The sequence below is a fragment of the Corvus hawaiiensis genome, chromosome 24, assembly GCF_020740725.1.
Source record: "Corvus hawaiiensis isolate bCorHaw1 chromosome 24, bCorHaw1.pri.cur, whole genome shotgun sequence".
Classification (NCBI taxonomy): domain Eukaryota; kingdom Metazoa; phylum Chordata; class Aves; order Passeriformes; family Corvidae; genus Corvus; species Corvus hawaiiensis.
In genome coordinates, this window is record NC_063236.1 from 6,228,753 (window position 1) to 6,296,884 (window position 68,132).

The 68,132-nt window shown below is 54.8% G+C and overlaps 3 protein-coding genes across 5 annotated transcripts; all 3 read right to left on the reverse strand.

Annotated features, from left to right (window-relative positions):
- Nucleotides 1-2,076: 2,076 nt before the first annotated feature.
- On the reverse strand, nucleotides 2,077-49,939 carry CACNA1S (calcium voltage-gated channel subunit alpha1 S). Of its 3 annotated transcripts, XM_048328281.1 has the most exons (45): nucleotides 49,687-49,939; nucleotides 47,656-47,795; nucleotides 43,499-43,604; nucleotides 34,254-34,393; nucleotides 33,619-33,752; nucleotides 32,892-33,044; nucleotides 32,434-32,639; nucleotides 31,769-31,872; nucleotides 30,013-30,161; nucleotides 28,977-29,058; nucleotides 28,316-28,476; nucleotides 27,504-27,729; nucleotides 26,736-26,943; nucleotides 26,321-26,441; nucleotides 25,767-25,881; nucleotides 25,547-25,640; nucleotides 24,745-24,814; nucleotides 24,384-24,516; nucleotides 24,001-24,130; nucleotides 23,210-23,269; nucleotides 22,499-22,605; nucleotides 21,991-22,078; nucleotides 21,697-21,804; nucleotides 20,815-20,867; nucleotides 20,417-20,563; nucleotides 19,957-20,158; nucleotides 18,453-18,611; nucleotides 17,594-17,704; nucleotides 17,035-17,118; nucleotides 14,035-14,091; nucleotides 12,116-12,244; nucleotides 11,453-11,518; nucleotides 10,831-10,922; nucleotides 10,175-10,334; nucleotides 9,617-9,744; nucleotides 9,107-9,203; nucleotides 7,645-7,747; nucleotides 6,725-6,826; nucleotides 6,481-6,605; nucleotides 5,317-5,445; nucleotides 4,491-4,690; nucleotides 3,978-4,042; nucleotides 3,478-3,572; nucleotides 2,784-2,900; nucleotides 2,077-2,552 (listed from the first exon to the last, which is right to left on the reverse strand). In XM_048328281.1, exons 3-45 carry the CDS (start codon nucleotides 43,535-43,537, stop codon nucleotides 2,292-2,294), a joined length of 5,310 nt encoding a protein of 1,769 aa, XP_048184238.1. In that variant the 5' UTR covers nucleotides 43,538-43,604; nucleotides 47,656-47,795; nucleotides 49,687-49,939; the 3' UTR covers nucleotides 2,077-2,291. The 3 variants fall into 3 exon arrangements, with proteins under 3 accessions (XP_048184238.1, XP_048184236.1, XP_048184237.1); XM_048328279.1 differs by lacking the exon at nucleotides 49,687-49,939 and having other exon boundaries at nucleotides 47,656-47,954; XM_048328280.1 differs by lacking the exons at nucleotides 14,035-14,091; nucleotides 49,687-49,939 and having other exon boundaries at nucleotides 47,656-47,954.
- Nucleotides 49,940-55,718: 5,779 nt separating this feature from the next.
- Nucleotides 55,719-58,086, reverse strand: LYZ (lysozyme). Its single transcript, XM_048328457.1, has 4 exons — nucleotides 57,855-58,086; nucleotides 57,366-57,524; nucleotides 57,091-57,169; nucleotides 55,719-56,683 (listed from the first exon to the last, which is right to left on the reverse strand). The coding sequence occupies exons 1-4, from the start codon at nucleotides 58,006-58,008 to the stop codon at nucleotides 56,623-56,625; spliced, it is 453 nt and encodes a 150-aa protein (XP_048184414.1). The 5' UTR covers nucleotides 58,009-58,086; the 3' UTR covers nucleotides 55,719-56,622.
- Nucleotides 58,087-62,283: 4,197 nt separating this feature from the next.
- LOC125337774 (sperm-associated antigen 4 protein-like) lies at nucleotides 62,284-66,487 on the reverse strand. Its single transcript, XM_048327879.1, has 7 exons — nucleotides 66,367-66,487; nucleotides 66,033-66,120; nucleotides 65,750-65,810; nucleotides 65,265-65,377; nucleotides 64,519-64,686; nucleotides 64,076-64,165; nucleotides 62,284-63,322 (listed from the first exon to the last, which is right to left on the reverse strand). The coding sequence occupies exons 1-7, from the start codon at nucleotides 66,426-66,428 to the stop codon at nucleotides 63,176-63,178; spliced, it is 729 nt and encodes a 242-aa protein (XP_048183836.1). The 5' UTR covers nucleotides 66,429-66,487; the 3' UTR covers nucleotides 62,284-63,175.
- Between the last annotated feature and the right edge of the window lie 1,645 nt (nucleotides 66,488-68,132).

A 68,132-nucleotide genomic window follows, 5' to 3' on the forward strand; every position in this document is an offset into this window, starting at 1 on the left:
GCTGCATTCGCGTTGCCGGGGCTGATGGCAGCCTGATGCAGACAGGCCCTGGCTCAGCAGGAGAAAGCATCTTCCAGCAGCTGTGGGACCTACAGGGGACTCTGAGCTCTGCAGGTTGGTGTCAATGTCAGGGCAAAGAGCAATGGAGCGTGAGGGCAAACTGAGGCACACAGAGGTTTCTTTTGAGGAGTCCAGGCTGTACCCTGGGAGAAGGATAGCCAGGACATTCCAGCACTGGTGGCCGACAGCCAGTGAGGCAGTGCTGTGCTTGGCCCAGAGCCCAGCGCCTGCCCTCTGTTCTGGAGTCTGGTACCTTCACTTCAGCAGCACTGGCCCTTTACCCCATCCACTCGTGCTCCTCCCAAGGTGCCAGGACCACGGGCCACGTGCGCACAGGACTCTGCATCCCGCAGGAGCTCCTCAGTTCTGCTGGGATGGGTAAGTCCCAGGGCACCGTATGTGGTACAAAATCATGGGGATGAGCAGGACATGGCCTGTCTGTCTTCCTGCAAGGATGTGAGGAGCTAATGTTCCTCTTTCTTTGTCCCATATTTGCAAGGACACCTGGTCCATGATGCAGTTCCCACCCTGAGCTGCTGGTTTTCCTGAGGCTGGACTCTTCCCCACTGAAGCTCTAGGCAGAGAGGGGCAGTGACTGTGCCGTGATGTTGCTCTCTTCCTACTCCCACCCACGTGCCAGCTGTACCACAAATCACATCTGTCCCCCAGTCCAGCTAGAATCACCTTGAGACACACCACACACACCACATGAGGTGGAGCAAATCATCCACTGTGCAGCCCCAGGAGAGGGTGCAGAGGCCCCACCACAGTGGGATTGTCGCCACCATAGTGTCACCCTTCATGTTTAGTCTCCAGTGAGCGCTCACCTGTCTTGGCAAGTGACACACACAGTCCTGCACCTCCCTAAACCCACCAGGAGACCACGACCTCTCACCCCATAACATGTCCTTGACATCCCCTGGCAGAGCAGCTGCCAGAGCCAAAGTGCCAACCCCCGTGCACCTCCATCAGCAGTGGGTGTGAGGGTATGGGTGTGAAAGGGTGCAGGTCCTGCCCCAGGGCAAAGAAGCAAGAGGAAGGGATGCAGCAGTTTCCCCCACAGCATCCATCTCTGCTGGCTGCGTGCTGTAGTGGAAGCTGCACTGCCATGGCCAGGCACCAGGCTGGCTCTGGTGCTCAGGCTGCAGCTGGAACTCAGACTGAGTTAATAAAAGCCATGCTGGGGAGCAGGCTGGCTCATTGATCTGCTCCTCCCCTGGGACCCATCCACTCTCCGCATTTTAATATATATTAGGTGCTCAAGAGTCCCCCAGTTCCCAGTCAGGCTGGGCCAGGGGCCCTCGGGAGCCAGATCCCACCAAAGAGCTGGGCTGGGAGATGGGGCTGCCCCAGTGCTCAGCACCCAGATCCCATGGGGGCACTGTGATCTCTAACACAACGCCTGGGCAGCCCCGAGAGGAGTAACCTCGGCTGCTGCTCGGCACCAGCGCAGGCAGTGCTGGGAGCGCTGCAGGAACAGCTCCACACTCTCCTGGCCCGTGCCCCGCTGAGCTGTGGGGATGGACATCATGGGCTGAACCTTCCCAGAGACTGGGATGGATGCCTGACCCCAAGAGCACAGTGTGGAAATAGTGGAAGGGGCAGAAATGGCATCACAGTATCCAACTCTCCTCTTGGCCAGCCCCCAGGGCTGCTGCCCCAGCCTGAACGTGCTTTCACACCTCTGCCCCATACCCAGGTTCATACACAGCTGGGACAAGGAGCCAAGAAGCCCCCAGGCCCCATTTTGCTGCCCAGCCCTTGGCACATCTCCTCCTCACAGGCCAGACTTGGCTGCAGGCAGGAGGCTGCAGGCTCCAGCAGAGATATGAGGATGCAGGGTCCAGTGCTGGGATATCAGGAGACCCCCAGAGCTTGGCAACCTCAAAATGACTGGACTGGAGGCTGCCACGTGAATCTCTGCCAGCTCTGGCTACACGTGGTCTCGCATTTGCAACCCCCTCCACTGGCTGTGCAGGCAGGGCAGCAGAGGAAGGAGGGGAGGGGGATCCAGAGTCACACAGCAGGAACACTTTAATGACCTGTCCAGCTCTTGCAAGACCCCGCTGGAACAGCACTGTCCTGTTCTGCACCAGCATCCCAGAGACCTGTCCCAAAAATAATGCCACAGCTGGCCAGAGGACCTCAGGACCACAGGCAGCAGCAGGGAACAGTGTGGCTCTGCTCCAGCACCCCCTGTGACAGGACCCTGGGCTATTGCAGCGGGCAGCTCACAGGCGAGTGGCAGCGACAGTCTTTTGGGAGGGGGCTGCACCGAGCCCTGGGGAGCTGCCTGGCAGCACGGCTGAGGTGTCCAGTGGGGCAGAGCGAGTTTTTGTGCCCTGCAGTGTTTCTCTTCCCTTTAGCAGCTCCACGGCTGCTTTCTCCACTTCATCCATCTCCAGCTGGCTGCTGGCCGCCATCTCGTCCCTGGTCACTGCTACAAATGATGAGTCACGGGCCAGAGCCTCGAGGCCTCCGGAGATCAGAGCCTGTGCAGAAGAGGAGAGCACAGCCTGGGTGCTCAGCCTGGGGAGCTGCCCTGGCTGCAGGCACCCACCCTCTTCTCCGCCCTTCTGCCCTCAGGGCTGGCACATACCTGCTGCTTGCCCTTGCAGCTAAGCTTTGCCCCCCAATCTCCCATCGTGGCATAAGCATGGTATCCCTGGAACTTCCTGTCTCATCCCTGCTGTTCCCTCCGCCAGGCTGTGCCCTTGTCTTACCTCCTGAATGAGGAAGGTGATGGCTGGGGTGGAGGATGTTCCTGGCTGACCAGTTTCTCCATGCTGGAACCTTGAGCTGGATGCTGTTCCTGTCACAGTGCCATCCTCTGTGGGCAGCTGGGTGAGAGTAGCACAGAGCTGCAACCTGGGCTGGGACACTACCCAGGGAAGATCTCTCCCATGTTAGTGTGGGGGCTGCAGGTTCTGTCCCCTGTCCCTGTCCAGGGCCTGGACAGGCAATGCCATCCTGCTGGAGCTCCTGGGTCCAGGGCACCCCCAAAATGGGACCAGCAGGGCCATGTGAACAGAGAGCTGGGAACCAGCCCCAGCCCCCTGCCCTGGCACGTGCTGGGCATGAGGCACTGTGCCCAGCAAAGGGAGCATGGGGGCAAATCTGATGCACCCCTTCTGCCTGCCCTGGCTCTGGAGGCTGATGGGGAGCCAGAGGAATGTGCTTGCAGCTGTTCCAGCTTCCAGGAGCTCCCCAGGACTGCTACAGCAGTGGGGTGGGAGCCCAGCTCCATCTCCAGGCTGATCCAAGAGAAAAGCTCTGGCAAGGCTGGATTCACACAGTGAGCCCTGGAGTGTGGCTCCGTCCCAGCACAGCTGTGACAGCCTTTCCCAGGATGGGAGGGAGGTTCCCCCGTGTCCCCCACATTACACATCCCCTCTGGACATGCACTGACCCTTTTACCTGCTGGGGGAGGAGTGGCCCTGGTGATGAGGGACCCCCAGAGGCGGCCCCTCGCCTCCTGCTCAGCCTCTCCATGGGTATGGGGCGGCTATGCTCTGTGGGAGGGAAAGGTAGGGACATTAGATGGGTACAAGAGCAAGGACACCACTGCCAGAGATGGGAATGGGCTCGCTAGACTGGGGGAAACAAAGGATTTAGAAGTTCAGCAGCACCCAAAGTCCCTGTCTGAGGAGGTCTTGTGGCCCTGCTGCCCTGGGATGGCCAGTGCTCCCCCAGCCTGAGGCACTGTCTCCGTGTTCCATCTCCCCAAACGGTAGAAGGAGGAGAAGAGTCTCCTGGAGCTCTCCAGAGAGGTCCAGATGTGCTCAGTGCTCTCAGCAAACCTCCAGCTTACTGGGGCCTCCATCTCCTCCTTCCACCCATCCACATCAGACCCTTCCCCCTGCCCTGGCCCCTGGGCTGGTCCCAGTCCTGCAGAAGAACAACGAAGCCAGACTCACCCCACGCTGGGCGCCTGCGTGCTGCTGGTACCGTCTTCCTCAGCACCTCATCCTCATACTGCACCCTGGCAAGGGCAGGCAGGTGGGTCAGCCTGAGCAGGGCCCACGCACTGAGCCCAGCTCCCCCTGGGGGTGCAGCCCTCCCCACCTTCTCCACCCTGGGGGGACAGACCTGTAGGGACAACTGGAATGGATGAACAGGGTGGAGACCCCAAGAAGCAGGACTAAGCACACTGGTAATCTTTGTCCCTTCTGCCTGTGCCCAGGCATGTGCTGGTGGCCCCAGCCTGGGCCTTGGCCCTCAGACATTGGCAGGTAAGGGGGAAGGATGGTTCCTGCAGTCCCTAGAGCCCTGCTGTCCACATCCATCCTCATGGCACTGAGATGAAGGGGTGATGGGATGGGAGCCCCTGGGTAGGCCAGGGTGCAGCCAGCTGCCAGGACAGCCCAGGGCAGTGTGGCACGGCCAGCACTGCCCCTCTTTGCCCATGCACTGAGGCTGACTGCCCTTACCCCTCCAGCCAGCTGCTGCTGTTGGCATTGTTGATGTTGGTGTTGCCTTCCTGGGGGAAGTCATCAAGGAACACGGGAGAGTCGAGATCCTCATTGCCCACCTCAGTGAACTGCAGGGGCCTCTGGCTGGCCACCTGGGGCTGCAGCGGGCTGCTGGGCTCCATGAAGCTGTCGACCTGGCCAAACAAGCCACCTGTCCTCTGCAACCAACAGGGAGGGCATCAGGGGAAGCCTGGAGCTCCAGGCTGCTCTGGGACCATTCCCATGTCAGAACAGCGATTGCTCTGCTCAGGCCTTGCAGACCCAAAAGCCTCATTGCCCAGGTGGGAAAACTGAGGCACTGAGGGTCGATGGCCATGCAACAGCACTGGGATAAGCCAGCCCATGACAAATCCTGTCACCTCTGTGGGACAGCCTGAGGTGGTGGCACCTCTGGACACAGAAGGATGTGCAACTCTGCAACTCCACAGCTGCCCAGGCTGTGTCTGAGACTCCCAGGGAGTGGGCAGTGAATCAGCTCCTGTGACACCAGAGCTGTCCTGCCTTAGCCTGGCAGAAGGTGTGAGTGGGAACCTCCAAACCAGCAGGTAAACATCCAGCACAACTCTGCCAGGCACATGGGCTGGGTCCTTTCACAGAGGGGAGACTGAGGCAGAGAGCAGCTTGTCCAAGATGACACAACCAGGATGTCCTGATGCTCACAGAAAGAGGTGCTGATCATCCTTGCAGACTGCCCCCCAGTGCTAGTAGCCAAGCTGACCCACCAGCACCACTCTGAAATCAGGGCTGGGTGGGACCACCAAACCACCCTGAGGGCTGAACTCACCCTGTATATCCCTTCCTCCATGGCAGCCTCCACCATGGCTCTTTCCAGCTCCTCCTCAGCAGTCAGGTCCCCAGAAATGGCCCGATGGATTTCAGGAGCAGCTTCTTCTTCAATGCTCCTCAGCCCAGCCTGGAGGGGACAGGAAGGCAGGGCTGATGTGGCTGTGCCCCACCACCCCTCTCACCTTGGTCTTGGGAAAAGGAAACATGACAAGGCCTGCTCACCTTGCCAGGTGTCCTACCAAGGACAGGCCAGGGCTCACACCCTGCAGCTGGCTCTGTGCTTGGTGGAAGTGCTTCTGGGCTCAGGCTGTCCCACAGCTGCCCCACAGCTTCTGGGCTCAGGCTGCCCCACAGCTTCTGGGCTCAGGCTGTCCCACAAAAGGGAATGCCAGGGGCAGCCTGGAAGAGGGTCAGGCTGGTGACAGCCGAGGGCAGGCTGGGCCTCTGTCCTGATCTGGGACCTGGCTCTTTTCCTTGCTTTGCACCTTTGGGGCCTGGTCTTTTATCTCTACAGGTGATTTCCTCCCTATAAAGTCAGGAGAGTCTAGGGGCATCCCATCCTTCTGGCCAGGCACAGAAATCCTCCACCAGCACCCCTCAGGCCTGCTGTGCAGGCGTCTCTGTGGTCCCACTCAAAGCCAGCCACATTGGCTCCCCTCCACCTGATGGTCCACGAGGCTGAGAGAACAGAGACCACCAGGCACACGGAGCTATCCAGACACTGCTAAGGGGAGAAGAGGGAGAAGGCCCTGGGATTGGAGCAGAGCAGGTGGGTAAGGGCTTGGATGGGCAGCATTTGGCACAGACAATCGTCTGTGGTGGGAGTTTCCAGGTCTGAAAACTCCTTGGTGAGGCACCAGATCCTGCCAAGCCCTCTCTACAACTGGAGTCAGTGGAGCAGAGAGTCAAAACCCTCTTCTGCTTTCTGAGCCGCCTGCACCCTGGACACTGAGGTCACGCTCAGCGCTGGGGTCTCATGGCCAGTTCAGTGTTGGTTTACCTGGGGCTCACCTCACTTCCAGAGGCCTGAGGCACAGGGGTCTCTGCCACTCTCTGAGTCACCCTGGACTTCCCCAGGCTGGGGGAGCCTCTTCCCTGACCTGCAGAATTCCTTGCCTGCCTCCAGGAGGAATCATCCCTCTGGCACCACCCACACACCAACCTGGATCTCCACAGGGTTTTTCTTGGGCCGGTACCCATAATATTCCTCCTGGCGCTTCATGAACTTTCTGAAATGCTCTTGGATCAGGAAAGTAGCATAGAATTTGCCCACTGTCACCTCATCATCTGGAGGGAGGAAACCAACATGATGATTCTGCCTGTCACAGGACCCCAAGTGGCTGGAGCAGGGAGACCCTGACCAGGAGTGGCTCTGTCCCTCTGGGAAGTGCCACCTGGTGACATACCTCCAATAGGTGGGATAACCTGGTCCAAAAGCTTCATACTTGTTCGCTTCCAGATTTTTTTTATAATAGCTCTGAGCTCCTCATTGGCCTGTTCAAAATTACCTGTGAGGAAAGCGAGCAGGACAGAGCAGTTCATTCCCAGGGACGTGAACAGGAGTGAAGACAAAGCATGTGAACACCTGGCCAACCTCCTCGAGGGTGTGGCAGCTCCTCTCTGTCTCCCCACCCAACAAAAATGAGCTTAGTAAGACAGAGGCTTTGATTTTAGCCAAAATACTTGACAGATTTTGACCTCCCCTTTGATGCTCCCACAGGGTTCATCATTCCTGAAACCCCAGTCTATCCCCAAGATCTCCTGGGCTTCTCCCAGGCTGCCATGTTCCCACCCCAGCCAGAGGGATGCACCATGCCACACTGCTGGAAGATGCTGATCCCAGCAGCTCACCACTGCCTGGCCTCGGCTCCTGCCACAGCCCAGAGCTGCTCATGGTACAGGCACAGCCCACAGGCACAGGAACAAGCTGGTGGGACACCTTCCCACAGCAAGGCTCAGCAAACTGTGCTGCTGGCAAGGAAGGGGTGAAAGCAACTCCTCCCCAGCACAGCTCAGTTCAGAGGATGGGAGCTGGAGCAGCGCCACTCCCAAGCTGTTCAGGGTGGCACTGGTTCACTCCTCAGGGCTGCAACACGTGGGCCTTCAGCTAAAACCATCCTCCAGGCTCAGCCTGAGCAGTGCAACGCCCACACCCAGGGCTCTGGTGCCAAGAGATGGGCAATGAACACAGAGCTGAGGGTTTGTCCAGAGGCTCTGATCTCACGGACAAGTGCCCTGAGATCCCTGCCAGGGGTGTGGAACCCGCACCCAGCACCACGAGGAAGGTCCCTGTCAGGCTGTAGAGGCAGACAAGATCACTGCTTACCTTCTGTCTTGATCTTGAGGGCCGTCCTCACCAGCGCAAAGAGGGTGGCGTTGAAGGTGACGGTGCCGTCGCTGTTCAGGGGCATGTTCATGCACACCAGACGCTGCACAGCAAACCAGCACCTGTGACCCCAGGCGGCAGAGGAGGCTGGCAGCCCCCAGACTCAGGGCCTGTCTTGGCCAGAGGCTCTGCTCAGGGCATGGAGCTCTCCCAGCCCTACCTGCCCTGGCCCAGGGGCTCTGCACCACCCCTGCTACCACAACTGCCAGAGGCAGGGACATCCCTTGTCCCAGCCAGCTGAACCAGGGCAAGGGATGGGTAGAGCCAGGGGAAATAACCTATAGGGGCATGGGTGCCATGGGAGAAAATCATGGAATCACACAATTGTTGTTTGGCCAGGTCGACAGCTTCATGGAGCCCAGCAGCCTGCTGCAGCCCCAGGTGGACAGAATCACAGAATTTAGGTTGGAAAAGATCTGTAAGATCATCAGGTTCCCCCAGCACTGCCAAGGCCACCAGAAATACCATGTACACAAGAGCCACACCCACACAGCTTTTAAATCCCTCCAGGGTGACCCACAGCTGCCCTGGACCGCCTGTCCCCGAGCCTAACCAATCTTTCGGCGAAAAAATTTTCCCTAGTATCCATCCTAAACCTCTCATCCTGCAACTTGAGACTGTTTCCTCTTGTACTGTCACTTGTTACTTGAGAGTAGAGACCGACTCCCACTTGGCTTCAGCCTCCTGTCAGGGAGCTGTAGAGAGCAAGAAGGTCCCCTCTGAGCCCCCTCTTTCTGCAGGCTGAATCCCCCCAGATGCTTCCAGAGAGACAAGAGTCATTTTGTTTTGTGCTCCCCACTCCAAAACACGCTCCAGGCTGCTGTGAGGAATCCGGGGATCAAATTTCCCGATGTGTTTGCCCAAAACCAGGAGGGGTGGCACCAGTGCCTGAGCTCCTGCCCATGCATGTTACACATGAGCCTCACACACGCCCTGGATTTGTTCAGAAGGAGCTGAGCCAGGAAAAGTGTATTTCTGCCAAGAACGTTGGGGTTTCCTGCTCCCTAAGCACCATCAGCTCTTGGAAACAAGCTCTGCAGCCCAGCTGACATGGCCACACGCTCAGGCCCTGCACTGCCCTCCTGCACCAGCTGCACAGGGGAGGCCTGGCACTCCCCTGCACAGAGCGCTGCGGGCAGAGCCAGCCCTTCAGTGCCACACCTTTGAGGCAGGAGGTGAGCACAGGTAAGTTCTGATCTTCAGGAGCCTGAACCACATCAGCAGCACCTCTCCTTGCCCCCCGAATACACCCCTTCACTAAAAAGGAGAGGTCAGGGCAGAGTGTAAGCCATGGCACCGGGAAGCTGGCTGAGTGTCACTCTCAGCCTCCCGTGAGGACACAGTGACAGCTTGGGGAAGGTGTCCCTGTGCTCACACACCTTGTCACCCCCTTGGCTCTTACCTTACAAGCTACACGGTGTGGGCAGAACTTTCCAAAGCCCAGGGGAGGTTGGATACGCCTCAGCAGAGTCACCACATCCAAGTGTTTGATTCTGCCCCTGCAGAGGGAACACACCAGCTCAGCAGACCTGCTTGACGATGGCCTGGGGAGGTGCTCTGGGAGCTCATCCCTGGGATCTCCCCCGTGCTTCTGCACTGGGCAAATCCCTGCTCTTCCCTGTGCTCCCCCGGGGGAAAGCAGCTGCTCCCTTTGGCTCCAGGGAGGAGGGAGAGGTGTGCAGTGGCATGGGAAGAGCTGGCGGCCTCACCACAGCTGGATGAAGAGGGAACTGAAAGTCTTATGTTCCCAAATATCCCGATGGCTTTTATCAGATCTGGACCAACTCTGGCAAGCCCACATCCACCTCTGAGATGCTGGAACCTAACTCGCAGGCAGTGCCACAGCCTACCCTGCCATGCAGGTTTCCCACTCCATGGAACACCCTCTCCTTGCTCACCCACTGACACTCACTTGGCCTCAGGGTCGTACTCAGCCCAGATCCGTTTGAACTCGTCCAGGTGATGTGGCCCGAGGATGGACCAGTCCCGTGTCAGGTAGTCAAAGTTGTCCATGATGACAGCCACGAAGAGGTTAATGATCTGAGGGCAGAGGAATGGATGGGAAGGACCCAGTTAGGGGAGAGAGACCCAGGCAGCAGCACGAAAACATGGGAGGATGTGTTCTGGAGCAGAAGGGGCTTGGGACCTCCTGGAATCAGGGGATGCTGGGGGAGGGTCTTCCCATGCAGAGAGGAACCCCCTGCTCAAGCAGGGCTTGTGAAAGGACAGGCACATCGGCATCTTGTCCCTCTCCACCCTGGCAAAGGCCAACACAAACACATCTGGAAGGTAGCACACGGAGGCTGTGGGAAGAAACTAAAAGGGGCTCCTGGGTCCCCCAGGAGTGCAGTGCCAGTTTCCAGCATGGCTGGGTAGGTGGGCTGGGGGCTCACCCCATGGGACACACAGCCAACAACAGCCTGTTATTGTTAACAGGGGTGCCAGAGGGGCCCTGTGGGAGCCAGCGTACCAGGAAGGCACAGAGCATGTAGAAGCTGATGAAATAGAAGTAGGCAAAGCCGGTGCCACAGGTGTACTCCTCGCCCTCGGCATAGTCCGACTCTGGGTCACAGCGCCGGCCGTAGCTGCAGTCCAGCAGGATCTCCTGCCAGGCCTCGCCGGTTGCACACCTGGGAAGAGGGGACAGCTGCTGGTCCCTGCCTGTCCTGGGCAGGAGCTGGGCATGCAGGGAGGGCTGAGGCCGGTCCAGTGCACAGGGGAATGGGAAGCTGCTGGGAAAGGAGCAGTCAGGATTCTGGGCTTGCTGCTGTAGGGCCACTGAAAGCTTCCAAGTGAAGCATCTGGAGTCAAGAAAAGCCTTGGGCTGAGCTCCTGCTTCCCATGAGTTTCCTCACAATTCACAAATTAAAATCCAGTCTGGGAAGGAAATATTCAGAACAGCAGCCCCAAAATGCCCCTCTCTGCCCCTCTCTCCGGCAGCCCAGCCACACCGGGTTAATCCACGGCCTCTCCTGAAACGCTCCCACTGCTGCAGGAGCCTTTCTGTGGGACAAAAAAGAAATCAGCTACTGCAATGCTGGTGCTCCCTCACTCCAAGCTGGGCATTCCCACAGGCTCAGAGCCCGGCTCCCTTTGGAGCTGCTCACACAACAGGACAAGACTGACCTGAAGAGCAGCAGCACAGCTTGTGGAAAGGTCTGGAAGTTGTTGTTTCGGTTGATCTGGGTCCCATCCACCATGGCGATCTTCCCAAACATCTGTAAGTCCCAGTGTGAGGTCTCCAGGGTGCCATCCCTTCTAAGGCACCAACCACCCTCCAGAGCACCTCTGGTGCCTGAGCTCCCCTTCCTCTTGTTTATTTGGCTTTGGGCATGCCCAAAAGAGATTGAGATTGGGGTGTGGGAGCTCTGGGGCTTAGAAGCTACTTGGACATTCCTGCCAGTTCTGAAAACACCCCTGACTACAACTGCACTTCATCTGGGCCAAGGAGACAAGGTCTCCTGAGCCAGCACGAGCACTGGTGCCTGTGTGTCTGGGCCGTGCCACTGACTCCCCAAGCGCTCTTTGCCATGTGCCTCAGCTGCCCTGGCTAAAACCCAGGGATGGGCGGCTGCTGGGGTGGCAAACATCCTTGCAGACCAGGGTAAACAGGTCCCATCATGTGCAAAGTCCCAGAGAAGGCCTGGCAGAGGAACCAGTCCCTCCCTGTCCCACCTCCCCAGGTGCCATCAGGCTCAGGGCATCTGATGAAGACCAATTCCCACCCCCCTGCCCCTGTGCCCCTCACCTGCATCCCAATCACAGCATAGATGAAGAAAAGCATCACAATCAGCAGGGCCACGTACGGCAGAGCCTACGACAAAAAGACCACGGCTTGTGTGAGACACAACCCAGGGACAGGGCTCAGCTCTGGAGGTGCTGCAGGAGGCCAGCATCAAGGTCCCTGTGTGGGGAGGGACAGCTTACCTGCTCCTCTCACCACCCTCCTGCTGGCCCCTTCTCTGGGGTTCATGGGAGGCTGATGGCAGCCCCCACGGGGTCTCGCTGACTGGACAGAGGCTCAGCACACCCCAGGGCTGCCCAGGGCTGAGGGAACTGCCCAGGTCAGGGCTGTGAGCTGATGCTGCAGCGTGCCCTGAGGTACCCACCTGCAGATCCCAGCCAGCTGGGACCAGGACAAATGGGCCCAGGCAGGTCCTGCCAGCACCTGGCCCAGCTCTGACACACAGTGCTGTCAGCCAGGGAGTCCCACACACCTTTCCCCCACATGGGCAATGTTCTACACACCACAAGCCCCCGGCCCAATCTGAGGTCAGCAGCCTGCCAGTGCTGGAGCTTTCTGCCCTGCCTGCTGAGGACAGGCTGCTCGTGCTACCAGCCTGAGGACCAGCCACTGCTGCCAGCCCCGGGCCTGTGTGTGTTTGGGAGAGGAGCACTGCTCCTGACACACCTGAAAGGACTTGATGAAGGTCCACAGGAGGGTCCTGACACCTTCACCCCGGCTCAGCAGCTTCACCAGACGCATCACCCGGAAGAGCCGGAAAAAAGTGATGGAGACGCGGGAGTTGTCATCAGAGTCCTGCAGGCAGAGCACAGCAGCTGCAGGACAGGGAGTGCTGAAGCCTCCAGGCTTTCGAGGCAGGGGGGGTCCAGGTCCTGCGGTGAGGAAGGGTAAGGAGACCCCACCCCCAGGCACCCGTCACGGTGCCCACAGCCCTTCCCGGCACACAGGATCAGACTGCAAGGAAGATGTGCTGGTGCTTTTCCCCCTGGCACTTCTCCCCCCAGCCTTCCCAGGGATCTCATCTCCCCAGGCCCCCATGCTCACGCCTTTGACACTGGGATAACGCAGGAAGGAAGACATGCTGCCACACGGGGACTGGGAGAGCTGTGAGGGCCACAGGGCCACCACACACAGGCTGAGTCCCACCAGGCTGTTGCCCAGCACATCCTGTATTTGCAGGGTGAGGTGTAGGGTGGGCACCAGGCACAGGAGGGGGTAATGACAGCTGTTTAAGCAGAGAAGGGCTGTTTTGAGAATGTTCCAGCAGGACTTTAACCAAAGGAGGGACTGAAGAGAGGAGTCTCTAGGGGGTGCTGCCCAGTGTCACCTGGCCATGCAGTGATGCCTCCTCTCTGTGGGTATCCCCCTTGAAGGGGGAACAGCCATGTTCCCAGGGGTTCAGGGTGGAGTGGGCAGGCAGGAGGTGAGCCATGAGGCATGGCTCCTGGCCTGAAAGGAGCAGGTTTTGTCTGGGAGCACCTAACAGTGGTGGTTGGAGATGCTGGGGGCTTGGTCACCTGTGCCCTTGAGAGCTCCAGCATGGCACAGCCTCAGCCACAGTCTCTGCCACCAGCAGCCCTCCTGGCACAGACCCTCCTGGCACTGTCTGTCTGGACTCTGGCACTGCTTGGGATGCTTTTCCCACTGCCCCCTTAGCCTCCCAGGGCTTTACTGCTGCCACTGGATCCCTCTCACTCCCATCACTCAGGCCACCCACTCCCAGCTATTTCAGGGCAACAAAATCCAGCTGTAAATGCCCCTCCCAGCAGCTCTGCTTTCCTCAGCATCACACTTCTGAGTTCCCAGGGCTGCACTGAACAACTCCATCTCCTCTCCCACCTCTTTCTTTTGCCTGTCACTCTCCCGGTGCCTCGTGACCATCCAGTGAGTGCAGTGGTCATGAACATCCCATCAGCCCCAGGGCACCACTGGGATCTGGGCAGTGTCCTGTGCAGACCGCCTTGCACCCTGCAGTTCCCAGCACCAGGGCCCTGGGAAGAGGCTCTGGCATGTCCCTGCAGTCAGCTCCCTCCACATTTTCAGACCAACCCAGGACACTCCATTGCCACTGCACCCCCTTGGTGATCTTTGGCCACCGGTGCAGGGCTTGGCTCACTCAGCCCTCCAGGACATTGGGCTGCACCCAAGGGACACAGCCAGCTCTGGGGGAAGGCACAGTGCAGGGATCACCCCTTTAGCCATTTCTCTGGCTGTCAGAGGCTGCATCCCTCCAGGCTTTAGGCAGCCAGGGTGATGGGCAGGAGGACCAAGGCCAGTTTTCCTGCCCCCTACAGCTGGAGAGGTCCTCCAATATGGCAGTTCCAGGGGATGGGATGGTGAAGGGCAGGGCTGGGCTTTCAGATGGGCCCAGGAGGGCTGGGGAACAGCTTTGCACCTCTCAGGGTGGGAAGGGGGGTCTGTGTGGGTGGGGTGTCACCCCAAATCCCTCTCAGCGAGGGCAGAGTTACACCCCAGAGAGAACAGCTGGCTCTGGTGTGCCTCAGGGACATGCAGGGCACATGCAAACGCTGGCCACAGGCAGAGAGGAGCGGGGAGCACAGCAGGCACATGCAGCTGATATTTACAATGCCATCACAGCCTCCACCGAGGCAGTACAATCCGCCACTGGGTGCAAGAATAGTCTGTCAAGAGAACAAGAGAGTCAGCACAAGAGAGGCAGGAAGGACAGGGAGGGAGGAGTGGTTACACAAGAAGATGGAAATTGGAGAGGAGGGGAACAGCAAAGGGCAGGCAGAGGCCCTCCATCCCTTGGGCCCAGGGACAAGGTGATGTGACTGCTGGTAGGCAGAGGCAGCATCTGGGTGAGCAAGGAAACACACAGACCATGAGGGGCTCATCCACCGCTGTGCCTGCTGTGACACACCCAGGACAGCTGGGCCAACCCTCAGGAATTCTGCTGCCTTCCATGGTCAGGCCAAGGGATCTGGAGGCAGCTGACCTCCACTGCAGCCAGCCGGGCTGCTCCCAGCATGGCAGCTTGGACACCCAGCCTGGCAGTCCCAGGGGTGGGCAGCAGGCAAACCCCCTGGGGCTCCTCAAAGCCAGTTGGAGACACGCTCCTCTCTGCCCGGGATACTCTGGGGCAGGGGGTTCAACACCAACCCCTGACTCCAGCCCCTGTGCCCCCTGCTCAGCCCAGGCTCATTCTTGGGGTCCCAGCCAGCAACTGGGGAGTGGGCAGGTTGTAGGGGTTGGCCCTTGCCAGGGGCTGAGCTTCCAGGGCAGTGACAGGAGCAGCACAGCAGCAGGAGCACTCCAGTCTCCCACATTTCAGAGCCTGGGGTAGCACTGCCAGTGGGGCCCCCATCCCTGCTTCCCTCAGACCTCCCAATACCCCCGGGGATCTGGGGAACTCAGACGGGGACTGAAGAGCCATGAGGATCTGGGAGAGGAGAGGGAGAAGAGAGGGAGAGGAGAGAGAGAGGAGAGGGAGAGGAGAGGGAGAGGAGAGGGAGAGGAGAGGGAGAGGAGAGGGAGAGGAGAGGGAGAGGAGAGGGAGAGGAGAGGGAGAGGAGAGGAGAGGAGAGGAGAGGAGAGGAGAGGAGAGGAGAGGAGAGGAGAGGAGAGGAGAGGAGAGGAGAGGAGAGGAGAGGAGAGGAGAGGAGAGGAGAGGATTGCAGCCCCCCAGGGGATGGATGTGTGATGGGTGCAATGGCTGCAAACAGCTCCTGGGGACGAGAGGTGACAGACCCACCGTGTACTGACCTCTCAGCAGGAAGGAGACTTATCAGAAGAGAAGGTGAGGTTGCCCCCACCCCCACCCCCTCTCTCCATGCCTCCTAATCCTAATCACAACCCCCTGCACATCCCAGATGGCTGAGAAACACTTGGCAGTGCTGGGAGAGATGTGGGAAATGAGAAGACAGCACATTAGGAAAGGTAAGACAGCCCTGAGGGGACAGAGATGAACACTGCCAGAGCAGGGCTGGCTGTTACAGGGGTCCCTGAAGATCTTGGGAGACTGGGGAAGGAGACCAGTGCCCTTAGTGCTCCTGCACACAGACCCAGCAGAAAGGATCTAGGAAGCTCAGGCCACATAGAACATTCCCAAAATTCTGCCTGGCCTTCTGCACAGCCCTGCTGCTGTCAACAGTGCTGCAGCACACAGAGCACAGTACCTGGGTCAGTCCTTGCCAGCCCAGTCAGGGCACCAGACCCCTCCCAGTGCCTGTGATCTGTGTCCTGGGCATCCCCACAGACGCTCAGCCAAGGACAGCAGGATTTTGGTACCCGTGCCAAGTGGTCTCTTGCTCCAGAGGGACTGAAAACCACTGCCCAGTCCAGGGCCTGGAGCACGCCTTGAACTTCAGCTCTGAGTGGCAGCAGGCTGGGGAAGGAGACCCGGCAGGAAACCAAGTCACAGGTGCAGAGAGCTGATGGGCAAAGATGAGGAGGAGCCGATGACAGATGAAAGCTGTTGGCACTTGCATGAAATCTGGGAGCCCATGAAGGCTGAGAAGCCCAGAGGATGGCTGTCCTGATGGGCAGGACTGTGCAGAGGGACACAGGGCTCTCACAGGAGAGGAAGGTGGATGGTTTTTGCTCATCCCAGCTCTGTGACACCTGGACCACCCTACAGAGAAGAAGGTGACTGCTCCCAAGGGCCTCACCTTCCTGCACAGGGAACATCTGAAGGTGACCCTGTGCAGGGGTGGCAGAGGCAGCAGCAGTGCCAGACCCAGCCCTGAAGTGCAGCACAGCTGGCAAGCCCTGCCCCTTTGAGGAGGCACTGCCAAGTCACTGGAGAGGGTTAATCCATCATCTGCCCCATTCTGCAGCTGCTCCTGGAGCTGCCGTCAGGGCTGCTGAAGGAAGCACACACCTCCCACAGCAGGGGGGCATTTTCAGGGCCAGACACAGGTGTGGATGTCCCCGTGCTGTGGAAGGCAGGGGCATGCTGGCTTCCTAGCACTGCTTTGAAAATGCTCCCAGCAGAGCACTCACCATGCAGGCACTGCCTGAGGCACCAGCCCCACGGGTTACACAGTGCAGAGCTCCTGCAGGGATGTCTGCAGCTCACACAGGCACACAGACACCACCGGTGTGGGTATGTGTACAGGCCACTGTGTAAAGGGACACACACAAAGCAAATGTCTGAAATCTGATGTGTCTGATCGTTCCTGTGGGGACAGCGAGCTGTGGGAACCCTTTTACTCCCACCTGCACTGATCTGAGGCTGGATGTGTGGATCCAGGCATGCACAGAGTGAGTGGGGCAGGGGCTGGCACACAGCCTGCTGCTTACAGTCCTGAGCAACTGCTTTCCACAGGAGTGCAGTGCCTACAGATTCAGGAGACCAGAGGGGAGGGGGCAATGTGACATGCTGGGCAGTTGGGGATGTTTGAATAGGGCTTCAATGCTCCAAGGGCCACAGCTGTGCTCTCCATGCACTCATGCCAGGTGCTGATCCTGGCTTGTCCCTCCTCAGAACCAAGCAGAGCAGGGAGAGAGGAGAGGACACCATCCCCCTGCAGAGCTGGACACCATCCCAGCACTGCTGCCTCGTCCCAGGGCAGGTGCTACAGTGCAGCCTCGGGTGGGGACCCGAGCCCCCCGGCACTTACGTCAATCTCACTGAGGATGACATCGATGATGCTGCCAATCACTATGAGGAAGTCAAAGACATTCCAGGGGTCTCCGAAGTAGCCCTGTCAGGGAGGAGCCAGAGAAGAGTGAACATGCAAGCGTGTAAGTCAAGGAGGAGACAGATGCTGGAGCCCAGAGGAAGGGGTACAGAAGGTTCTTCAGTGACTGTGACCCTCAGAAGAAGGGATGGTAGCCAGACCTGGCACCCTCTGCTCGGTTATTTGGTCCTGTCTTGCAGTGGAGGGGAATGAGGAGGGTGGGTCAGGATGGCTAAAGCTGACCCCACTAGTGACCCTGAAGATGGGAATAATGGCCAGCTGGACTGGGTGGGATTTGGCTAGCAAGGGTAGCCCTGACAAGCAGCAGTCCCCCCAGAAACTCCAAGGTCCTGCACATGGGGGTCCCTAAAGGTCTCACAAGGAGAAGTTTTCTGGAGCTGCAGGGCTAGGGGTGCTTGTCTTCAAGAGACGCCAAATGCAGGATAAATGGATCCCCTGGCCTGGCCTGCTTTCCATGCCAATCGTGCTCTTCTCTCACCTTGACTTTAAAGGCCATGAGCTTGAGGACCATCTCCAGGGTGAAGAGGATGGTGAAGGCCACGTTGAGGATATCTGAGATGTGGTTCATTTCTGCAGACTGGTTGTAATGCTGAGGGTAAGGCAGAAGGAGCCATCAGCTGACAGCAGATCCAGCCTCCATTGTGAGCTCAGAGGTGTGTGCTGGATGCAGATCCCCCTCCCACAGACAGGCCTATGGCTCAGGAAAAAGGAGATTTCCCCCCTACAGGCCCTTCTCTGGGGTCCCCACATCCCACTGATGCCACGATGATTTTTTGCCTTTTATACCCCTGTTATACTTTTTATAACTTCTGTATTCCTAGTGCTTTTTCCCTACATTCTTGGCCTTGTTTGTCAACCTAAGAGACTAAACATTTTAGAAGCTTCGTAGCTAGGGATCAGTGTGCCCCAGAGCCCAAGGTCCTCTCCAGAACACATTCTGTAAACCAAGATAGAACCATCCAGGGGAAGGTTCCTTGGGCAGCGAGGCTCACTCAAGCCTCTCATTGGGGAATCTTTGATAGATCTGCTAATTAGTAACACCTATAATGTGAATCCAGATCTTTTGGGGGTGCATTGCAGTGGGCACTGAGGCGCATTCGACCTGGACGTGGTGCACCTAAGGATCCTTAAAATAAATACCAAGGTAAAATCCCTTTTTCCCTTCTAACCATGTCTGACTCTTGATTTTAAGACCAGGAAAAGCCATCACCACCAGTCCCATTTTGCCCCTATCACACCATAAGCAAGTACCTCCTATCAGGAGGCTCCCTTGGGGATCACTGGGCTGAGCCAGCCTGTGCACTTCCAGACACCCCTCCACCACCCTGTGCCCTTACCTGCATGCCCAGGCAGATGGTGTTCAGCAGGATCAGGAAGAACATGAGGTACTCGAAGTAGGAGGAGGTGACCACGTACCAGATCTGGTACTGGTAGGGGTTCTTGGGGATGTAGCGGCGCAGCGGGCGAGCCTTTAGTGCGTACTGCACGCACTGGCGCTGGGGAGGGAGGGAGGGAGGTGTGATTCCACTGCAGGCCACACACTCAGCACCACCAGCAATGCTGCACACCCCCCCAGAACCAGGCTGGATCACCCTTCTCTCCCAGCCCAACCACATGGGTCAGGTACAGCAGTGGGGCATGCAACCACTGTGCTTCCTGCAAAAACACCCCGGAGCACCCACAGGGGACAAGTTTCCAAAGTCATCTTTTGCCTCTAACGATGGCCATCTGCCCTTGGCCTGACCCCTCCAGCCCAGAGCCTGCCTGCTTATCCCAGCATTTCCCCAGGGTCTCTCAGGACCAGCTTAGAGCACCCTGAAGACATCAGATGAACCAGGGGTGAAGGGGGCACTGAGATGGCTGCACAGGCCTGTCCCTCACCAGCAGCCCAGGGCCATCTCTGCTGTGTTTCTGTGTGGTTCACATCACCCTAGCACCCCCAGCTCGAGCTGCCCCTGCTGCCTCAGTGCAGGAGCGTGACAGCACTCCTGGGCCAGCAGCCACTCCTGTCCAATGTCCTCCCCAGTGTGTCCCACATCCTCTGCCAATGCCTCTGCTGCTTTCAGCCTTGCTGTCCCCAGCCAGAAGGATGGCATGAGAGCATCACAGAAGGGCTGGCAGCAGAAGGTACCTCTGGAGCTGGTCTAGTCACAGCTTCCTGCCCAAAGCAGGGCCAACTGCAGCATGCTGCCCAGGACAGCTGACTTTTGAATAGCTCCAAAGATGGAGGCTTCACAGCCTCTCTGGGCAACCTGTTCCAGTGCTTGATCACCATCACCATTTTAAAAAGGGCTTTTTTAATGTTTAAATGGAATTTCTTGTTTTCTTCAGTTTGTGTCCATTGCATTTTTTCCTGTCACTGGGCACGACTGAAAAGAGCCTGGCTCAGCCTCCTCTGTGCCTTCCCATTGGTGTTTATACCCATAGGTAAGATCCCTATGAGCCTTCTCAACACCAGACTTGACTCCCAGACCCTCCTTAGATGCTCCAGACCCTCCATCACCACCTTTGTTGGACTCACTCCAGTACATCTATGTTGCTTTTGTGCTGGGGGGCCCAGAACTGGGCACAGCCCTCTGCTCCAGCTCACTCTGGACACCCTACCTGTCCAGGGAGACCCACTCCCTGTTTCTGGTCCCCTCTGCCCTTCCCTCAGATGGCTTGTTTTGTGCTAGACATGGGTCCAGCTGGCCCTGCCCCAGCAGCAAACAGACCTGGGGCAGGTGCAACTCATCTGTGTCAGCAGTGTCACCACAAAGAAGGGCTGATCCAAACCATCCAGACCCAACAGTGCCAGACCCAGGGCTGGTCCTCCTTCTCCTGTTCCAGCACTCCCATTACCTGGTTCTTGTCCAGCTCACAGTTCTTGTACTCATTCTCCCCTTGCTCCTGGAAGGTGACGATGACAAAGCCCACAAAGATGTTCATCATGAAGAAGGCAATGAGGATGATGTAGATGATGAAGAACATTGCAATCTCCACCCGGTAGTTGTAGATAGGGCCTGCGTCCTCAGCATTGGTGTCAATGGCCATGTACAGCAGCCTACAGGAGGGAAATGGAGGCAACAGAAATCCTAAGTGGGTGGGAAAGACCATGTCTCCTCTTGAAGGTTACAGAGAGCTTTGGGGACATCCAACAGCGGTGGGACAGGGTTGCTTGGGTAACCTTGCCAACTGCACAGCCACTGCCAGGGTGAGCAGTCCTGCTTCTCAACCTGGATAGCTCTCCTTTCTCTACCCTGGCCAAGGCCCATGGCAGTGCTCTGCTCCCAGCACAGACCTTCCCTCAGCACAGACTCACTGTGGCCAGCCCTCGAAGGTGGAGACTGTGAAAAGCGACATCATGGCTGAGAAGACGTTGTTGAAGTGGAAGTCGCTGTGCACCCAGACCCGCTGCTGGACCTCAATCTGCGTGGGGTCCGCGTCCACATAGTTGATGAACTGACCCCTGCAGCAGAAGGGACACAGTGCAGGGCCCCCCTCAGCCCACGTGCTGCAGCACTGGCCTCAGTCCCCGGGAGGGGAGGACAGCCCTGTGCTTGCTCCCGATTTACCCCAGGGTGAGGGAGAACACGACAACACCTCAGGTCCACTTTTTGGATGCAACATTCCCATGCAGGAACACAAGCATCCCCCACCACATCCCCCCAGCTCCCACCCCTGGCCACTGCCCACCTGGGAGCTGCAGAGAGCTCTTACCTGCACTCCTTCTCTGTCAGCTTGGATGGGTCTGTGCACATGTAGAACTTGCCCTGCATTCAACAGAGACCAGAAGTGGTGTTGCTTTGACTTCAGAAGCCCTGGGGAGTTTTGACTTTTTCCCAGCCCTCAGTCAGTCTCTCCCCCACCATCTCCACGCAGCCTCCCACCCTGGCCCACCACCACCACTGGCCTCCCAGTGGTGCCTGCCAACACAGCCCAGCGCACAAGGGGTTTCCAGAGTCATGGCAGACCTGGGGTCAATCCCAGGCTGAGATCAAGAAGCACTGCCTGGTGATGGGAACAAACCTTCCATGGCCCTGAGCTGAGGCCTACCTAGCTTACCCTATCTGGGAGTCAACTATTTGGAAAATAGGGAAGAAAGCAGTAACCAGAGAATTAACTAAAATCTACGGTATGCTGACAGGTCTGCTCAGTCTGCTGGGTGTCCTGAAAGCTCTTCCTACATCAGCTCAGAATTTAAGCTCAGTTATTAGAATAAAACTGAGCTCAGCCAGGGCCAGCTCTGCCTTAGAGCAGCCGAGGCCCAGAGAGCAGGAGTGGTGCCCTGAGAAAGGAAACCCTTCACAATCAAAGCACAGAGGAAATCAGTCAGAAGCACCAGCTGCCTTAGAAAGAGGAAACTGAGGCACGAAGTGAGGTGAGGCAGTTGGCCCCTTTGCAGGTGCAGGGCCTGGCAGTACCCTGGGTGCTTCCTGCCCTCCTCTCACTGCCAGGCCTGGAGCAGGCGGGTCCCCTCACAGAGCACCGAGAGCACAGCCTGTGCTGACCCCAGCACCGGCAGACACCATCCCCAGGTGATGTCCAGGACAGCCTGGCCAGGATGTGCTCGAGCAGAAGCCCACTTGAGGCACCACTCACCTTGAAGAGCTGAACTCCGATGCAGGCAAACATGAACTGCAGCAGTGTCGTGACAACCACAATGTTACCTATGGTCTTGATGGCCACGAACACACACTGGACCACGTGCTGCAGAGGTGAAGGACAGTGCAGGTGTGACCACGTTTGGGGCAAGCCCCTGCTCTGTATCCCACACCCAAGGGCAGAGGGAGTGGGCAGAGCCCTTCACAGACGGGTGGTGGGAATCGGGAACAGGGCACGATGCCTGCCACATACCCACGGGAAGAGGTCCCCCCGTCCCAGCCTCTCGCTTACCTTCAGCCCCTTCGCCCTGTTAATGGCTCGCAGAGGCCTCAGCACCCTCAGCACCCGTAGGATCTTCACCACAGAGATGGTACTGGACCTGGGGAGGAAGGCACAGCTGAGACGAGGTGACCTCCCTGCCCAGGCCAGGCTGGCACAGCCCCACCAAGCAGCCATGGAGGGCAGGCTGGGGCCAGCAGTGAGGGACAAGGGATGGCAGAGACACGTGGATGTCACCGGCTATCACCCCACGTAAGGCCAGGTGACACTGGCAGCTGGAGAAAGCAGATCCAAACTGAATTTCTACCCATAGACCTTTGACACTCAAGGAGTGTCCTTTGACCTCCTTGACCTTTGACACTCAAGGAGTTTGCGGGCAGCTGTCCGTGTCCCCTAAACGTGACATTACGAACACATGGGCAGTCATTGGGCCAGCTGCTCCTCCTCCACCCACCATCCCCAGCTGCCCCACCAGCCTGAAGAGACCAGTGCCCACTCTGTGGCACATGGAGGTGCTTACTCGATTCCCATGGAGATGAGGGAGACAGCGACCACCAGTAAGTCAAGGATATTGAAGGAGTTCCTGCAGAAGGAGCCTTTGTGCAGGAAAGCACCATAGGTTGTCATCTGGGGAGCAGAAGGAGTTAGGAAAGAGGCCAGGCAGGGCTCAGGGGCATGGTCCCTCCACAGGGGGAAGGGTGGACAAGGGACAAGGTCCCAGCTCCTTGGCCTGGGGACCCTGTCCTGCTCAGACCTCTGCAGGTGACTTCAGGTGGAAATCCTCTGTGCAGCACTGGCTGGAGACAAAACTCTCCCAGTCAGTCAGCAAATTAAAGAAGAGAATAGTAAAGACTCTTGGAGTGGGAACAACATGTGGCAGCAGCTTGGGTTACGACTTTGGTCCACAGGTTTTCACTGCTTTCTCTTTCTCTCTTTTTCTTAATGGCATGTCAGAATGAAAAAGCTGGTGCCACGGCTGATGTGTCCCCGTGTCACAGCACAGCTGACTTAGCTGCTGGACCCCACTAGAGAGGACACATGGCCTCTGGGACAGGTCATGCACTACCCAGAGTGCATGAAGGAACTCTCGGGGAGGATCAGCTGGCAGCTCCTCCTCACTGAGACCTTCAGGAGCATGAATGCCTGAAGAGTGTGAGTGTCCATGGCCACAACAGTCTAGACCTATGTGCTTGGCCATGCTCATGGCAGGACCATGGGGCAAAGGACTCACCTTCAAGACAATTTCGACTGTGAAGACAGAGGTGAAGCCGATGTCAAAGTATCCGAGAATCTGGGGACAGAGACACCAATACTGGATGAGATTTAGGTGACCTGGGAAATGCTTCAGTGTGTTCAAACATCCTGGAATTGTCCACTCTGTGGACTAGGGAGCCCATCCAGCTCAACAGTCTCTAAGCCCAGTACCAAGAAGACTCCAGAACTTTTCCCAGCTTTGCTGATTTTCTCCAGTGCACGATCCAATCTGCAGCTGGGACAAAGCTCTCCCTTTCCAGGTGAGTTAGGCTTGACCTGATTCACCTGAAAGCATCTGATCCCCAAAAACCCCAAGGGCCCTGGGAGGCTGTCTCATGTGAGATCCCCCAGTCCCTGCCAGACCCACTGGTACCTTGCAGGACAGGAGCCGTGGCTCCAACCACTGCATGCCAGCAGCATCCGAGGGCACTGCACACACCAAAGATCCAGTTTGCCACCTCACAGCATGTCTCTTTCCCCAGTAAGTCACCACAGTTTCAAACCAAAATAATCTTTCACACCCTGTCTGGTGGATCTCTTCACCCAGAAGTAAACTGAGACATGGAGCAGTAAAACGCTGTCCCAACTGCACCCAGAATGGAAAGCACATCCAGCCTCTCCTGCCAGAGGGCACTGCCCTCCCAGGGGCAGGGCTGCAATCCCAGGCTAGGCACAGCATCTGGCAAGTAAGTCCCTGCTTGCTGGGGGGCTGGGAGTCTCCACGAGGTCTCTCCCACCCATCCCAACCCTCTACATCTCCACGGGCACCTTGTTGCGGAAGGACTCGGCCCGGATGGGATCCTCAGCCGCCAGGGAAATGCTGCTGAGCAGGATGAAGAGCAGGATGAAGTTGGTGAACCAGGTGGCATTAACAGTCCTGTGGCACAGGACCCGAAACCTGCCAGGGACAGAAATGCCTTGAGATGCTGCAAGGGGCCAGAGGGACATGAGATGGGGTCATGGCAGCCTGCCAGAGGGTTATGGCTAAACCCTGAGCACAGGAAGGCCCCAGGCATGGAAGGATGTCTGTGAGCTGGTTCCCTTCAGAATTGGCTGTCATGCACAAACAGGACCCCGCTGTGAGCACTTGGTGCCAGAGGCACCTGGACCATGCCTGGCCCTACAAGGCAGGGACAAGGGCCAGTGCCTACTTGTTTGTTGGGCTGAAGATGAAGAAGGAGCTGGCTTCAGGCATGGGCACAGCCTTCTCCTTCAGCTGTAGCTCTGCAAGGGGACGTGGCCGAGGACTCAGGGGGATTTCAGGCTCATCTTCCTCATCATCACCTGCAGGGTGGCCATGAGAAGGGAAAAGAAAAGAATCATCCAGAGTGGGAAAGGGAATACAACCTCATGGACAAGCTTCCGATCCCATAATCCTGATCTGGCATGCAAGCCACAGGAACCTCAGTACCCCAAGGCTGGCGAAAGGTCACCACATCCTTTGCTCCTCACACACATCCCTCTGCAGTGCCTGCCCAGCCTTCCTGCTGCCCTGCCAGGGACAAGTCTTACCTGGGAAGTCTGCAGAAGGGTAGGGGTCTTTGATCTCATTGACATTGGATTCAAATTCATCCACTTTCAACTGAAACAAGGGAGAGACAGAGAGGAGGATGTGCCAGCTGGCCAGACCCTCTCATCCTGGAAGCCACGTGGGATAAGCAGCATCTCTACATTTGGCCAACAGAGCACCAGGCACATGGAGTGCTGGCCCAGGCTGGAGCTGGGTGAGGGGATGCTGCAATCGAGGGAAAGAGGATGGGAAATGGGAATGTGTGCTGAGCAAGAGCCTGGAGCCACGCAAATATGCCAGGGGTGGAGTAAGATATGGAGCAACTCCTGTGTGAGTTTCTAAGGGCATCTCTGCAAAGTGGACAGGGAAGTAGCTGCTGGCCAGATGCTCCTCAGGGGCAGCTCAGCACGCAGCCAGCACGGCTGAACAGAGGGGGTTGCCTATGGAGGGGCTGGTGTGGACATAAGGGAGGTCTGGGATGCTGCTGACTTGCTTTGCTCCACTCCACACTGGTGTGCACCAGACCATCTCAGCCACTGACCATTGGCTATGGGCAAGGAAATGGATCTGAGAAAAAGGATCCCCAGCAATGGAGCTGTGTCACCAGCCAACGTGTCCTGCCTGGGCCCAGAGAGCCCCCATCACCAACAGCACCCATCACCAGTGGATGCTACAACGAGGAGTGATTCTGGTCAAGAGCCCAGACTCAGGCTGGCTCCAAGCCTTTGTCTATCCTGGCTGGTGGGAGAAGGAGCCTGGGCCCTCCCCAGGAGCTCTCCAAGGTTCACCTCCACCAGAACTGACCTTGGCTGTTGTGGGAATCCCTTCTCCCTTTGCTTTCTGCTCCAGTTTCTTTGCCATCATCTGCTTCTCCTCTTCAGTCTTCTCTGGGTAACCTCTAAGCAGAGAGGAGGGGAGAGCAGGAACTGAAGTTTGGGCAGGGGCCACAGGAAAGGTCATTCTGTCCCCTCACACCCAAGCACCTTGTTTGGGAGCTCCCATGGCTGGGGATGGCAGCACTCACCTGGACATCTTCCGCCGTTTGCGTTCCTCTGCTTTGGCCTTCTGGGCTAAAGTCAGGCTCTCAGCCTCAGCCAGGTTATCGACGGCGATGGCCAGGAAAACATTGAGGAGGATATCTGGGAGAACAGTGCTAAGGACACGGACTTGGTTCCTGTCTGGAGGATGTGGCCAGAGCCATCCGTGGTCTCCAGGGTGCCCTTAGAAACCCTCCTGGAGCTTGGCCCTTGTGATAACCCTGGCTGGTGATCCCTAACCAGCATCCATCCCTTGTGAGCACTGAGCTCTGAGCTGGCTGCCCTCTCTGGCTGAATCTCTGCCTGCCAGACATCCAGACCTGCTCCAGATGTGCTTTCCTCCAGACCCCAGCCTTCAGCCACCACCAGTGCAAGCCCTGAAGCCCGTGGTTTATTCCACTGCTGTTCAGAACCGAAAAGCTTAAGGCAAGCATTGAATCACTGAGGGGAGCCCCTGTTTCCCCCCTTCCCAGTCCTGTGCAGCTGATGCTATGGGGCTGGGTGCAGGGGGCCTGGGCCTGGCTTTGCAGGCAGAGGATACAGTTCCCACAAACAAAGAGGATGATGAAGTAGATGCAGACCAGCATGCCAGGAAAGGATGGGCCCCCGTAGGCCATGATCCCATCATACATGATGGAATTCCAGTCCTCTCCAGTCAGGATCTGGGAGCAGAGCAGTAATAAAGACTCAGGAGCATTCACAGCAGAGCATGACAGAACCCCACAGACTGATCCTACCCTGCTGGCTCCAGCCCCAAACCTTCACAGCCCCTCCAGCCCCATGGTCAAACCCTCCTTTCTGCTCAGCCCTGAACCTGAACTACTGCTCATGACTCCAGTTGCATTTCCCTGTTCCTGTCCCAAAGCCACATCACTCCCACAAACCCACATCCCCCTGAGACCTAACTCCTGCCTGGAGACCCCCAGCCCCCCGCTGTCCTTCCCACAGCCCCAAACCTGGAAGACACTGATGAGGGCCTGGGGAAAGTTGTCAAATGTGCTGCGGCGCACTTCCATGTCCTCGAAATCAAACTTGCCCCCAAAGAGCTGCATGCCCAGCAGGGCAAAAACTATGATAAAGAGGAAGAGGAGGAGGAGCAGAGAGGCAATGGAGCGGACTGAGTTGAGCAGAGAGGCCACCAGGTTGCTCAAAGATGTCCAGTACCTGGGAAGAGGAGAGATAGGGGCATGTGGGAGGTGAAAGAGTGGGGAAGGCTGTGGGCAGGACCAGGCAGGCACAGGGAACCTAGCCAAAGGGACCAAGGTGATGTGTCAGCAGCCCAACAAGGGGGACTCTGGACCCAGGCTGGGCTCTGGGACTGCTCCAGGCAGGCTCCAAGAGGAAGAAACGAAGCTGCAGACGTGGTGTGACAAGCAAGATAACGCTGCTGCCTGCACAGGGCACCAGCAAGCAGGATGGGGAAGAGGGGTGAACACAGTGGGTTGGGGCCACAAAGAAGAGCTACGAGTCCTGGCCCACAGCACCCCCATTCACAACATCCTAGAACCCCGAGCTAGAGTGGGGCCTCAGCTCTGTCCTACTCGCCACTCCCAGTAAACCATGGCCTGGAGACAAATCCCCAGTTCGGCCTAGTTCCTCCACCCAGCAGCCACCAGCTCTGTTCACGCTGCAGCCTCCCCTGGGGACGGGGCCAGTGATGCCCAGGAACTGTGAGTGATGCCTGGGCACCGTGAGCTGCCAGTACCCACAGCTCCCTCCCCAACCTGGTGATCTTGAAGATGCGGAGGAGTCGGATGCAGCGCAGCACGGAGATGCCCAGCGGGGACAAGGTGCCCAGCTCCACGAGGATGGTCTCCAGGATCCCCGAGCACACCACAAAGCAGTCGAAGCGGTTGAAGAGCGACATGAAGTACTGGCGCAGCCCCAGCGCGTACATCTTCAGCAGCATCTCGGCCACAAAGAGGGCAAGCAGCAACCGGTTGGCATTGTCTGGGGTGGGAGATCCGGCCTGTCAGAGCAGGGGCCTCAATCCCGGCATGGCTGGGCAGGCAGGGAAGGAGGGCAGGGCTGCTCACCCTCCTCTGGCCCATCCAGCCCTGAGCTGCTGTTTTTCGCGGACCACACGGGAGGAAGGTGAGGGGGTGATGTGCAACTGTGTGCTGGTGTGTGTGAGCACACGGCTGTACAGCGCCCGTGAGTCCTTGCAGGGTGGGCACGTGGGGTGTGCGTGTGCACGTGGGGCTGAGCTGTGTGTGTGTGTGCACACCTGTGCTCCATGTGCCTCTGGGTGTGTGTGGGTGGGTGGAGGTGCAGTGGCTGCACTGCTCAAGTGCGTGCCACGTGTGTTCATGTGCAGAGGTGCCACGGACACACTGTGTGTGTGCTCACCAGGCAAGATCATGTCCCTAAGAGTACACACGCATGGTCAGTGTGAGTTGTGTGGCAACAAGGCTCTGTGTGTGTCTAAGAGCCTCTGTGCAGTGCCGCTGTGGCTGTGCACTCACAGCAGTTCACACAAGTCTCTGGGGCAGCAGGGTGTCCTGGGCCCTCCTTCTCTCTTAGGCTCTTTGCTTACCTTGCACTTGTGTCAGCCAGTCTGGCTGTAAGTGGTGCTCAGAGGCGATGGAGAGGGTGTTCAGTGCCACCATCAGGATGACAAGCCAGTAGAAGAACTTGGACTTCACCACATCCCTGCACTTCCTACGAAACATTCGGTTCCAACGCCTCCACTGACGGCTGGAGAGATGGCAAAGGATCAGCAGGGCTGGCCAGACCCAGGCTCCTGGGCTGTGCCTGCAGGGCAAAGCCACCCCTGCTCCCTCTTCTGAGTGCCTTCCCTGAAAAGGGATGAGGACCACAACCTGCCCCTGGAACTCAGTGCATTCACTCAGGCACTGCAGGTCATTCACCCTCCTGGCTTAATTTTGGCCTCCAGCACCTCTGGTTAGGAGCTGCAGGCACAGCTCCTGAATTACATGCCGTGCTGCACAGGCCATGGGAGGATGCTTGGAGCCTGGTCCCACAGCAAGGACACTGTTCACCTTGAAAAGCTTTTTGCCAGTACCAGCCAAATTCCCTGTTTGCTGCCCGATGTTTGCATCTTCCCCCAAGCACCAGTCCCTGTCTCTCTGCCAGAAACTGGTGGCTGACCAGGAAAGCCTGGCCCAGCTGGGCCAGCAAGTGAGAGGCAGTGGAAGCCCACATACAAGCAGATGGTTCAGCCAGAGCACACTTACAAGAAGAGAATCCACTTGTTCATGCCCTCAATTTCATACAAGCTCCCTGTCTCTGACCCTCCTTCATCCGATGCCATCATACCTAGAGGGAAGGACATTTACAGGCTTTTCTTGGAGCCCTTGGGAAGAACATGTGGGAGGGAACCTCTTCCAGAAGTACACCAGGAAGAGCTTCCCCATCAGAAGGGAACTCAAAACAATGCCATCCCAGGGAGTCAGCAACCAAAAGTTGGGCAGAAGGCTCTGAGGATCAGGTGCAAACCAAGCACGAAGCACCAGGAATTCCTGCCCTGCAGGAAGAGCAGAGGCAGCCCAGAGATGGACAGCAGAAGGTACCCCAGCATGGAAAAAACTGGGGCCAGTTGGGATCTGAGCAAAGGCTGAACAGAACACGGGCCACAGCTCTGGAAGAGGCATTTTGTCTGTCCCAGTGTTTCCCAAGGCTCTCTGCACACATGCATCACTCAGCTCGAGGCATTTAAAGTGCTTTCACCAGGCAGGGTGGCACGGCAGACACTGTGGCTCTGTGGTAGAGCTCCCCAGGCTTTGCTGAGCTTTTTTAGATGCCTGTATATCCACCTCCTTCCCTGAGGTGGATATACAGGCTAACCCCTTCTAACCCCTTGAAATTGTCAAATGATGGCAAGAAATTCATGCATCTGCTAGTGTGAGAGCTTGTGGCCCTGCACGGCACCCCTGCACACCAGGGGCACACGCTCCTCATGGCCATTTAAGTGCCTCTTGCCAAAGGAGACTCAGGCCTTGCTTGGGGTCTGCAGATATTAAATACTGTGGTTGAGGTGGAGGATTAGCACCAGGGATAAATCATTGCTAGTTTGGGTCAGATTCAGCAAAATTTAAAAAAAAAAGAGGAGGGAAACTGTTCTGCAGAAGCCAAAGCATTTTGTTTCATGGGTCTTTTAGGCAAAATGAGTCTTTGTGACTTCTTCAGAGATTCCCACCTTGCCTCTCTAGGTGGCCAGCATTAGGAACCCAACTCCCCCGCTAAGGGTCTGTGACCAAGCAGAGCTGGTACCTTCTCCCCTGGCCCGATCACTGTCCATGACCTCAGCGTGGGTGATCCAGTCCATGTAGCCCTTCAGATCCTCCTCCAGCTGCTGCTTCTCCCGCAGCTTCTGGAACGTGCCCCGCGACTTGGCCTTCTCGCGCTCCTTGGTGAACTCTCTGCGACAAGGCAAGCAGCACAGGCTCAGGGGATGGCGTGGAGGTCAGGAACCACAGCTCTGTGCCAGGCCAGCCCTTGTAGAAAGTCCTGAAGTACCCTGCCACCAGCGCTGCCCCTCCACTGCTCCGGTGACTTTCCTCTTTCTTGGCCCACGATGCAGGGTCATGGGGCCATCACCTGATGGCAGGCAGGGCTCCTTCCCCACCACTGCTGCTCTTTGGGAGCTCCTCGCTGCGGGGTGCTGCAGCTGGACACCAGATGCTGGAAGCTAGGGCAGTTCCCCTGTCCTGCTAAGCATCAGAGTGGGGTCTCACCCATCCTGGGGCCAAAAATGTGCCCCAAGCTCTCCACATGGAAAGAAGGTAAGCTCATCACATGGCAGGTAAACAGGACACTCTTTTCACGGTAACATGGAAAGGACAGGTCTGCCAATGTCCTTGCCCACTCTTCCTGCTCTCTTTCAATTAATTTCTTTTCTCTCCTGGTGTCTGGCAGGACTGTGGACCTGCTGCCCAGCCGTGCTGGTGGTGCCTGTGTTAGTAATAGGTCTCAGACATGGTAACAATAATTTTCCTGATCTCAAACATAATTTAGCTGTATTTGCAATGTTATTTCAGAACCTTTACCATGCCAGCAACTTACTCCAGGATCAGATGACTGTAGTCCAGCTTGTCCTGCTGTTACAGCCAACCCTATACAAGAGTCAGGTTCCTGTGGTTTATCTTGTGCTTTTTAACTTGTTTTAGTTATAGTAATACCCAATTTGTTTTAATGTTGCAGTGGCATGGCTCTTGTCATATTAGAGGCCTAACAAATCCAAGTAATTAGGGTATAACCAACCCTGTGAACTAACAGAGATGACAAGAGTGATCCACTTGCACAAACAAGGATTGAAACACATAAAAAAGACCCTGACCCTACACAGACTTGAGAAGAAAAGCCCCCCTCACTTCCCAGGACAACACATATTTCCAAGCAACAAAACTGGGATGGTAGCAGTCCCACAGCAACGCTTGGTAGGTTGAGCGTAACATCTCAGGTTTTAACTGTACCACTGGGGGAATTAACACTAATTGAATTTGGCCTAGACTGTCATAACAGACTGATGACAGCTCATTGGTGTACTTGGACAAGGCTGTTGAAGCAGTAATTAGACTAACAATCATTCTCTTGGATCCCTTGCACTCATCAAAGATGTTCTCCTTAGGCTGGCCATGAGAAAACTGTGTGTGCTCACAGCAGGAGGGCAGCTGGAGGGACCAGTGAGGAGTGTCCAGACCCACAGCCGTGGAGTGACCACTGCTGCCCGCTCAGCTCCTTTTGCTGGGTGTGCTGGCAGAACACACCACAACCCACGTGCTCCCAGGCTGGGCTTGCTGACAGCTGCTTGTGCCACAGGGAAAAGATTTCTGTGTTGAGTGTTGAGCTAAAACGTCAGAAAGCCATGGACACTAACACAAAATGTAACTCACGGCTCAGTGTTTCTAAGCATGCAAAACAAAAAAAGGGTGAGGAATGAGAGAGGAAAAAGAACAGAACTTTTCCAGACTTCTTTCTTGTATAGTTAAAACTCCTCTGCTGGCAGAAAGGGTAGGGTGGCACTTACCCACTGAGCACCCCCAGCACCAGGTTGAGCACGAAGAAGGAGCCAAGTAAGATAAGGCTGACAAAGTAGATCCAGGGCCATTCATTCCCCATGGCATCATTTACCTGGCAAGGAGAGATGCAGGTGAAATATTCTGAAGGCACTGTCCGCTGTCTGCTTCCCCTTAGAGCCCCTCAACAGCCTCTGCGATCTTTGCCCCCTCCAAAGGGAGTGCTTGGGATGGCGGCACATAAACCTGGCTCCAAGTCCTGGCTGCCTAGAACACTGTGTCTGGTTTACAGCTGGACCCAAGCATTTTGGGAGCAGACTTAAACATCAGCCCCAAGCCTAAGCTTCAGCACGACTGTCTCCCAAGGACTGCAAAACATGGGCTTTGCTGGAGGAGCATCCACAGGCATTGCTGTGCCTGGCCCACACGAGGGTGGGAGCTGGAGCAATCTCCTGTCTACCTGGAGAGCAAGGACAGCTCAGGCAGTGCCTGCAGGGATGCAGAGACATGACTGGTGTGTTATGGGATGTGCATCTCAGTAAGAAGGTTGGTGGGGGCAGAAGTCTTTCACAGGTAGAGCCCTGCCATGGGGTGCTGTCTCCAGGAGGGCATTCCCTGCCCTGAGCCAAGACCAGGATCACCTCCACCAAACTGGGCACAAAGTGCTGCAGCCTACCCAGTAGAGAACTTCAGTCCAGCCCTCCATGGTGATGCACTGGTAGACAGTGAGCATGGCAAAGCCGAAGTTATCGAAGTGGGTGATGCCGTTGTTGGGCCCTGGCCAGCCACTGCGGCACTCGGTGCCGTTGATGGTGCAGTGTCGCCCGTGGCCGGAGCCGGTGCATGGGGCTGGCTTCTCTGATGCCACCGTGGCAATCACATCTGAGGAGCAAAGCCATGGTGTGAGCAGCAGGTCAGGCCAAACACAGCAGCCCACACTTCCTCCCCTTCCAAATGGCGCCTCTTTCACCACCCCTCACGCCCAGCTTCACGCTGTTTCACACATCCCTCAGTCCTGCCGCGCTCCCAGGCCTGATGCTGGCAAGGCCACGCTTTCTGCTGAACACAGAATCCCTGCGGTCTCACAGCAGCCACACAGAGACGCCTCTGCTGCATCCTCCCACCACACTCTACCTGTCCCAAGGTAGTAGCAGGTCTTGTGCATCCGGCCCTTGAAGAGCTCCTGCCCAACAATGGCGTAGATGATGATCATGAAGAGGACCAGCAAGGCGATGTGGAGCAGGGGCACCATGGCCTTGATGATGGAGTTCAGGACGACCTGAAGGCCTGCACAAAGATGAAGGGAGAGGAGGTCAACCACTTCCTAAACAGCTTTGGGTGCACCTTGCATCCCTGCCAGCCCACCAACAAGCAGCCTTTGAAATGCCCCTTGCCAAGGGAAGAGGGGCACAGGTGGGGCGGGACTGAAATCTCTGAAGCAGGAAATCCTTTCTTCTACCCACCATGAAAGCACATGGAAGAGCACAACAGAGCCAGGCAGTGCTGAAGGCTGCTTCATGCCCCTCCCTTTGTTCTGGTGCTCTCATCCTGGCTGTATTCACAGCAGTTACGGAAGAACAAGATCCCTGCTCTGAGAAATTTGAGCGAGATCCTGGCCACACAAAGGCACTGACGCTGAGTCCTGGAGGCAGCCACATGTGTGCCAACCTGCAGATCCCCAGGGCTGACAACTACCACCTGGAGGAACAAGCAAGGACCTGTGCCTCCTTTACACCTACTTTGTAGCTGGGCTTGATCCAGCAGCAACAAGAAACCCGTCCCAAGGCTCCCCACCCTGGCCAGGCCCAGAGGTCCCGTCCAGCCACCAGCCCTTCCTGACAGCAGGGCACCCAGCACCCACTCGGCACTCCGGACACCAGGCGCAGGGGTCTCAGCACACGGAACGCTCGCAGGGCCTTCACGTCAAAGCCGCCTTTTCCCCCCGAAGGCCCTCCCTGCTTCACGTTGACCTGCTCCAGGGTCATGGTGATGAGCCTGAAAGAGCCAGGGCATAGGGAGGGAAGGAGGAGAAGCAGAAGGAAGGACAAGGAAAAAGAGAAGAGCATGAGAATGGAGACCAAGGAATCTGAGCTAAGGATTCAGAGCTCTGCAGGCAGAAAAGTGAGGCCAGGACTGCCAGCTGTGCTCAGCCTCACCCAGGGGGCAGCTCTTGGCAAGTCCAGCTCCTGGGCACGGCTCCACTGCTGACAGCCTGGGACCTCCCACCCTGTGTGCAAACCCTGGAGGACCCCATGCCACCCCCTTTCTCCAGGGGACCTAAGAAGCATGAAGGAGTCAAGACAGGAAGAAACAGGAGTGAGAGAGGATCCCAGTGGATGTCAGAGCAGGAAAAGGGAGCCCATGGGAGAAGGCCATGAACTTAGTCAAGGAGTTATCCCCAAACACATTGCAATCACTAGAAAAACCAGTCCCTGACTGGCTGTGGAACAGGCCTGGCACAAGCCGAACAGCAGCAGCCTTCCCACTTTTCCTTACCCTAGAGTCACAATGGAAAAGTCGAGCACATTCCAGCCGTTCCGGAGATAGGCATCCGTGTGGAAAAGAAAGCCGTAGGCAATTATCTTGAGCATCGCCTCGATGGCAAAGAAGATGAGGAAGGCATATTCGATCTTCTCCTGGGGATTGCAAAGGCAAGCAGGAGAGAATGCTTCATCAGACCAGACTGTCACCTCCCCTGGGGTCCTCACCGTGCACAGTCACCCCCCTGTGACTCCAGCTCAGTCCCTGCTGCCACCCCATCTGTACCCCCCTACACACCCCAACCAGCACCCTGGGGACAAGGGGTGGCACCAGTGCTGAGCCACCACATGCAGCTCTCTGGCCTGCAGCATGCCCCCCATCCCTTTAATGTCCCCCTGCCACTCTCTGGCCTGCAGCATGCCCCTCCCATCCCTTTAATGTCCCCCTGCCACTCTCTGGCCTGCAGCATGCCCCTCCCATCCCTTTAACAGCCCCTGCCAGGACCCTGCCCTGAGCCTATTCCTACAAACTGCTCCAGCAAAGCCACCTAAAGGTGCCTGGCCCAAGGCACTGCTCCTCTGTGCCTCTCCTCCCTGCTGCTCATCTCTCATTCCCTCACAGCCTTCCTCCTACAGGCAGCACTGACCTCACCTTCTCATCCTCTCCAGCTGAGGGCTTGCTGGGTCTGTCCTGGAGACCCTGCACAGTCACTGTGGGACAAGCCAGCTGTATCAGGCATTCCCTTTTGTCTGGGGTGATAAGGAAGCTCCCAGGGAATGGAGGCCTTGGGCTCAAGACCTCCTGCCTAATGCCAGACATTTGCCTGGCAAAGTGACCTGCTAGAAATGGGCCTGGGGCTCACTGGGCAGAGGTGCTGCACCCCCTCCCAGGCAGGAGCTGGCACCCCACTGCAGGGGCTTGGCACAGCCCTGCAGCTGCAGGGCCAGGATGGCTCATCTGTCCCTGGAGCGCAGCCAAGAGCTGCCTGTGCCCAGCTGGCTCTGCCCATCACTGCCATCCCTGCCCTTGCTGCCCATGTCCCTTTCAGACTGGGATTAGAAGCCTTCTGAAGCAGCCAGGTGGATGGGGCTATTTATATTTCTGGTGTTCCCTGGTCCCTCTCCTCAGCCTATATCCCCTGAAGGGCAAAGAGCATCCCTGCTTGGGATCTCCAGGGAATCACCCTCAGAAAGGCACAAACGTCTCTCTGAGACCAAACTGGGAGTGGGTCTCCACTGGGGAATGCTGTAGTGCTGTGAGCACACCTTTCTCCCAGGGTCCCCATGCCCTGCCAAATGGAAAATCCTCTCCTTTTACAAAGCCAGGGCCAGAGCCCAAGACAGAAGCATTGCTCACTCAGTTACCATGTCCAAAAGCAGTGAGCATGTTGCGTGTCCCCAGGTGACTGTCACCCACACAATGCCAGTTTCTTGTTGGCTCTGAGGGCAGAGATCTTGGCATTGCCTCTGTCTTCAAGGTTTTAACTATGGCAACTCAACACTGCTCACCTCCCACCCTTAGGGGACAAATGCCCCCTGGACTGTCCCCCAAAGCCTGTCCTTGCTAATCCCATGCAAATAAAACTGCCATGGGGATCATTTCAGGTACAGAGGGGCTGAAGAGCCATGCCAGCAGCCAGTGGTGTGGTGGGGTGTCCCCTCAGCTGCAGAGGAAAAGCAGGAAAGCCCACTGCAAGCTACAGCAGCCCTGCAGCTGCTGAGGCTGGTGAGTGTCAGGATCCAGCCTGGAGCAGGATGCAACTGCTGAGGCTGATGTCAGGATCCAGCACTGCAAAAAGTCAATTCCATGCCCTGATTTTCCAGCAGAACAGACTCAGGCTCCAGGGTCTCTCACAAGAAGGGATCTCCCTCTGAAAACCCCTTGCCCAGAATCAAAAGGTGACTTGCTCTTCCTCAGAGCTCCCTTTGAGAAGCCCACAGCAGATGAATGGTGCTTTGGACAGCTTCAAGGGTATTTGCTCACCAGGTCCAGCCAGTGAGCAGCAAGGTTCAAACCTGGGCCAAGGAAGAGGCAGCAGGCAGCCCCCTGCTCCCAGCCACCCTCCCCCAGCCTGGGAGGGACAGAACAGCAAATTCCAGCTTCTCTGGGCAGCCTGTTCCAGGGCCTCACCACCCTCACTGTATTACATTTTTTTCTTATAACTAATCTAAATTTACCCTCTTTCAGTTTAAAACCGTCACCCTCTGTCCTACTGCAACACACCCTGCTATAAAGTTTGTCTCAATCTTTCTTATAAGCCCTCTCCAAGTACTGGAAGGCTGCAATGAGGCCTCAGAGCCTCCTCTTCTCCAGGTGAACACCCCCAGCTCTCCCAGCCTGGCTCCAGAGCAGAGGGGCTCCAGGCTTAGAGCATCTTTGTGGCCTTCTCTGGACCTGCTCCAACAGCTCCAGGTCCTTCCCGTGCTGGGAGCCCAGGGCTGGAGGCAGCTCTGCAGGTGGGGTCTCACCTGAGCGGGGCACAGGGCCAGAATCCCCACCAGTACCTGCATCCCCTTCCTGCTGTGGGGGTGAGCCCAGGCCATGGGTGGCTTTTTGGGCTGCGATCAAGTACAGTACTGGCAATTAAACTTACATGGCTACAATGCAGCAGCCTAAGCCAGGGCAAACTTAGTGCAGCCTCCAAAGACCAGCAGGAAGAAGCTGAAGGATATTTCATCCTGGCAGATTTCACACCAGGTCAGGGACCACACGTCCCTCACTGGTGCAGACCCCACTTCCTGTGCCCAGGCTGGTTTGAGAAGAAATCACCCAGTGCTCCCTCCAGCCCTGGTGCTGCCCAGGCTGCAGGTCAGCACAGGGACTGCACTCACGGCCCAGTCGCCACCCCGTGCCCATGCCATGAGGGCCACACTGCACAGCCTGCACGTGCCATGGACAGACACAGCTCTGCTGGCTTCACTGAAGCCCTGGCCAGCTTCTGGCAGCTGGGGACCCACACTCTGTGCCACTGCCACCCACTGTCCCCTCCTCACCCCAGAACTCAGGGCTGGCTCCCCACTGAGGGATGCTTAGGGCAGGGCACAGGGCTGTCTGGCACAGCTGGCATTGGGGGTGTGAAGAGCCAAAAAGCCACTAGGAAGAGATACAGGTCTCTGTAACCCTCTGGGCACACAGGAACCCCACCCATGGTGCTGGATGAGCCGTGGGCAGCAGGGTGACAGTGTGCACCACGCTGATGTGACACAACATCACAGACACAGCCCCAGCCTGCTCAGCATCGTCAGCTCCCAGTCCCAGCAGCCACACGGGACTCTGGAACGAGCCCCACTTTATGTCCCTTGATGCCTTAGGTTTTAACTTTTATATTTTTCAAATCCTGTACTGCCCAGTGTGTAACTCTGAAATTTCTTGCAGCCTGTTCACTTCTGCTCTCTCGTGCTGGGTAGACATAACAAAGCCTCTCCGGGCCTGCTCTTCAAGGACACCCAGACCATCCTAGGCCCAAAAAGTATAAACCAAAAGCCTCTAAAGGGGGGGTAAGCTTGTGGAAATAACATCATTAACTGAAGCTTTAATTGGAGAATTAACCCTGCTATGCAAATGAACCAAACCTATAAAAGTGTGAAGAACTCATGACCTGTCGTCCATCTCGGGGTCCATTTTGAGAACGGCCTCTGGCTCCCCAGGGGTACCTTTGAAGGCCTTTCAAATAAATACCTACCTTTATTCCCTTACTCCTGTCTAGTCTCTGTTTTTAGGTGGCCTCTCAAGGCATCACCTGGGGCCCTCTCCCAGGGAGCAGGGGAAGCAGGGTCTGAATGGAGTCTCCCAGCTGGGCAAAGTGGGGCATAGGTGGTGAGGGCACAGCATGACCACAGGTGGAGAGTTACCCCTGCTACATCCACCTGCAACAAGACCTCACAGCCCTCACCCTCCCCATTGACTCCTCCAAACTGTCTCCAGCTCTCTGCCCTTCTCCGTGCCATTTGCTCCTGTGCCATCAGCCCTGCACCTCCCCCTGAGCCTCCCAGTCCCAGCTGGGCCCTGCTCCCCTTCTCCCCTGCAGCTCCAGCCCACCCTAATAGAAACATTTTTTGGAGGTGCAGCAATGGGTTGACCAGGACACAGGCACGTGATGCCAGCACCAGGACATGCAGGACAGAGAGCTGCGCTGCTCAAGTCTTTCTAAGCCCTTTGTAACCATAAAACATCTGTAAAGGTGTTCCCCAGAGGCTTGCAGCAATCATCCTCTGCAAAACAGAGCAGCTCAGAGTCCTTCTCCTATTCCCCGAATGGAGGTGAACGAAACCCTGCAGATGTGGGACAGAGAAGGGGACAGGACAGGTAATGCATGGAAATACATTTACAGCAATCTCACAGGATCCCCTTCCTTTGGAAAACAAGATGAAAGTGAGAGCTGGAGCCAAGGAAGTCTCCCCTGAGTGGTGGGAAACCCTGGCACCCAGCTTGGGAAGGGCACAGTGGAAGGCAGGCGGGGTTTGGGACTGCTGCAGACCACAGCCAGGACGAGACATCAAGAGAAACACTTCTGCTCTCCACAATGGCCTCTGTCACAGCACAGGAAGTACTTGGGATGGGAAGACGTGCAGGAAAGAATTTGGGAGAATTTTTGAATTGTTTGCACAGATTTTTTAGAGCGGGTAGTTGGAGCAGATCATCTCCAGAGGTCACTCCACCCCTAGCTGCTCTGCAATGCTGTGACTTGCCTGCCACATTCTCCAGCCACAGCTCCTCCTTGCCCACAAACAAGAGACACACCAGGGCTGCAGACACAGGAACCAGGAAAGCCATAACCCCCCTACAGCAGCTCTGAGAGCTCAGAGTGGACAGGTCCTACAAGTTGTTCTCCACTGCATCTCCCTCGCTGGCTATCCAGAGCTCCTCACTGCCTCACGTCACACCAGCTGTCCCACAACTGTTCCCACGTCTGTGAGACACCTTGGTGGCGTTCCCGAGGCTTCTCCCTGCACTAGATGTCTTAGGTCTGCTTGGTTTGAAAAGGCTTTGGTGGGTGCTACCAGCTCAGTCACCAAAACCAGACAGATTTGACTGCAGTATGAACAAGGGCTCAGTGGTGCCTGTCAGACCCAGGGCATGGAGAGCCCAGCTGGAAGAACAGAAATCTCAAGAAGCTGCAGCCAACCCAGCCTCCTCCAGGGCTGGGAGCAGAGGGGCAGCAAGGTCCTTTCCAAGGAAGCCTTGCTGTGGAGCTGGGGACCGCAGGGCAAGGAGGCTGTGGTGTTGTGAGTGACACTCAGGATGAGCAGTGAGCTGTGGAGAGTGAGATGAGAGGGGCCCGGCCCATCTGCCTACCCAAAACCCCAGGGTGACCACAGAGGTGGCCAAGCCACAAGCTGGGCAGGGTGCCAGCCCTTGCCAGTGGCCCCAGGCCAGAGTGAGGGGAAGGAGGGAGGCAGGGGTGGCTCACACAGCTGCATGTGCACCCCTCCAGGTGCCAGCAGCAGAGCAGCAGCAGTTTCTGCAGCTCAGGCATCGAGTCTGTGCGTGCAGACATGCGGGGTGTTGCCTGTTGTCACAGCTGCTGGAAGGCTCCAGGAGATCCAGGGTGACCCCAAGCTCTAGGAAAGCCACATGCAATCACGACTCTCCAGCAGCAAGGAACCCATGCCAACCTCCAGGCACAGGCCCCAACAGCTCCTCAAAACCAGCAATGGGCCAGCAAACTGTGCTCAGAGACTGTGGGACACGAGCCAGCTGCCCAAATGCAGCTGTTCCTGTGTTCCTGGAGATGCCCATGACACAGCCCTGGGGTGACAGACATCATGCAGGACTCACAAGTAACTACAGCTCTCCAGAGCAGATGAAAAGCTGGGACTCCTGCAACTGCATCAGACGCCCATCTTCCTGTCACCGAGTTGCACCTGAGGCTATGTTCAGGCTTTAAAAGCACTGAATTCCCTGACCCCAGGGCTGAGATACAGCCCAAAATGGTGGGATTTTCAGCATCAAACATTCATTCTGCCTGAACAGCACCTAAAGCCATCACGTGTGACACAGCAGCGTGCCTGCACAGAGGCCACTACCTGTGCTGCTTGAATTGTCTTCTTGACAGTCCGAGCTCCAGCTCTGTCCCCCACTCCCTGGGCCCCATGTCCTACCTGGTTCTCCTACAAAGCCCACAGGACTCAGGACAGCTGCTTTTTGGTGGTCTGAAAGGCTGGCCTCCCTCCAAGCAGCCACCCTTGAATCCCACTGGCGGGGAAACACTTTGAAGAGAGCTGGCTTTAAATTGACAGAGAGTAGATTTAAATATTAGGAAAAAATTCTCCCCTGTGAGGGTGGGGAGGCCCTGGCACAGAGCAGCTGGGGCTGCCCCATCCCTGGAAGTGTCCAAGGCCAGGCTGGACGGGGCTTGGAGCAACCTGGGATAGTGGGAGGTGTCCCTGCCATGGCAGAGGGTGGAATGAGCCTCCTGGCCCAAACCATACAACAATTCTATGATCCTATGAAAACCAGATATTTCAGTGTGTGCAGTGTGTCAAACACCACCCACTGGAACTGCAGGAATGGCTCAACTGCCCTGGGAGATGAACTGTACTCTAAATTCAGCTTTATTTCTTCTCTGCTCATAAACAGAGGTCAGGCAGCCAGGTCACACAGAGCCACCTGTATTTTCTTGGGGGAATCCCTGTGAATAACCTGCCTTGCTAAACACACTCTGAAGCTGCTTGCTCCTGGAGTAAGGTGTCCGGTGAAAAACAGTGGGATTTGAAACTCTGGAAACTCAAGTAGAAGTCCAAATAAATGCTGTGAATTATTGAACAAGTTGAAAAGTCAAAATCCTTTCATCAGGGTTGAAGAAAATAATTTGATTCCATTAGGAAAAGATAAAAACAGGGTTAAAAAAACCCTTCTGGATCTAAAGAAATCTAATATAGAAAGAATAATAATGAAATGTGCTGAAATTAAACAACTGTGCTTCTTCCAGGACAAAGCAAAATGGATTCTTAGAAAATTTATGGGTTATTTAATTTCACTATTTTCATTTTTATGGTATTGCATTTTTTCACCCCCCAAAAATGAGTGCTGATTAACCAAGCTTTCATGAGCCTAATTCTAAACCCAATGTAAACTCTGACTGCAACTCTTCCCTGGCTGGTCCTGCAAACACAGAGTGGGGCTGCTCTCCAGGTGTTCCAACCTTGCAGGGAGGCAGTGGCAGCAGAGGTCTCCTAGGAATCCTCTCCTCCTGAGACTCTCCTTGCTGGAGAGCTTTGAAGCAGAGTGGCTGTCACTGCTCTGAGGGCCTGGGCTGCAGGAGGCTCCCTGGATGAGAGGGAACCTCACTCCTGCCTCCACAAACAACGTGGGGCAACGTCCTCACTGCCCTGACTCAGTTTCCCCTCATACATTTTGCCTTCTCAATAATTTCAACGTCTTTTTATAAACTCAACCCTCTCCAGAGAGGATTGGGTAATGAAGAGAGCCAGAAAAGGGACAGGGAGAGATGAAATGCATCACAGCACCTCTCTGCTGCAGGAAAATGCCTCAGCGAGCCTTTCCTCACTACCTGCAGGATGCCCCAGGCGATGGGTCCCTGGCTTAATTCTCAGCTGGGTTTGCTCCTGCAAAGCCACCAGAACGTGGTGACAAAGGGACAGCCAGCAGGGATGAAAGAACAGCAGCCTGGGGCTGCCTCTGGCTCTTGATACCACGGGCTGTTGGCATGGCAACAGGCTGAAAAATCGCCCAGCAGAGTACAGCATAAGTCATCTAATGTACAATAAATAAAACCAGATGGAATTTCATTCATGCATCACTTGGTCCTTGCCCACCTGCCTCTTGCTCATGGAAGAGGTCCTTGGGCAGCTCTGGGAGCCCTGAGAGGCCGCTGCCACTTCATGCCCTTACCCCCACACGCCGCTGGGCTTCCCCCAGCTCTGCCCTCACTGGGCTCAGCCACATCCCGAGCCCCCCCAGAGGGAAGCCCCCATCCCCACTGGCCCTGTGGATGCTGAAAGCTTGATGCAGAGAAATTTTCCAGCTTTCTGCCAGAATCCATGTGGAAGTTTCGCTTTCACACGCACGCTAGCTGGGAACAGTGAGAGGTTTTTGTAAACAATACTTTTATCTTGCCACCTGCAGCTTGTTATGCAGTACTGTTAGGATACTGACTGGAGAAATATTTTGAAATGGGTGTTGTAGGGTTTAATCAATCATCCTGAGAGGTGGATGGTCAAAGGACAATAACCTTATGTCATTCAAGTGAACCAGGTTATAGAAACGAGTTTGGAAATTAATAAATAATCCCATCCCCTTCCTCTGGATCGAAGTATGCCGCTTTTTTCACCATTCCCGGTACAACAGCAACATGTCCCCATCTCCTGCTTCCCATGGTCAGCCTGCCCAGCTTTGCCTCTTTAACCTCTCCCCTGAGGTAACTGCACCTACCAAACCCTGCTATGCTCCCCCAGCCAGGGAAGAATCCAAAACCAGTGTGAGGGGTTGGGGAAGCTGGTCAGACCGGCCAGGAGGCTGAAGGAACACCCCAGGAACTGCCCCTCCGTGGGCATTTACCCTGAGGAGCCCTGAAACCAGCAGGAGAGAGCATTTCATTAAAAGGAGGGATTGAGACGTTTTGATTCAATCACCCTCAGTCTCTCAATGGAAATCAATGTGGATTGAACCACAGCGGGGATCTGAAGAGTAGAAAGGAGTGGTAAACTAAAAATAGTGCAGACTGTTGATTTGGGTCACATCAAAACATCGTATTCCAGGAAAACTGGAGCGACTGAGGAAGAAAATGGAATGATTGGAAAGGAGTAATCTTTCTGCCTAACAGAAACAGGTTTTTTTCCCCTCTTAAATAAAAAGTAGCAAAATTAAAATACAGTTTTGAAAGGAAAGGCCAGAAGAATTTACTCCAAAACACTGAAACAAACCATTTGAGCCTTTCTGGAAGAGAATGTTTCCCTTTGAAAGTGTGATTTTAAAAAATCAGTGGGATTTTTTTATTTTAATTGGCATCAATTCTTCCTTCACATGTACTTCACACACCGACCTGCTGCCTTTGACCTCAGCCCAGAGGTGGTTTCAGCCCCTCTGAAAACCCATTTAGCAGCCACTTCTTCCCATCCCTGCCTGCCTTTGACTGCAGCAGCTTTGGCTGGACCCACACTTGCCTGACTGCACCCCTGGGGCAGCAGATGCCCCCAGAACAGGTATTGCCAGCCTGTACCCGTGTCACACCAAGCGAGCAGCTCTGCAGAGCCCTCGGCCACCCGGGGCCACGGGCAGGGGTCCCAACTGTTCCTTACCAGGCTGGAGTTGGCGATGTTGGTGTCATCTTCAGGCATGGGCAGGTAGATGGCCAGCGCAACACAGTTGGCAAAGATGGTGAGGAGGATGATGATCTCAAAGGGTCTGAGAGGAAGTGTTAAGGAGTGGAGACAGGAAAGCAAAAGCAGGTACCATCCCACCCCTGCCCTGTCCTGTCCTGCTGGGGTGTGGGTGGAGAACCAGCCCCCCACGGGGGCAGAGCACAGAGAGCAGCCAGACCTCAGCCTCAGCACATCCTCAGGTGCTGCAGGGCCTGGACACTCAGTGCGTGGCTGCTGCAGAGGGTCAGCTGTGGCACAGGACAAAGGGACAGGAGAGCTGGTGGCTTCCCCCTCCTCATCCTTCAGTGAACCATCACGAAGGGTCAGGACCCGTTTGCATAATGTAGGCACTGAACCTAAGCACCTGCACTCAGCATCCTCGAGGGAGACCCCTGCTGCTCAGGCCTCACAAGGGCTGTATGGCCCTAGCTGGAAGGTATCCAGGGGCAAACCAGCTCATCCAGGGTCTCCTCTGGCAGAACAGCCCCAGGTGTCCTTCCAGCCTCGGTGCTCCAGGACAGGCAGCGCTCCTGCGACTGTCCCCAGGAGTGCCTGGGGCTGGGAGAGAACAGAGTGCGCAGCCTGGGACTGTACCACCCCCTTTGAGAGAGAAACTCTGCTGTTTGACATCTCAGAAGGAAAGGGGTGACTTACTATTACCCCATGAAGACCCTGGGACAAGCACTTGGTCACTCGCAGGCTCCTGCTGCTGTCACTGCTCTGCTTGGACAAGCTTCAGCTATCACCTTCCTGAAGCCTCCAAAGAGCTCAAACTCTGGCTCCAGGGCATCATTTGCAGCCAGGCTCTCCCTCCAGGGACCCCCACTCTCTGCTTCCCCCAGCACTCTCCCTTGAGGGCTGCCTTGGGCTCTGGTGGCCATACCAGTGTCCAGTCCAGCATCACAGAGCGAGGGGCACCTGGGCAGCATGCCATCCACAATGGCCAGCTGAGCTGGCTGAGTGCTGTCAGCTGTGTCCTGGGCTCATCACAGGCTTTTTCTCCTTTTCTGAACCTTTCTATCCATCAACCTGATGACACGTTAAACACTGAAGTCAGCTGGAAAAGCTGCTCCCCTTTGTGGCCAGGTAATGAACGAGGCAGAGCCCAGGGGTTGGAGGCTTCCCTGCCTGCTTGGACAGAGCAAGACAAGCCCTCCTTGAAGGGTGACCTCGGCTGGAGCTCCTGTAACTGGAATCCACTTGCTGCTTGTGGTTCTTCAAGTCTGGCACAGTTATGAGGTAGAAATGCAGTGGGAATCAAACAAATTGAACCAAAACCCAGACATGAAGTGTGACCAGGTACAGTGTCTCTGCCTCCTGCCACTGACCCAGAGCATCCTCCTCATCTCCTTGTCCTGCAATTTGACTTCTTTCTCTCCAGTGTGCTCCCCCCACACGGCATCCAAGGGTCCCCACATCTCCCTTGCAGCAGGAATTAGGCCTTTGCCTCTTGCAGCTCTGTGGCCCTCCAGGGTCCCCAGACTCCTCACCCATCTGCCTTAAGTTCTCCTGGCTGCAAAATGACCTGAAATACCAGAGTGGCGTCACAAAGTGAGACACATCCCAACAACCACCAAGCTGTTGGACTGGCTGTCATGCACACAACACCCAGTAAGCTGCACAACATTCAGATTTCCTTGTTCTAATGAGCATTGGTTTTTTGAGATGAGAGCAAATTTCAGCATAAAACCCCCTCTGCCTCAAGTCAGCCTGACTTTCACCCACTCTGGGCTGAGTGGAGTGATGGCACCCACCCTTTAACTACTTGAAAAAGACCCTGGCCTGATGCCTTAGGTTTTAACCTTTATATTTTTCAAATTCTGTACTGCTTGGTGTGTGACTCTGAAGTTTCTTGTAGCCTGTTAATTTCTGCTCTCTCATGCTAGGTAGACATAACAAAGCCTCTCCAGCCCTGCTTTCCTAGGACACCAAGACTGTCCTAGGCCAAAAGTATAAACCAAAGAGCCTCAAAAGGGGGGTAAGCTGAGGGGAAAACTGAAGCTTTCATTGGAGAATTAACCCTGCTATGAAAATGAACCAAACCTATAAAAGTGTGAAGAATTTGTGACCTGGGGTCCATCTTGGGATCCATTTTGAGAACAGCTTCAGGCTCCCCAGGGTGTACCTTTGAAGGCCTTTCAAATAAATACCTCTTATTCCCTTACTCCTGTCTAGTCTCTGATTCTAGGAGGCCTCTTAAGGCATCAGTTCTTAGGCAGCACCAGAAAGGACATCTTAAGGCATCAGGCCCACTCCTGTGGCTCAGCTTTGTACCCTGACAGCAGCAGCTACACAGCAGCGATGGGCCCAAGGAGCAGGAATACATACTGCCACACTGAACCCACAGCCCTGGTATCCCCACAGAAGACGGTCACAGCTAATCTCCCCTCGGCAGCCTGCATGTCCCTGCAGACCATAATAACCCACAGGAACTGGAACGACCCGACCCTGTCACGCCTCGCATACCCTGATCCCTGAGTGAGGGCAGCCAGGTGCATCTGGGTATAAATACAGCCAGGGGCTGGAGAAACCTGACTCCCTGGATCACTTGTCCTGCACAGGTCAGAACCACCTGCACATGCCACCTTTCTGCTGGGGCACCCACTTATCCCCACCCTTCTGCCCTTCCAGAGAGCCCTGATGCAGGAAAGACCCCCCCATGTGCTATGCATTTGCTCTGGCATGTGCTGGCCCCGGAGGAAGAACGTGTTTGAGCCTGCTGGAAGATGTAAGTCCTATTTCCAGCTCCTCCCCTGCCACTTGGGTGCACACACGAGTTTCTTCCCTACTCAGTGCCTGTTTAAGACACAGGCACAGCTCCCTTCTGTGTGCCCACAGAACCATCGTTTCTCTTGCCAGAGACACATAAAATGAGAACCCCCCAATTTTGGCTCTGCTCCCACTCCCTGAAGGGCAGAGAGTCCCTTTGCAGTACAGGAAAGAGGCCTCAAACTCAGCACCACCAGAGCTGTGAGCATGACCTCACGCCTGCCAAGGGCTCCCTGGGCTTTGGACAAAGCAGCATCTCTGGGTATGGTTTTGGTATCCCCACAGCAACACATCCAGCCTAAAGTGACCAAGCCACCTCCTAGAGTAAAGCCTGGCCAGGGCTGGGATCATCCTGCCAAGGCCAGGAATACAAAGATAAGAGAATATGAGAAAAGTTGTGGTGGAAGAACTTGATTCCATTCCCCAGTCCATCGTTTTTGCTAGAGCCCAAATGTTTTGCTGAAACCAAAGTGAAATATTTCATCTCCCACTCTCTTCCTTTACATAAAATACAGGTGAACAAAGTGATAGTTCCTGGATGCATGGCAGAAACATGACTTTTTGATATTTCTGAGCTACAGTGCCCCAGTGAAAAGGTCAAAAAGCAACACCCACGCTACAACAGTAAGCCAAAGGCACAAAGAAAGACTATCCCTCTGAACAGTATCACCTACAAAAGCCTTCACCTGTGACAGCAGTACCAGGGAGGGATGAGAAAGGGAGCTGAGAGGACAATCATGTCAGCAAGGATTTGGTGGAGCCCCCCACCAGGGCACAGCACAGCTGTGGGATCAGGCAAATGGTGATACACACAAAGAGCCATCCCAAGTGACCCACCATGGTCTCACTACCCACCCCCAAACCTCTCTCCCAGGGTGTCACCTTGTCCCCAGCCCTCACTCCCCCAGCCTGACCCCACCCCCGCCCCAGGATGGGCACTGTGCCCCCTCCTGACACACCAAACCCCCTCCCCTCTCAACAGCCTGTCCCCCATTTCTCCCCAGCACACAACACGCACAGCACATTCACTCCCACAAGTCCCTTGCCCCCAGGCTGTCCCTGCCTGTCCCTGTCCTACCCCACCAAAGGCCCCGTGGCCTGACCCGCTCCTCAGCCCCAGCTTTCCCCACCAGCCTATTCATGCCCCAGTTTGCACAGCCATTCCCTAGGCCAGGGCTCCCTGAGTGCCTCGCTGCCTTTTACAGGCCTGATGGGACAGTCGGCACGAGCCTGGAACAGGCTGACAGCTCTCGTGCCCCCCAGCACCCGTGCCATGCTCACAGGCACCCACACACTGCCCCCAAGCCCCCGCAGCCAGAGGATACTTCCACTCCACGATGCTGATGCACGCCTTCCGCAGAGGGTTTTCCAGGGTTAAGCAGAACAGAGCCCTGGGTGGACGAGGAGCTATCGGTGGTACCGGCTTCTTGGACTTCTCCTTCTGTTGCCTCTTCTTCACGTCACCCTGGGGAGAAGCAGGCTCCATGGTGTTGCTCCCCTAGATGTCTCTCCCCCTCCTCCCCTGCAGTCGAGCCCCCCTTCCCCAGGTCCCAGCCAGCTGGAGCTCCTCTGGGTCTCTGTCTGCTCCCTGCAGCAGGGGAGGTGGTGGGGGAGTGGGGGCTGGAGCCTGCGCTCGCATGTACAAACACACAAAGCACGAGTTTAAATTTAGATCCCGGCCCGACTCTGGGTGCTGTCCCAGCTCCTGAGGCAGCAGAAGGGCCCCTGCAGCTGTTCCCTCTTTACCAGCACATGGGGAGTCGGGCGAGTGCTTGGCGTGCCACTGGCTGGGCTGGGGGTGGGACAGGCTGCCCGTGCTGGGCACTGTCTCCGAAAGAGAAGCGCCTGTGTCCCAGGTCAGCTCTGTCCCCAGCGTCCCCCCTGCACTGGAAAGCAGCCTGGGGCTACCTGCATTTGCTGAATCACAGCAGGGGGAGATGGAGAAGCCAGCTCCGGCCAGTGTCCCCCCTTCATCCCATCTGCAGTTCTCTGCAAGATTTCACCATCAGCCGGTGCACACTGGTCACCTGAGCCCTGGGCCGTGTGGTACTGGGGGGCTACAGGGTCTTTGAGGCTGGGTCCATTTCACTGGCTGGAGATCCAATCTCAGAGCTCCAGGGAATCCTGGTGAGTCCAAAAAGTGCTCAGGCTTGCTCTTCTGGAGGCACAGAGGAAACCCTTGGCTGGCACCAGTCACTCAACCACTTGCTCAGCCTTACGGAGGTAAGTCCTGCATGCAGGGTATGGAGGATGTCTGGGGATGCAGGAACCCAGCAAGGGGTTGGATTTGTGTCCTGCCAAGCCCTGCTGGCCTTGGGAAAGCCTAACTGGATGAATGGTATGGTAACTCCCGAGCTGAGGTAAGGAGAGAGGCGGGTTATCAGCACCTTCCACAGCAGGGGACTGAGGCACCAGAAGTGTTATTCATGGGGGTTTTCCTGGGGTTTTCTAGACTGTCAGCAAAATAACTGCAGAGATCTAATTGCTTACAGCAATGTCCCACAGCAAATGGCCTCCCTGGTGCACAGATGTTACAGCTGTTGTGACTGACCAGTGAGCCCCACTCCACCTCCTGCACCCCAGGGTGCTGCTCCACCCACGGGACTGTGCTGCCCTGCTCGCAGCTTCGTGGGGTCATTCTGCTGGCGAGGGAAATGCTTGCCAGGAGTGCAGCCGGCTGTGCTGGGGGCCAGAAAGGAGTGATCGGGGAGCCCACGGCAGGGAGAGCAACTCCTGCAGCTGCTCCAGCCAGTGTTGGTGTACTTTGGAGGAAGGTGGCCTCGGTTGTAAAGGGGTTCATAGAATCCCGGAGTAGCTTGGGTTGGAAGGGACTTTGAAGATTATCTCGTCCCACCCCCCTGCCGTGACCAAGGGCACCTTTCACTAGGGTTAAATTAGCAATCTGCCCCCTTCTACACCATTCTGTTGCGTTTTGTGCAAATCAGAGTCCATTTCTGCCGCGGGGTCCAGCCCCGCCTCCGCGTGAGGCAGGTCCCTCTTCTCACTTAGCCGTCATTTGCCCCCTCAACCCTAAGTGGAAGCCAGGAGCCACATTCCCGCTGCTGCCTGTGCAGAAGAACCTGTCCAGGGACCGCAAAGCCGCGGGGCCCATCTAGTGGGGATCTCCGGGAGGAACATCTGCCTGGGACGCCCGGGGACCTCGAGGAGGAGGGGGACGGGGGCTGCGAGCGAGGAGCGGGCAGGGGCTGTGGGAGGGATCCCCGAAGCCCCTCTGGGTTCGCAGACCCCCGGAGCCGCCCCTCGCCCGGCCGGGAGCGGTTCGCACGGGGCACCCCCGGACCCGGCACGGCTCCCGCACACGCTGCAGCGCTCTGCCCGACGGAGCCGCTTCTCACCTGCTGGGCAGCGAGAGACTGCTTCCTCGTGAAACCCCCTCACAGCCCTTCTCCTCTTCCTCGCACACTTCCTGGGCCTGCATGTCCCTCTCCCGCTCCATCACCGCACTGGCACGGCCTTGGGAAGGGTCCCAAAGGGAGCTGGGCCGTGATAGGGGTCTGACTCCCGCAGGTGCCATCTCCTGCCGCCGAGCCGAGCCAAAAACTGCCGTACGCCGCTCTCCGACCCGTTCTGCCGCTCGTCCGGCGCCGCTGCCAGCCACACTCCCTCCCCATCCTCTCCCGGCTCCCTCTCCCCGCCCCGGTCCCGGTCCCTCTGCGGCCCCGCTGCCCGTCCCTCTCCCCGCCCCGCTGCCGTCCCGGCGGTCGGTCCGGAGCTGCTGCGCTGCCGGGCGGTTCCGTGCCCGCACGGCCCCCGACTCGCTCCCGGGAGCGGAGCAGGGCCTCGGGCCGCCTTCGGGTGGGAATTCACGGGGGACAGCGAGTGCTGGTGTTTGCGGGTGGCCGCAAGTGGAGAGACGGGGCGAGATCCAGGGAGAGCTGCCGGGCAGGCGGAGAGGCTGAGCTGGCTTCTGCACACCGCGTGTGCACAGGGATCTGCACGCGTGTGTGCATGGACCTACACGCGTCTGGGGGGGTGTGTGTGTATTCTTCCAGTCAAGGACTGAGGGACTGGTTAGCCAGCGGGGAGCAGCATGAGGCTTTGGTGCTGCTGGTGATGTTCCTGTGAGGGCTCCATCTCTGTGGCCAGACTCACATATGGGTATATCCACACGTGTATGGAGTTGTGTGTGCCCACTGGTGTCACCGGTGAATGGTTTGGGCACTCAAAGGTGATGACAAAAAGTAGATTTTAATACAAAGGTGATGACAAAAAGCATATTTTAATACAAATTTGTGAAAGTGCAACTTAAGGGAGTTCAATTACGATGTTCACCCTGTTACTGACTACATGGCTGAAGTATGCATGGGAAAATCAGACTGGAATCCATTTAGGATGATTTACACGGAGACCGAGGATGCAAAAGAGTCAGGGTGCAAAAGAGTTTTGCAGCACTCAGTCATGGACTGATTTAACAATTAAACAGTCAATAGCACTGGCTACATTTTAACAGTGACTTAATAACAGGCTCACAACAAAAGCACTCATAGCATAATCAATTCACACACATGCAGAGACATGTAACATCTGTGCTGATCCCTGCAGAGGAGTCTGCCAAAAGTTCCCCTCAGGTTCAGGGACATATGTCACATCCCTTAGTGAATCTCAACAGGTGGGGCTTGCACCTTGAGGAGTGTGGTGGGGGGATCAGCCAAGGCCTCCTCAGCCTCCATCTTTCCAAACTTGAGGGTTCATGACTGTATCACAAACTTGAGGGTTCATGAACTCCCATTCCAAGGCAGGTGCTGGTGCAGCCACTGTGGTGGTCCAGGAGAGCTCCAAAGGCTCCGGACCTCAGCTGGTAGGGTCACAAAATGATTGGCTTTAGTCACCCGTAAGTTAGATACGACAGAAGTACACTGGCACAGGTTGCCAAGAGAAGCTGTGGCTGCCCCATCCCTGGAAGTGTTCAAGGTTGGACAGGGCTTGGAGGGTCCTGGTCTAGTGGAAGGTGTCCCTGCCCATGGTGTCGGAAATGATATAACTTTCAAAACTTTTTATGTAACTTTAGTCAGGAGTTTGCTCAGCTTTGCCCAGGGGGAGGGGAATTGCAGTTTCTCTTCAAAAGACTCTGTTCACCCGGCAAGGCCTGATGAGCTTAATATCTACGGGTTGGGAGTAGCCAGAAGATACACATAAATGGACATAAATGACTATTAATGAACTTACCCCCAGTGGTGCAGCCAGAGACATCTGGTCTGGGAAAAGATTGATAAGGGAACCAAAGAATGAAGACCAAACTAGCATTGAAGGCAAAGGGATCAATAACCAATAGGAGATTGAATACTAAGAATTGTGTAATTTACGACCAATGAACAAGAATTTCTTTGTGGTTTTGTATGTATAAATATGTGAAAAGTCTGGTAAAGATGCATGTGTGATGGAATGAATTTCACTGCACAACCCAGGCATGTGTGGATGAAATAATTTCTGTTGCACATCCTGGCCAGAATAAACTAATGCCTAAATATTCTCTTTCCTATCACATCTTTCCTATCAATTCCAAGTTTCCATCCTGGCCATAACCCAAGCTGGGAACAATGGTACCATTCTACTCAAGTGAGAACTCAGGTAAATGATTTACCAAGGCTAAAAGGATAACTGCTTATCCTTTTTTCTCCACCTTGATTGGTCACGGAAGACTCCTGTACAGTCAGAATCATTCCCACCTTTACCATGCTCTGGATACAGTCAGGGACACTTCACTGCCCAACTGGTACAGTCAAGGCGATGCCTTAAGAACCTACAAATGAAACAACACACACTTTCGAGATAATATTAGTATAGGAGGTAATATAAAAGCTGGTCTTTATTGGAGGCCTCCAGGGGCAGTTATGCAAAAATGTCCATAGAAGCCCACCTCCCACGGGGTGAACACAGTTTGTAAGCTTAGCAAATTAGCATAATTGACAAGAATTCCCAATTAGAAGCACAGGTGATAAGGTAATTCCCCCTTCTGGTTCAACCCTTTTGTGGAGCCCCCACCTTGGTACTAGATGTACTTTGTTCATGAAAATGTGTCTTGAAGAGCTGTGTTCAACCTTGGTAGCCAGGGAGAACCAAGATAGGATGGGGGCCCTTGGAATGTGTTTTGTCTTTCTGCCTAAGGAAAGGGCATGGAAAACTACTGGGAAAACCAGCCACTAATACAATAATAGGCTACAAATACATGTGTAAAGAATACCTAGAATATATAAAAGAAAAAGGCAAAAATCAGCACAGCATCCAAGGCTTATGAGCAGCTGCTGAGGTGAAGAGCAGGCCCAAGGAGGAGGGCACAGGGGAGGATGCACCACCAAAACCTGGGCACCTGTGCTCAGCCTTGCTCCTGCTTGGACCTGCAGGTATGGAGCTGCAGCAGGATTCATCAGCCCAAAGCAGGGACATGTTTTCATTTGCTAAGAGTTTACTTCCACACCCCCTGATCTTTTCCTGTTGAGTATGGCCCTTGGAGATGCACGCATGACCTTCAGTATTTACATAGAAAGAAAGCACCCCTTTACCAGGGTTGTACCTACAAGTCAAAACCCCAGATAAGAAGTTGTCACGGAAACTTGGGAAGAAGAAAAAGCCTCCAAGACCAAGACCAAGATGGGCGCCTTGCCATGCCCATCCTGCTGCCTCTCTCCTGCCACGAGGAAGATGCTGAACACAGACGAGCTGCCAGGCCGTCGGCTGCCGCTGGAATTGCTCCGTGAGCTCCTGCCTTACTGGCAAGGATCTGACACCATCTGGTCCCTTTGTCCTTCAAGCCACGTGGCTGCCCCTGCCTGGTGCCATCTTGGGAAGGGCATTTTCGGGCATTTCGGGTCTCTCTTTGTTCCTGTGGGGTTTGTGAGGTTTAGCAATTTTGTATCTAGCAGTTATTCACTGTTATTTTTTGCCTGTTGCTGTTCCGTTTGTTAGTGAACTGTTACTTTTTCACTTATATCCACTCATATTCCATTCCTCAGTGGTGGAAAGGTTGGAATTAAGGTGAGGTTACTCATTTTAGAGTGCCCACCTCTTTAAATTTTCTTAAACCAGAACAACGCCAGCATGTAAAATAGCTCTGCCTTGAGTTACCTGATGAGAGAATGAACTTGTCTGGGTCACAGCAGGCAAAAAAGCCACCACCTGCCCTGGAGCTGGGAAGAGGGGAAGAGGCTGGGTGTCTTGGTTTGAAAGACAGGTGTCAGCCGAGGAAGACAGGAACCTCCCTTGGAATGGAAAATATGACCCCTTTCCCTCCAAATTATTATAACTTTGAAATTACGGGGCTTTCGGGCAAAGCTATGGAAAAGGAATAACAGTTCTTTATTAGTGTATATATGTATAACAAGACAAACAAACAACAGCAGTGGCAGCAACGCCAGACAGAACCAGAACCCGGTGCCAGAACCAGAACCCGGTGCCAGAACCAGAACCCGATGCCGGAACCAGACCCGGTTCCAGACCCAGTGCCGGTTCCAGACCCGGTGCCAGACCCCGGTGCCGGTTCCAGACCCGGTGCCAGACCCAGTACCAGACCCAGAGCCGGTGCCAGATCCTGGTGCCCATTCCAGACCCGGTGCCGGTCCCAGACCCCGGTGCCGGTGCCAGACCCGGTTCCCGTTCCAGACCCGGTGCCGGTCCCAGACCCCGGTGCCGGTTCCAGACCCGGTTCCCGTTCCAGACCCGGTTCCAGACCTGGTGCCCGTTCCAGACCCGGTTCCCGTTCCAGACCCGGTTCCAGACCCAGTGCCGGTGCCAGACCCGGTTCCAGACCCGGTTCCAGACCCGGCGCCGATTCCAGACCCGGTGCCAGACCCGGTGCCGGTTCCAGACGCGGTGCCGGTTCCAGACCCGGTTCCAGACCCGGTTCCAGACGCGGTGCCGGTTCCAGACCCGGTGCCGGTTCCAGACCCGGTGCCAGTTCCAGACCCGGTTCCCGTTCCAGACCCGGTGCCGGTTCCAGACCCGGTTCCAGACGCGGTGCCGGTTCCAGACCCGTTTCCAGACCCGTTTCCAGACCCGGTGCCGGTTCCAGACCCGTTTCCAGACCCGGTTCCCGTTCCAGACCCGTTTCCAGACCCGGTTCCAGACCCGGTTCCCGTTCCAGACCCGGTTCCAGACCTGGTGCCGGTGCCAGACCCGGTCCCCGTTCCAGACCCGGTTCCAGACGCGGTGCCGGTTCCAGACCCGTTTCCAGACCCGTTTCCAGACCCGGTTCCCGTTCCAGACCCGGTTCCAGACCCGGTTCCAGACCCGGTGCCGGTTCCAGACCCGGTTCCAGACCCGGTTCCAGACCCGGTTCCCGTTCCAGACCCGGTTCCAGACCCGGTTCCAGACCCGGTGCCGGTTCCAGACCCGGTGCCGCCTCTCCCGCCGCGGGCCCGTTCCCCTCGCTGCAGTTCCTCTCGCGGCCGCCAGGGGCGCTGGCGGCTCCCGGCCGGGCAGGGCGGGTGCGGTGATTCCCCCGCGCCGGCAGGGGGCGCTGTGGCGCGAGCTCGGCCGCGTCTCCCCTCAGGCGGCGGTGGCGGCTCGGCCGGCGGGAGGGATGGAAAAGCGGCTTCCTTTACAAACCCATGGGGCAGCTGAGCCCGGTGCCCCTCGGGATGGCAGAATGGGCTGTAGCAGGAACCCCGGAGCGGCGGCTGGAACAGCAGAGGCGGCCACACCCGGGGTGACAAACAAAATGCAGCAGAAACTCTGGGGCCGTGCCAGGCGCTGCGGGGGTCAGGCGGACGCGGGGTGCTGGATTAAAGTGTAGCAAAAACCCTGAAGGAACGGCAGAAAACAGCGGGGCTGGGCAGTGGCTTCCGCACGCAGCTGGGAGATGCTCCCTCCGGAGGGGGGGGAAGGGGGTTGGGGTCCCCTTTCCAGTGAGGTCGGGTGTTGGAAAAGGCCCCAGTTCAACAGCTGCTCTTGTGAGCAGAGGCTCACCTACGGTAAGGAGAAGCCGTGAAGGACAAAAACTCCACAGTAACAGCGAATCCTCTGGGCACTAACAGGCCAGCACCAAAACCACACCTGTCCCCACTCTGATCCTGAGAGAGAGAGAGCTGAGCCCAGTACCTGAACCCCCAGGAAAACCTCTCGGTATCTCTTCCCAAGAGAAAACCCCCCAGCTAAGAGACGGTAGCAAACTGCACCCCTTCCCCCTTCCCTGGCCACATTGGCTACATCATCTCTGTCTCTTAAGTAGCTGTTGTTCCCATTTCTCAGGCAAGAAATGGGAGAAAAATTCCATGAGAGAAAGAAAATATGAAGGAAAAATCCTAACCTCCAACACTGGGGAAGAAGGTTTTCTGGAAAGGCTTACTTTGAGCTTTTTTTGGTTGTTTTTTTTTAGATGCAGCCATCTAAACAAACATGCCTTTAATGTTGATTTATACATTCACACAAGACACAAGTTTAAGCATCCCTTTATTGCATAAGCACCAAAGAGGTCACTGCTCCCCTAGCAGCAGCAGAAAGCACATGAAGAAGCAAACGTGGTTTCAGTGTTAGCATCTTTCATTTATGCCCTGTTTCTGAATTCAGCTTTCATTTGGAAGAAGGACTTGTGAGCTCAACAGCAAAACATTTCCCTTTCCCAATCGGCTTTCCAACCCATAGTTTCCTCACAGAGATGCTGCCTGCATTCTAGGCTGTGTTTGATCAGCTTCCTCAAAGAATAAGAAAGGTTGTATTCACCCAGGCCAGATGCCCATACCTTTCAGTGTCCTATCCCTCATACTAGCCAGGAGCAGATGCTCAGATAAATTTAAGGAGCAAGGTCATGTTTCAGCATTGTTTTCTCTCTGTCAGTGAACTGTACTCCCCACCTCCATCAGTGACCGTCCTAGTCATAAGGCAACTCAATTCTGCAGGTCTTACACAGTGTACATTAATTTTTGTCTTTTCTCACTACAGGCACTCCAATAAGAATGGGCAAAAAATGAAGGGGAGGGAGGAGAGGAGGAAGGGAGGGGCAAAGAGAACAGAGAAAGATACAAACAGAGAGAGAAACCCTAAATGTTGCTAAGCCCTGTTAGGCAATAAAATCTTGAGTCAGGATTATGCAAGTGAACAGCTGAAACTCTACCTGTTGCTAAGCCTCGTTTGTATTAAGCCACAAGTTGTTAAGTTCTCTGTTTGCATTGCAGCAGTGTGAAGGCCTCCAGAGTCAGCACTAGCCAGTACTCTCTCTATCTTAATAATATACTGCTTTTAATTCCCCACACCTATCCATTTCCCCGGTCTCCTCTCCAAACGCCGTCATTCTCCACCTCTGGTGATGCTGAGAAGACGACGAGCACCTGTGGAGCAATTTAGCAACCCCTGACATAGGAACTCAGGTTTCTGCCCCGGCAATGGTTTTTCCAGCCGTACCTGGAAAACAAATACATTATGTAATTTGAGGAGTTAGATAATGATTGAATTGGTTATAAAAACAGACTTGGTTAGTCTTAGAGAGTCTTGGGTGAAGACTCTCAAAGATCTCTCTGAAACACATGAATAAATGAAAATTATTACGAGCTCAATCTAAGCGAGCTGGGGGAAGGGGAAGAGAACCAAAAGGAGAGCTCTGGGAGAGGCGGGAAATTTAGGGAATTAGAGCGGGTGCTGTGAGACACGATTCCTATCTTCTCCTTTCAGCTTTAGGAGAAGGACTGTGCTAAACTCCACCAAATACAGCTTCCCATCCCTTGATCCCCCTGCCTCCCTCAGTCAGTAGCACGATTGTCTTTGATCTCCTCTGCCCACTCTTCCCCAGTGTCCACTGCAAATATCCTTACCAGGGACTGAGGCCATGAGCCTCTCGAGCAATCTTCTTGGCACACCGAATATCATCGTCAATGTTATCATTGAGCAATTCTGTAGAGAAGAGAGAAAAGATCAGTACGGAGGAAGAGCAGGGACAGATTGGCAGAAGGAAAGGTGTCCATCAGGAGAAGATCACTGAGAAGATGGATGAATAGAAGGACAGATAGAAATGCCCGGAGCAGCTGCTAGGCAGGTGTCTTTCATGGAATGAACAAAGAAAGGTTCTTTGTTCTGTCCTACCACTTACTTGAGCAACTGATATGGCAGGCATTCTTGGATCCAGCGGTCCTGCCATCATTGCACCAGTACTTGCTGTTGATCTGAAAGATGCCGTAGTCCCTGCTTGGACCATTGTTATTATACGCCTTAGTGTTATAACCACTCTCATGTTCCACCAGGCACATCCCTGCAGGAGGAAGAGAGGAGAACATTAAGGTATACTATGGGTGAATAAGAGGAAAGATATGAAAGGATCTAGGATGAATGAAGTGCTGGAGATCTAATTGAACTGGTGGTATCATAACCTTGAGAACTGGATAGGTAAATTCTTGGAAGAACAAAGCTCTAGATGGGTATTTGTGAACTATAGAAGGGAGCAAGGAAGGGGATGAGGAAGAGAAAAGGTGAAGTCAAAGAAATGGAGGGACAGAATAGTACTGCTGGAAGATGAAAAAGAAGTTGAGAGGGACAAAAGTGGTACAGGCAGAGAGGTGCTGTGGCAGCCTATTATACTCACAGTCAGCAACAGTTGTGCCCTCGAAGCCCTCAAAGCCATTCCGACGTAGGATCCTCACCATCTCACATCTGGAAAATACTTTTCCCTGGGTGCCTGGCAGAGCCAGCCCAAGGAAAATAAGAAGAAAGCCAAGGAAGAGCATTGACTTTCCCATCACGCAGTCCACAGCAAGATGTGCCAAAGGAACTTGAGCTGTCTGTCTGCCAGGACTGCCTGCAGTGCCAGCTTTTTATTCCTGCTCCCAGGAGGAAGATCAGCTGGTTAAGCAAGCATGTCTAGGAAGTCTGGGCGGTCTTTACAGTAACAAGGCAGTAAGGAAGTGGGCCAAACTCCAAAACAAATTCCTGGAGGGTGCCAGTACCTATTTCACTGCTCCTTCAAGGCTGGGCCGTATGTTTTCCACAGATAATCCAGCAATCCTCATATGGTTTATTTCCTCCTCTAGCTCCAAAGCAAGCTCTTTATCCTTTCATGCTAACAATGCTGCCGTACAGCTTTGAAGAAGGAAGGATTGAGGGTGAACAGAGTATTTTTGGGAGGGCGTTGTAGGTGAGGTGTTGAATGGAAGAGCTTCTTTTTTCTTCTCTAGCAGTCATGAGGACATTGCCAGGAGAAATTATTTCATTGGCTTCTTTATGGATTGTTACGCCAACTGACATCACACCTAAGTTGGAGGAAATTGTGCAAAGGCTTCACCTTTGCCGTGAACCCCAGAGAAGAAAGGAGTCCATGCCTCTACAACCCTCTAGCTCAGTGAGGTGCTTCCGGGGGTCCTCTTGTTGGAAATTATACCAATTTAAAATTTGTTACATAACTTTAGTCAGGGGTTTTGTTTGCTTTTGCCCAGATGGAAAGGAGTTGAAGTTTCTTTTTAAAGGACTGTTTCACCACTCCAGGCCTCATGAGCTTAACATCTCAGCAGACTGGGGGTAGCAAAAAAGATACACAAAGGATAATGACCGTTTATGAGCATCAACTCCAAACATCACCCCTGGTTGGAGACACCTGGTCTGGGAAAAGATAAATAAGAGGACAAAGAATGAGAACTGAAATAACGTCGAAGACAAAGAGATCAATAACCAATAGGAAATCAAATACTAAGAACTGTGTAATGTGGGACCAATGAACATTGAACCAATGAATTTTGATGGGTTTTTACTGTATATGTATGTCAAAAATCTAGTGAAGTGTATGTGTGATGATTTTCTCTGCACATCCTGGGCAATGTGTGGATGAAATGATTTCTGTTGCCCATCCTGGCCTGAATAAAATAATGCCTTAATTCTGTAACCCTAAAATGTTGTTGGAGAGTTTTTGTTTTTCCTGCGGTTTCGGTGACACAATGAGGACCCAAGTGTAGATGCCACGTGGCAGAACACAAGTCTGACACAGCAGATGACGAACTGCTTAGCTGTAACAAGACTTAAACTGATTTAAAGGGAAAAACTGATGAAACAAGAAAGCAGGATTTAAAAGCCCTGGCTTGCTGTCCTGATACTGCTCATTTGTATCAGGTGGTTGGGAGTTCCTCACCCTGGTTTTAAGGCTGTAGTGCAATAGTGCCCAATTAAAGCAAAACCAGCCCAGGTGCTCTCAGAGAAGCAATAATGTGCTGTGGAGGGTCGAATTTTTTGGGGTAAAGGCATGAAAATAAGTTTATATTAAATAAAGTTAATATTAATAAAGTTATTATTAAATATTTTTAAAATTATTATTAAATAAAGTACATATTAAAAAATAAAGTTTATACCATCGAATTTATCCACTTCTGAAAGGCTCTATCTGGTGACTGTTAAGTATCAGTGAAGATCAGGGTCTTTTCCTAAGGTGGTGTCTGTGAGATGTTAATCTTTGCGCCCAGGGTGGGCACCCTTATCTTGACAAGTGATTATTGCTCCGGATAAAGAAGTGTGGGGGGGGTGCTGATGGGGGAAGTTTTGCTCTGCCTCATCTGAGAGACTTCTGCGTGCTTGGGATAATGTGTTACAACTTCAGGTGATTGTGCCCTGAGTAACCCAAGTGTTGGTGGGCTTTAAATCATGTTTTGTAATGGTGAGAATTATCTCATGGGAAGGATCTTGTATTCCACTGAGTTTTGTGCCAGTGCAGGACGGCTTTTTAGTCTTCCTCAGAGGACTTCCAGTTTGGTTTTAAATGGTGTCAGTTGGCGGAGGTTTGCCATTCTTTGGGGAGGTGACCTCATATTCTAGTAGATGTCATCATTCTCTCTCCTAAAGCACAGCAGATGTGTATAAAGCTATTTGTGATAAACATCAATGCTGTCAATTTTTATTTTTTGTTTTTATTTCTGGGTGGTTTAGAGCCTGAAGTGTGTGTATGGGGGGTGTAAGATGTATTAAACCCTGTATCAGTGGTTGCTTTTGCCTCGTTTACTGTGACTGTGGTTTTTTCTAGGCAAGTTTTTGTCATTTCTGGGAAAAGGGATCTCCTTTACCAAGGCACTTTTAGAAAGTGTTGCCTGGAGACAGTTTGTTACTGTAAACTTCAGCACTTGGCTCTACAATTGAGTAAATGGTTCTGAAATGAGTGACAGGTATTAGAAATTTGTAAATAAAGGCGAAATATGTACTGTTATTTTATTTACCCTTGTATAGTGCAGAATTTGTTTCCAAGACCCGCTTTGTATAGAAGGTTGGACTTCTTAAAGTTTTGCACAACTTTGTGACTTGAGATTCAACTGTCAGATAAGATTTAAACTTGAAATCTTTTAGGAAATGCAAAAAAAGAGCCTCACATTTCCAACAATAGCTTTCCTACATTATTTGAAGGAACAGTGGGAATTCTTTGGGCAAATGTGACACCTGAATAGCTTTAAGTGCAGCAGGGCTCACTGCTCATTCTATACCATAGTTTGAAGTTGGCTTCCTTACCTGTTGCTGGTGCTTCCATGTCGGATTCCTTTGCTTGTCACATAAAGAAAGTGACAGTTACACTTGTTAGAGCTTTCACCTCCAGAGGCCTCCTCAGCATCTTCGACTTGAATCTCAACTGAGCAGAGTGAACTACTTCCATATATTGGTCACGTGGAAGAATATTTGTTCTCCGAGTTGATTTTTATGTATGGGTGTGGATACAAATATGCTGCTAGCAAGAATTTTTCTTGCTTCTTTCCAGTCCTGTGAGATATTTTTCTGTCTCGTGGAAGATATTAGTAGAGTTCTATAAGCTATGAACACCTGCGACCTTGAAAAGCTTTGTTTATAGTACAGTAGAAAAATATTTTGACAATGGATGTTTTAGGATTTTAGCCAATCACCCCAAGAGGTGGCTGATCCTTTGTCCAATTAGACTATGAAGAAAAAAGTCTATAAAAGAGTTGTAAAACAATTAAATAAATCAATCTTGCTGCACAATTCCTGCCTGCTGGATCTCTCTTCTCCTCCCTACCACTGTGGGATACCGCGACACATGGGAGTACTAAAAATGGTAATACCTCACTTAAAAGTTCTGCCATTTATCAATTGAGACTCCAGGTTAAGGGGCAGAATGAAGATAATGCCATAAATAAAATTGTTACCAGATGATAAATGGCCTACACCTGGTTAGCTCACACAAGGCTTGTTCTCCAGAACTACTGGCCTATGCAAAGTGCACAATGCCCATTGTGTGAGGAGGAGGACTGGAAATTCACTGGCCTCAGTGCCCTGCCAACTCAGCCAGGTCACCTGGAACATTGGGGTCTACGACCACCAGGGACCACCAGAGAGACCCTCCCCCCCCCAGGACAGAAGAACACATGAGCAAAGGGGAGGGGAAATATGTTAATGATTTTGTGGGAAATGATTATCATATGTATGTTTAGTCTGGAACAATCAATGAATATGTATACAAAGTACAGTATATAAACAGAAACTTTCCTGTACTCAGCATGCCCAGCTTTGGGAGGAGCTGCATCCTGCTTCTTAATGCTACATTGGTGTTAAGGAGGTTTTTTATTTTACCGAATTTCTGGTAACAAAATAATTAAATCCCTGTACTGGATTGTCTTAAGTGACAATAAACCAGCACAAGATTGCTACAAAGGGGTTTGCAGAGAATTCCCAGCTAAGAGTCATATGTCCTAAATCTGATGAGGAGCAGCTGAGGGAGCTGGGAAAGGGGCTCAGCCTGGAGCAAAGGAGGCTCAGGGGGGACCTTGTGGCTCTGCACAAGTCCCTGACAGGAGGGGGCAGCCGGGGGGGGGTCGGGCTCTGCTGCCAGGGAACAGGGACAGGAGGAGAGGGAACGGCCTCAGGCTGCACCAGAGAAGGTTCAGGTTGGACATGAGGAAGAATTTCTTCACTGAAAGGGTGGTCAGGCCTTGGAAGGGCCTGCCCAGGGAGGTGGTAGAATCCCCATCCTATACTTCCTTATTTACTGCTTACAGTTCTATTGATCAAACAAAGGTTGAAGTACAACTCCTGGGGCCTATGGCTTTTTTATTTTAGTCAGTAGTGCTAGGGTCTGGCACAAGTTAGTCTCTCACTACACATCCATGGTCAAGGAGTAGAGGTTTCCATGCATTCTGCCATCATCTTAAACCCTGGACTTGTGGCTTCCACTCTGTTTCTGGGACAGGACACATATACCACTGTGTCAGGTGTTTAGAAGAGATGGGTTGGAAACAACCAGTCACAGAATCATAGAATCATAGAACCATGGAACCTAGGACTTGGAAGGGCCTCCTACACCCCTTCTGCCCTGCCTACCCCTCCTGAAGAGCCTTTAACTGTCCGGAAGAAACAGGTGAAGAACCTTTGGCTAAAGAACCTTCTCCTGAGTGAAGAACCAGAACCCAGAACGTGGTCAGGTACTGAAACAGGTTCCCCAGAGAATTGGCTACAGCACCGAGCCAGCTGTCAGACACATGGTGTAGTTGTTGGCGTGGTCCTGTACAGGGCCAGGAGTTGCAGGATTTGGACTCAATGATCCTTGTGGGTCCCTTCCAACTCAGCAGATTTTGTGATTCACCCAGAAGATTTTTCGCCCAGAAGGTTCTTTACCCACATGGTTCTTCACTCAAAGGGTGGTTGAGCACTGGAACAGGCTTCCCAGAGAAGTGGTCATGGCACTGAGCCAGCTGTCAGACACACAGTGTGATTGTTGGGGCTGTCCTGTGCAGGGCCAGGAGTTGGACTTGATGACCCTTATGGGTCCCTTTCAACAGAGGGATTAATGATTCTACGATTCCTAGTATCTTACGTAAAACTCACCTGACACAGTCCCACATGCATCCTCTAAAATCAACATTGGGCTGCCACATCATTCCCCCCATTTCCCTTCTTCCCTTTGCCCTTTCTTCTTCTTTTGTGTTTTCTTTTTTATTTATCTTGGCCCTCGGTTGGGGCTTTCCAGTTTTCCATCTTTCCATGAACCTGCACTCGGTAAATGCAGGTATACCACGGGTTTCCCCAGTTGCTCTTCACAAGAAGTTTGACATGTGAAAAGGCTCTGGGAAGCAGCATGCTCTGTGAAGAGGGAAAAGGGGGCCATTAAAAGCAACTGTGAAATCAAGATGTCTTACCCTGCCAGCCCTGTTTCTGCTCAGGAACAAGATCCCAAAAGTAGGTGGGAGAAGGAAGAGATCTGAAGCTCGCTGCTGGTACTGGGGCTGCTGGGGAGACTGGGGACAAGGGAAGGCACTTGGCATCCTCTGCATGCTGGCCCGGCTGGGGCTGCGTCTCCTTTCCCTCTGCTCCCTGCTCTGTGCTGACAGAGGGGTTGGGAAGTGGTCCCGTGCATGGGGCTGGTGTGTGACCCCACTGAGCTCCCACCATCCGCTCTGCCTGCCTTTCTCCTGGCAGGCTGAGAGCCCCGGGAGAGAAGGGGCATGCTGTGCTGGGGCGACACTGTCCAGAGTCAGCAGGGCACAGAGTGGAGCAACAGTGATGCCTGACAGCTTTTGCCACCACTTGTCCCTGTTCCTCCATGGCACAAGGTCCATTTGTTGTTTGGATGGAGGGGCTGCATGTTCATCTGGCTTTTCTGAAGGCAGTGGCTGCAGCCAGGGATCTCTCAGGAGCTGTGTTGCCACAGGCCTGACCCTGTCCTTTGGCTACCACGACCACATGCTATTCAGCCCTCCAAGCCCCACCAGGTCTCTTTTGGCAGTGATCCAGGACTCTCTGCCCAGGGAGGAAACATTCACATCCTCCCTGCCACAGACTTGCAATCAAACCTGTTTTGCTGCCTGGCATCTGGCCCCCACGTGTGGAGCATACCTTCAGAGGGAAAGTCTGAATGGGGTCTTTTTCTGTATTGTAGGTGAACATCCCCAGGAGAGTTTCCTCTTCTCTGTCTGCATCCACTCCCTTGGGGGCAAAGCACAAGGAGAGCAAGTCGGGCTCGTCCGACAAAGAGAGAATGTACAAGCTGGATCAGCCCTCTTAAACACCCAGCCTCTCCCAGGGCTCTGGCAGTAGTCTGGCATTGATTAGGGTAGAGCTCAGTCTCTGCCTTGTGTTTTGGTCAACCCTTAGGTGCTTGGCCAGAACGGGTCTTAAGAAGGATGGAGCTCTCAAGCCCTGGAAGTGTCGCACTGGAGCACGGCAGTGCTCAGGGGAGTGCAGGACACAAAGCTCAGAGGAGGCACAAAAGCAAGCAAGACCCTACCCTGACTTCCCCCCAGGGCCAGATCCCCACCAGAAATGCCCAGCAGACTTACAAAGACAGCGATGTCTTTGGGGGCACTGATGATGGTCCCACTTGGAGAGGCTTCTTTGGTGATGTGCTGCACTGTGATGGCAGTCAGGTGGACTCGTGCTGGCAACCTGATGACAACCTGGCCCTGATGCCCTTTGAAAGCCCAGCAGTTTCCTGGGAAAACTTTTGGCTGCAACCAGAACGCAAGAGCAATGACGTGTGGGCCAACACAACTGCCCATGTAGCTTGAAGCGTTGGGGCTGACATGCCTGTGGAGTTTATTTCAGCTTGAAAACAAGGGGCAATTGAGGAAATGGACAGAAGCAGAAGGACTTCCCTGCCTGCCAAAGTGGGCTCAGCATGGCAGAACAGAGAATGCTGGTTACGAAACTATCCTAGTCAGGGACAAGGAGAAACACCTCTGCCCAGGGACTCTGTAGGGCATCCCCCCTCCTCTTGCCTCCACCCTGAAAAGCAGTTCTTAGGGTTGACAGTGGAGACAGGGTCACCAGGTAGAAAGAAAGCCTTTCACCCAGCTGTGGCCGAGGACTGTGGGCAGAATGCAGCAGTACAGCTCAGCTTGGCCCCACTCCCCTCCAGAGAGGAACCACTGCTTCTCAGCAAGCCCAGCCCTGTGTTCCACCTTTGGTTTCAGGAATCCATCTACACTGTGGGCTTGAGCAGTACCACTGGGCTGAGGGGAGACCCCCTGAGAATGGTTCCCAAATTCGCAGGGGGGAAGAAAACTGATGATTTCTGCTAACATACCTGCAGAATAGTATCAGGAGGGCTGGCAGTCCAGAATAAGCGTAAAATCCTGCAGAGACCGCTGTCTTTGCAGTCATAGGTCTGGGAAGTTCTCTGTGTGTCAATGGTGGCTCCTGTAAGGAAGGGAGAGCAAAAGGCTGCAAGCAGCTACAGCCTGGGAGGGCTTGGCTCAGACACCATTTCTGATGCCACTGGCCAGCTCCATGTCCACTTGTCCTGTCCACATCTGCAATGACAGCAGCCACATGCCTGGTGACTGCTTCTCCCACAGGGCTGAGTGCTGGGAGGCAGCAAAGGATAACCCAGCCATTCCTTTTCCAGATGCAGCGGAGAGGAGGAGGGCCCCTCCATCCACCCAGGAACGTCTGTCATTTCTGTGCCATCCCCACAGGAACGTGTGTGGGGGCAGCCCCAGTCACCCTTGAGGCTGTGGACAGCACACAGAAAAGGGCAAGGCAAGGAGACCGGGCTGCTTGTGTCCTTACCAGAGCTCTTCAGGGCCCAGTCCATCTTGACACAGGATTCCAAAGCCGTCTGGGTCAGTTCCTGGGAAAACCATGAGCAAACACAGGAAAGGACCACATCAGTGGAGAGTTCAGCACGCTGCCATCACCCACAGAGGCAGAGCTCAGTGTCAGCCATGCATGGCAAGGCGTGCCCTCAGAGCTGGGAAACTGTGCTGCTGACATGAGCCACGAGGAGTGAGAACAGCATCTGTGGCCACAACATTCTGACCCCACCAACAATGCCAAGGAGAGCTTGGGTCACCTTCAAACCGCTGATCTCCGCCCGCAGCTGAGTGACCTCTTCCAGCAGATTCTGCAACTTTTGGGTTTCAATCAAAGTGTGTGAATTCCTGCAGGAAGAGAAAAGCAGATCTTGTCAAAGCAGCCCATTCCTTCTGTGAAGCACCTGAGCTCAGTGAGGAGACACACATGCTTTCCCTGCTTTGCCAGTGCTTCCTTCCAGCCCAAGCTGAGCAAAAGGCAAAGGCAGGATGGAAATATGGGAGCCTTTGCTGTTTGGAAACTGAGCACAGGTAGCACAAGGTTAGCTGACACTTCTGCACAGACACAGTTCCAGTTCAGGAAATCTCTCTTACCAGAGGGTTTTCAGTCCTGCTGGAAATACACTTGTCAGCTCCTGAAAGAGAAAATTCTCCATTAGAACCTCTACTGCCAGAGCCACTGTGGCTTCCCAGGGAAGACTACACAATCTGCTTCTTCTTCAGGTCATGCCATGTGGAAGCAGAAGAGCCGGAGATTTATCCAGCAACCCTCCCTTGCAGGAGGTGTCTGTCCCACAACAGTCACTAACCTCCATCATTCCCTTTGTCCACGGTAACCATCCTGGCACGGCAGTCCCGCAGAAAACAACAGCTGCAAATCACATCACCGAGAGGCAGTTACTGGACTGGGGTTTGCAGCAAACCCCTGGGGCCCATTGTCTCCTCCTCAGCTGCCTTGGGGGTCAGGCAGCAGGTCAGCTGAGGAGCGCAGAATGTGGGGTGCAGAGAGAGGATGCACCTCTGACCAAGGGCCATCAGCCCAGGCTTCAGGGGACATCCCAGCACGGTCTTCAGTTGTGTTTGTTGCCCCAGATCTACTCCCTGTTTCCCCTCGCTTCAGTGAGCACCAAGACCAGGCTGTAGGGGCTAGGGGAGGTACCTCCCCATCCCTCCCCTTGCACAGCCCCTCCCCTCTGGGCATCCCCAGTTCAGCTTTGGAAATACCTATGCCCTTCTCTCTCAACCTTGCAGCAAGCCATCCAGTCCAGTGGCCAGACCAGTAGCATGGCTGTGAGACTACCTGGGAATCTTACTGGTGGTCCACAAGCCAGTCCCAGTCAAGGGCACACTCAGGAAGACCTTGGGCCACAGGAGTTTCCACACCTAATGGCCCCGAAGGAAAGCTGGTGTCCAGCACAGCCAGGCTGTCACTCTCAGTTTTTTGCTCATGAAAACTCACCAAGAGCCACTGAGAACAACAAGATGAAGACTTTAAAGCTCTTCTTCTGCTGGACCATCTTTTGCCTGAAAGACAGGGAGCCCTGCTGCTGTCAGTTACCTGAGCCTTAGGCAAACCCCTTCACAGCAAGGAAGCACAGGAGCTTTGTCTGACTTTGGTCCCAGAGCTCTCCCACACCTGCACAAACTCTTACCAGAGCTGGGGAAAACCCTTTCCCTGCAGATGCCTGGCTCTCCCCCGAGCACCTGGCTAGGCAGCAGTTTGTCCTACTGCAGCCAAAGCTGGAGGCTCTGGCTCTGGTGTGCCAGTGACGCTGCCAAGGGGCTTTGCTCTTGGCTCTGCTGGAGACTGGCCTCAGCACAAGCAGTGCTCAAGCTTCATCATCCAAGTGAGAGCACCAGGCTGCTGGTTAGGGAACACCCTCTGCTCTCCCCTTGGCTTGCACTGGCCCTCAGGCATTCCCATCCTGTCCCCTGTCTAGAGTAGAAACATGTAGTATGTACTCTGTGAGGATGGCATGTGCTCAGAAGATTTCTCCCCAGGGAGACAAGGGCACCTGCCAGTTGCCAAATAAGCTTGAAGAGCATCCCTTGGAAAAGAAACCAGAGAAAAGTTAAGCCTGTCTCTTGAGTCTCTTCTCTTCTTCAGCTGGGACCCATCCCCACAGAAAGGGGACTTAACACATCACAGGGCTGGTCTTCAGAAAACCTGTCAGCTTCCCCAGGCTGCTCTAACCCCACTGACCTCGTTACACCACACCCATCCTACTGTTCCAACCTGACACCCTGGGCAGGAGCAGCCCACTTCGTACCAGCTCATTGGGCAGCTGCTGAGCTCCACAGTCACCTCTGCCAGTGGTTGATCAGCCTCATGCTCCAAGTACTGTTTGGAAGGCTCGTAA

Excerpts from the sequence above, each read along its gene's own strand:
- CACNA1S (XM_048328279.1), bottom strand. The coding sequence starts at position 47,816 with ATGGAGCCTGCTTCTCCCCAGGGTGACGTGAAGAAGAGGCAACAGAAG. Across the intron at positions 43,605-47,655 it reads ATCAGCATCGTGGAGTGGAA|ACCCTTTGAGATCATCATCC; the intron begins GTATCCTCTGGC and ends ACTTCCTCTCAG. Across the intron at positions 2,901-3,477 it reads GGCCACTCCTCCCCCAGCAG|CTGCCCACAGAGGATGGCAC; the intron begins GTAAAAGGGTCA and ends ACTCTCACCCAG.
- LYZ (XM_048328457.1), bottom strand. The coding sequence starts at position 58,008 with ATGGGAAAGTCAATGCTCTTCCTTGGCTTTCTTCTTATTTTCCTTGGG. Across the intron at positions 57,525-57,854 it reads GGGCACAACTGTTGCTGACT|GGATGTGCCTGGTGGAACAT; the intron begins GTGAGTATAATA and ends TTCCTCCTGCAG. Across the intron at positions 56,684-57,090 it reads GCTCATGGCCTCAGTCCCTG|GTACGGCTGGAAAAACCATT; the intron begins GTAAGGATATTT and ends TTTGTTTTCCAG.
- LOC125337774 (XM_048327879.1), bottom strand. The coding sequence starts at position 66,428 with ATGGAGAATTTTCTCTTTCAGGAGCTGACAAGTGTATTTCCAGCAGGA. Across the intron at positions 64,687-65,264 it reads CTCCTGATACTATTCTGCAG|CCAAAAGTTTTCCCAGGAAA; the intron begins GTATGTTAGCAG and ends TTCTGGTTGCAG. Across the intron at positions 64,166-64,518 it reads CCAAAGACATCGCTGTCTTT|GGAGTGGATGCAGACAGAGA; the intron begins GTAAGTCTGCTG and ends TTTGCCCCCAAG.